Here is a 72,089-nt window from a genome sequence, read left to right as displayed (position 1 = left end):
AACCGCCACCAGAGGGTGCTATCTGCACACGTAAAATGTTCAGAATGTCCATCGGTCCAGAACAATCATCGCAGTGGAGCAGAGCGCTACCGGCCACCGCCAACGTTAAGCTCCCACTGAATTTTGCCGGAGGTGTTAGCGGTGATGCACCCAGGTGCTAGGGCATTTGTGCCTTGTTTGCACCTCTGGGAGCGCCAACGTGAGGCGCAAAGCAACCCAATTTCTCCCCCAATGGTTTTTAAGGAGTATTTTAAGAGGGGAGAGAGGTGGAGAGGTGAGAGGTTTAGCAGGGAATTCCAGAGTTTAGGGCTCAGCTGAAGATACGGCCGTCAATGGTGTATCGATGAAAATCGGGGATGCCTGTTTATGTCTTGACGGTTACAGTTGGCGAACTTCAGTTGGGCCAGACATGTACCTCTCCATCAGTGGGAGGCCTTGTGGGCAGCAGACACAGCGATGATCACTAAAGGGACATTGTAGCCTGTTCCTGAACTCATACCTCCCTCCTGTCGGTTTCCTCATCTCAGTTATGCAACACAGATGTATATATCAATAGTAAATTGACAAAAACACAGCGAAAATAATGATATATAATACAAGTCACTAAATACGGCATGGACTAATAAAAAATTTTGAGGAGGAAACAAGGAGGGTAGATGAGGGTAGTGCGTTTGATGTAGTGCATATAGATTTTGGCAAGGTTTTTGATATTGTTCCACATGGCAGACTGGTCACGAAGTTAAAAGACCATGGGATCCAGGGCAAAGTGTCAAGTTGGAATCCAAACTGGCTTGGAGACAGGAAGTAGAGGGTAATGGTTGATGGGTGTTTTTGTGACTGGAAGGCTGTTTCCAGTGGAGTTCCGCGGGGCTCACTATTAGGTCCCTTGCTTTTTGTGATATATGTCAGTGATCTAGACTTGAATATAGTGGTATGATTAAGAAGTTTGCAGTTGATACTAAAATTGGCTGTGTGGTTGATGCTGAAGGAGGACGCTGTAGACTGCAGGAAGATATCAATAAATTGGTCAGGTGTGCAGAACAATGGCAAATGGAATTCAATCCGGAGAAGTGTGAGGTAATGCATTTGGGGAGGGCTAACAAGGAAAGGGAATGCACATTAAAAGGGAGGATACTGAGTAGTGTAGAGGAACAAAGGGACTTTGGAATGCATGTCCACAGATCGCTGAAGGTAGCAGGCCAGGTAGATAAGGTGCTTAAGCAGACTTACGGCATGCTTGCCTCCATTAGCCGTGGCATAGAATACAAGAGCAGGGAGTTATGCTTCAACTGTATAAAACACTAGTTAGGCCTCAGCTAGAGTACTGCGTGCCACATTACAGGAAAAATGTGATTGATCTAGAGAGGGTATAGAGGAGGTTTACAAGGATGTTGCCGTGAGTAGAGATTCTTAGCAATGAGGAAAGACTGGATAGGCTGCGTCTGTTTTCCTTGGAACAGAGGAGGCTGAGGGGAGACCTTATTGAGGTGTATAAAATTATGAGGGGCATTGATAAAGTGGATAGAAAGGAACTATTTCCCTTAGCAGAGGGGTCAAAAAACAGGGGGCACAGATTTAAAGTAATTGGTGGAAGGTTTAGAGAGGATTTGAGGGGATATTTCTTCACCCAGAGGCTTGTGGAGGTCTGGAACTCACTGCCTGAAAGGGTGGTAGAGGCAGGAACCCTAAACACATTTAAAAAGTACTTGGATGTGCCATTGGGATGCTCTAACCTGCAGGGCTACGGACCAAAAGCTGTGACATGGGATTAGGCTGGATAGCTCTTCGTTGGCTGGCGCAGTAACGATGGGCCGAAATGGCCTCCTTCCATGCTGTAACTTTCTATGCTTCTATGAAAATCAATAAAATGCAAGAAGAATTTCTCATATAACACAACTATCCGCCTGACTTGGTCTATAGTTTGGAAGAAAGCCAGAGGGAAGGGACTGAAAGGTTTTGCACTTAGCGTGATTGGGAAGAAATGCTTGTCCAGGGATAACTTGATGCTGACCCATTGGGGCAAGAGATTCAAATGTTCGCCTCGCTCCACACAAACACCTCTCATGAACAATCATCAAATGTGATTGGTGGAGGTGGTGATATGAGCTCACTGCATACAGTCAGGGAATTCTATAGCACAAGAGGAGGCCAATAGGCACATCGCAACTGAAAGAGCTATCACCTTAGTCCCGTTCCAGCACCCTTGTCCCCATTCGGCCCCACTCCCCTGTGCTAGTTCTCTGAAATAACTCTCCACTTAGTCCCAAACACCTACCCTTTCCCCCAGTCGGCCCCTCTCCCCCTGTGCTAGTTCTCTGAAAGAAATCGCCCCTTAGTCCCAATCACCTGCCCTTACCCCATTCGGCCCCTCCCCCCATGATAATTCTCTGAAATATCTCTCACCTTAGTCCCAATCACCTGCTCTTTCCCCCATTCGGCCCCTCTCCCCTGTGCTAGTTCTCTGAAATAACTCTCCACCTGCCATTTCCCGATATTTTAAAAAAGTTTTATTCCATATATTTCGCCACTTCTTGTTTGAAATCTAATCTGGATTCTGCTTCCTCTAGTTTGCCTGGCTGGACATTCCACATCCCAACAACCCTCTGCGTAAAGACAGTCTCTCTGAACATCTGGTCAGTGGGAAGCACAGATGAAAGAGGCCATTCGTCCCATCTAGCAAACATTCCACATAACCCCGGGATCCTCCATCAGACCACCCCTCCGCCTCATGAATGACTCCAAGGTTTTGACACTAGTCCTTGACCTGGATTCAATCCCGGGTTTTGATGCTCTCCCTGATTTACTTCAGTCGTGAACTCCTCAATTTCCTTTGCTCTGTAATTTGAAGACGTGCCTTCAACTGCCTCGGCCCTAAGCTTTGGAATTCCCTCCCTAAACCTCTTTGCCTCTCTCTCTCTACCTCCTTTAAGATGTTCCTTAAAACCTAGCTCTTTGACCAAGCTTTTGGTCACATGTTCTAATATCTCCTTCTCTTAGTAGGTGTCCTTTTTTTGTCCGATTAACGGTCCTGTGAAGCACCTTGGGACATTTTACTATGTGAAAGGCGCTATATAAATGCAAGTTCTGTTGTAACTTTGATCTGAGCGGAGTCATAATGGGACCAATGAGGGTCCTTCAACAGGGTGTACAGTGTGCGTGCAATAAAAGCGTTGCAAGCCAACAAATAAACATGGCCTTTGAACCTGGAGCGCCCCAGCCCTGCTGTGTGGCCACATCTCAACGGAGGTACTGCCTAACTGCGTGCAGCCAACATGGCCGAATAGTAAGGAACAGAAATGTGGCGCAACTCAACTTTGATATGTGATGTGAACGTACTTTCTGCTTATTGCATCTTTTTGACGCTGTGAAATATTGCAAGAAGCATATGGGTTATATTACATTTATTAACACAATAAATGTTCATGCAGTTTTGTACAGATGTATATATATTAAACATTTCACATCTGTGCACAATTCGTGTCTCCAAAACGTTATTTCCTGTTGAGTTGCATTCCCCGCCCCCTTCCCGTTATTTAAATTCCTGTGTCCACATTTAGACTCATAGAATCATTGCGTGGTTACAGCACGGAAGAAGGCCTTTCAGCCCGTCGAGCCCGAGCCGACTCTCTGCAAAAGCACTTCACCTCGGCCCGCTCCCCCGGCCTTTCTCCATAGCCCTGCAATTTTTATTCCTTCAGGTGCTTATCCAGCTCCGTTTTGAAAGGAGTGATTGAGTCTGACCCTACCCCACTTTCAGGCAGTGCATTCCAGATCCTAAGCACTCGCTGTGCAAAAATGTTTTTCCTCATGTTACCTTTGGTTCTTCTGCCAATCACATTAAATCTGTGTCCTCTGGTTCTCGACACTTCTGTCAATAGGAACAGTTTCTCTCTATCTACTCTGTCCAGACCCCTCATGATTTTGAACACCTCTATCTAATCTCCACTCAATCTTCTCTGCTCTAAGGAGCTTCTCCAGTTTCTCCAGTTTCTCCATGTAACTGAAATCCCTCATCCCTGGAATCATTCTTGTAAATCTTCTCCGAACTGCCTCTAAGGCTTTCACATCCTCCCTAAATTGCGGTGCACAGAATTGGGCACAATAGTCCAGTTGAGGCCAAACCAGAGATTTATACAGGTTCATCATAATTTCCACACTTTTGTACTGTGTACCTCAATTCATGAAGCCCTGGATACTGTATGCTTTTTTAACTGCTTTCTCAACCCTACTTGACACTTTCAATGAATTGTGCACATATACCCCTAGGTTTCTCCGTTCATGGACCCAATTTAGGATTGTATCCTATTGTTTATATCTCCTATCCTTATTCTTTCTACCAAAATGTATCACTTCACACTTTTCAGTGTTAAATTACACCTGCCACGTGTCCACCCATTTCATCAGCCTGTCTATCTCCTCTTGAAGTCGATCAGTATCCTCCTCACTGTTAACTATAATTCCAAGTTTTGTGTCATCTGCAAGTTCTGAAATTACAATTTTATCTGCCAATCTTTGATTCCAATTTAACCGGGCCAGATCTGTTCTCATCCCACTGAAATTGGCCTTCCTCCAATTAAATATTTCGAATCTAGATTGCTCCTTGTCCTTTCCATAGCTAATCTAAACCTTATGATACAGTGAACACTGTTCCCTAAATGTTCATCTACTGACACTTGCTCCTCTTGTTCTAATCCATTCCCCAGAACCAGATGCAGCAATGCCTCCTTCCTCGTTGAGCCAGAAACTTAGAGAATAAGAAAGTTCTCCTGATCACACTTCAGAAATCTTCCCCCTCTCTGCCCTTTACACTATTAATATCCCAGTCTATATTAGGTTGTTGAAGTCCCCCATTATCACTACTGTATAGTTCTTGCATCTCTCTGCAACATCTCTGCAAATTTGCTCCTTCATATTTATCCCCCTAGTTGGAGGTCTATAGAATACATCTAGTAGTGTAATGGCACCTCTATTAATTCTTAACTCGAGCCAGATAGATTCTGTCCTTGCCCCCTCCAGGACAACTATTCCCGCCAGCAGTGTAACATTCTCCTTAACCAATACTGCCACACTACCTCCTAGCTTTCCTTCCCTATCTTTCTTGAACATCTTATATCCAGGAATATTTAATACCCGATTCTGCCCTTTTTTGAGCCAGTCTCTCTTATCACCATGACATCAAATTCCCATCTGGCTATTTTTTCCTGCAGCTCACCAATCTTGTTTGCTGTGCCTTGTCCATTCACATGCATACACTGTAAACCTCTGTTAGACCATCCTGTGTTCTCTCTTAGTCTGACTGCACTTAATACTTTACTATTTTTACTTTAGTTTTATCAATCTCTCCCAATCCTTTGTGCGCTTTGTTTCCCCTTTCTAATGCTACATCCTGGTGCCCATCTCCCTGCCAACTTTATATAAACCCTCCCTGACAGCATCATCAAATGTCCCCATGATGATATTTGTGCCAGTGTTGTTGAGGTGCTAACTGTCCGACCTGTACAGATCGCACCTCCCCCAGAACTGGTACCAATGCCCCATGAATCTGAAGCCCTCCCTCCTGCACCATCTCTCCAGCCACACATTCATCTGCTCTATCCTCCTATTGCTATACTCACTCCTGTGTGGCACCAGGAGTAATCCAGGGATTACTACCTTTGAGATTTTGCTTTTTAATCTCTTTCCTAGCTCCCTGAAATCTGCCTGCAGTACCTCATCCCTCTTCCTACCTATGTTGTAGGTACCGATATGGATAATTACCTCTGGCAGTTCACGTTCCCCCCTCAGAATGTTCTGGAGCCGTTCGGTGACATCCTTAACCCTGGCATCAGGGAGGCAACATACCATCCTGGAGTCACTTCTGTGGCTGCAGAAACGCCTGTCCGCTCCCCTAACTATCGAATCCACTACAACGTTTGCTTTCTCTATCTTCCTCCCTACCCCACTCTACAGATGAGCCATCCGTGGTGCCATGGACTCGGCTCTGGCTGTACTCCCCACAGGAACCATTGCCCTCACCAATAATCAGAGCTGAATACTGGTTGGAGAGTGAAATGCACTCAGGGGACTCCTGCACTACCTGCCTGGTCCTGTTCTTCTGTCTGGTGGTCACCCATTCCCTCTCTGCCTGAGCACTCCATATCTCTGGGGTGTCCACGTCCTGAAATGTGTTTTCCACGTCGCTCTAAGCCTCACAGATGCACCGAAGTGATGCCAGCTGCTGCTTAATCTCCGGAACCTGGAGCTCAAGCTCCTCCATCTGATGACACGTCCTGCACATGTGGTTGTCAAGGACACGGGAAGCATGCTGGCTTTCCCACATGGCACAGGATGTGCATTCCACGGGACGGAGCTGACCTGCCATGCATTTATTTGTTCGACTATTAACTAACTTTACAGAAACTTAAGAATAAAATGTATCTAATTTAAGTTATTAATATAACATAGTATTAACAGTTAATAATTTAATATTGTATTAATAGTTCGCAATTTTATGTAGTATTAACAGTAGCTCATCTCCAAGCTCCTGCGTTATCCCTAACCCGCTAGTTAACCCCGGGCACCTAGCTTGAAGAGAAATAAAACGGTGTGACCTCTACCAGCGAATCAGTTACCAGCTATCCTGTGACATCACTGCTTTTTTCGAATCACCGCTCAGCTCCCTTTATTCTGCTAACGCCGCTCCCGCTCAGGCCCGCGCTCTGTCCTGGGCAATCTCCGCCTCTCCATTGATGCTGCTGCCACCGCTTCCACTGCTGCCACTCCCGCTCAGGCCCGCGCTCTGTCCTGGGCCTTCTCCTCCTCTCCATTGATGCTGCTGCCGCCGCTTCCACTGCTGCCTCTCCCACTCAGGTCTGAACTCTCAATTACAGCGTGACTGTTAACACAGGCAGTGTAATCGATAACTGCTGACATAGGAACTTATAATGGGGAAAAATGCCTGGGAAATGCATGGAGACCAAAGAAACAGAGAGATGAAGCATGAACCCTTGTTGCGCACTGTGTTTGCTGACTGTACAGCTCCTCTGTCTATGAATCACTCCCTCAGTACTGCCCCTCCGACAGTGCAGTGCTCTCTCAGTACTGCCCCTCCAACAATGCAGCGCTCCCTCAGTACTGCCCCTCCAACAATGCAGCGCTCCCTCAGTACTGCCCCTCCGACAGTGCAGTGCTTTCTCAGTACTGCCCCTCTGACTATGCAGCGCTCCCTCAGTACTGCCCCTCCAACAGTGCAGCACTCGATCAATACTGCCCCTCCGAGAGTGCAGCACACCCTCAGTACTGCCCCTCCGAGAGTGCAGTGCTCTCTCAGTACTGCCCCTCCGACTATGCAGTGCTCCCTCAGTACTGCCCCTCCAACAATGCAGCGCTCCCTCAGTACTGCCCCTCCGACAGTGCAGCACTCGATCAATACTGCCCCTCCGAGAGTGCAGCACTCCCTCAGTACTGCCCCTCCGACACTGCAGCAATCTATCAGTACTTCCACTCCGACAGTGCAGTGTTCCCTCAGTGCTGCCCCTCCGACAGTGCAGCGCTCCGTCAGTACTGCCCCTCTGACAGTGCAGCACTCGATCAGTACTGCTACTCCGACAGTGAACCACTCCCTCAGTACTGCTCCTCCAACAGTGCAGCGCTCTTTTTGGAATGCCCCTCCGATAGTGTAGAGTTCGCTCAGAACTGCCCCTCTGACAGTGAAGCGCTCCATCAGTACAGCCCCTCTGATACTACAGTGCTCCCTCAGTACTGCCCCTCTGACCGTGCAGCACTCCCTCAATACTGACACTCCGACCGTGCAGCACTCCATCAGTACTGCCCCTCCCACAGTGCTGCGATCTACCAGTACTGCCCCTCCAACTGTGCAGCACTCCCACATTACTGCGCCTCCGACAGTGCAGTGGCTCCCTCAGTACTGCCCCTCCGACAGTGCAGCACTCCCTCAGTACTGCCCCTCCAAAAGTTCAGCGCTCCCTCATTACTGCCCCTCTGACAGTGCAGCGCTCAATTAGTACTGCCCATCTGACAGTGTGGTGCTCCTTGAGTACTGGTGCTCTGACTGTGCAGGGCTCCCTCAGTGCTACCCCTCTGAAAGTGCAGCGCACACTCAGTGCAGCCCCTCCAACAGTGCAGCACTCCCTCAGTATTGCCCCTCCGAAAGAGCAGCACTCCTTCTGAAATGCCACTCCGACAGTGCAGTGCTCTCTCAGTACTGCCTCTCTGACAGTGCAGCGCTCCCTCAGTACTCACCCTCCGACAGTGCAGCACTCCTTCAGTACTGCCCCTCCGATAGAGCAGCACTCCTTCTGTAATGCCACTCTGACAGTGCAGCGCTCCCTCAGTACTCCCCCTCCGACAGTGCAGCGCTCCCTCAGTACTCCCCCTCCGACAGTGCAGCACTCCCTCAGTACTGCCCCTCTGAGAAGGCAGTGCACTGGTACTTGAAACCAGAGATGTTCTGACTCAGATGCGAGAGTGCTAAACCCACTGAGCCATGGCTGACACTTCACAGCCTAGTTACATTTCTTTTGAAGGATGGTCACTGTGTAAAGGGGGCAGCCACAGTTGCATATCGCAAGATCCCACAAACAGCAATGACCAGATAATCGGCTCATGTTTTTTTTTGAGCGATGTTGGTTGAGGCCTATATATCAGCCCCAGGACTCCTCCCCCATTCTTCTTCGAAATAGTGGGGTCTTTAATGTCCACCCGAGAGGGCTTGAGAGGATTGAGCTCATTTGCAATGCGTCCTCCTACAGTTGAATAGCCAGCCGAAATGGCTGACACTTACACAATTGTGCCGCAGGTTGCTGCACAGTGATTCGCTGGGTCCATGTTTTTGAGGGTGCACAAGAGATTAATGGAACAAAGTACATTATCACTTATGTTGTCCTCTTTTTTCCCTCTTCTTACCTTAGTTAGGAGAAGGTTGGAGAAGATACCAACAATCCCATTGCCTGCTGCAGGAGGGGCCGTGCTTCTAATCATCTCTACGACTGTTGTTCATTCAATTGGCAATGCATGCAGGAGAACCAACAAGTGAATATGAAACAACTGGGGCCTGGCCCCTCCCTATCTCTGTGACCTCCTCCAGCCCCACAACCCTGCGACATCTCTGAGCACCTCCAATTCTGGCCTCTTGCACATCCCCCATTTTCCATTGTTCCACCATTGGCTGCAGTGCCTTCAGCTGCCTCGGCCCCAAGCTCTGGAATTCTTTCCCGAAAGCTCTCCACCTCACTCTCTTCCTTTTAGACTCTCTTTAAAACCTATCTCTGACTGAGCAGTTGGTCACCTGTCTTAATATCTCATTATGTGGCTCGGTGTCAAATCTTTGTTTGATAATCACTTCTGTGAAGAGCCTTGGGACGGTTTACTATGTTAAAGGGGCTGTGTAAATATAAGTTGTTGTTGAAATATGGGTGCTGAAAGCAAACAGTGCTTTGGGACATGCTGAGGTCGTGAAAGGCACTATATAATTGCAAGTGTGCTGCACCCTCTCCATGGCCGAGACACCCTCCCTAAGGTAAGATATCTAAAACTGGACCCACAGAAATCTAACCAACACCAACAATAACAATTTGCAGAGGTTAGGGCCTAGGCAGCTGAAGGCACAGCCACCAATAGTGGTGTGATGGAAATCGGGGAAGTGCAAGAGGCCTGATTTTGGAAGAACGCAGAGATCTCAGAGAGTTGAAGGGCTGGAGGAGGTTATAGAGATAGGGAGGGGCAGAGGTCCATGGAGGGATTTGAAAACAAGAATTTTAAAATTGAAGCGTTGTTGCACCAGGAACCAATGTTGTAGGTCAGCGAGCAAAGCAAGCAGAGAAGGTTAAGGGGAGATTTCATCGAGGCATTCAAAATTCTGATTGGTTTTGATAGAGTAAATAAGGAGAAACTGTTCCCACTGGCAGGATGGTCGTTAACCAGTGGACAATGATTTATCATAATTGGCTAAAGCACCAGGTGTGGGGATGAGGAGAATTTTTTTTTTACACAGCAAGTTGTGATGTGGAATGTGCTGCCTGAAAGGGCGATGGAAGCAGATTCAATAATAACATTCAAAAGGGAATTAGGCAAATACTTGAAGAGAAGACATTTGCAAGGCTATTGGGAAAGAGCAGGGGAGTGGGACTAATTTGATGGCTCTTTCAAAGAGTCGGCATAGACACGATGGGCTGAATGGGCTCCCTCTATGCTGTAAGACACTATGATTTAGCACCTGTTTCCTCTCATTATTCCTCCAAAAATATATCACCTCATATTTCTCTGCATTAAATGTCATCCCTCTGCCGAATCTCCCAGTCTGTCTTTGTACTCCTGAAGTCCCATTAGTCCTCTTCACAGTTAATCATGTTTTGACCTGGATGACTTCAAGCTTCTTGAGTGTTGTTGGCGCTGCACTCGTCCAGGCAAGTGAAGAGATTCCATCACACTCCTGACCTGTATATTGTGGATGGTGGAAAGGCTTTGGGAATCAGGAGGTGAATCACTCATTGCAGAATACCCAGCCTCTGACCTGCTCTTGTAGCCATTTTATTAATTTTCTGGTCAATGGTGACCCCCCAGGATGTTGATGGTGGGGGACTCAGTGATGGTAATGCTGTTGATTGTCAAGGGGTGGTGGTCAGACTCTCTCTTGTTGGAGATAGTCATTGCCTGGTACTTGTTGTATCCGTGTGTTAATGGAGACACGGAATGCAGGAGTTGGTTTACAGGTGTTTATTGAACAAAGTCTGGAGGTGAACTAAAAGATACAAGACACTATACAGGCTTATATAGCCCGAGTGGCCACTACCGGCATTACAGTACACAGGGGATCTTAAAGGTACATACATCACAATTCCTCCCCTTTTAGACAACCAGTACATCATATTGTACATCCAGTATCACCGGACCGGATGGGTATCTCTGCTTCATCATTAGGCGTATAGAGTTGTGGTGTAGGTTATCCCTTTTCGGATGACTGTATGATCTGGTCAGCATGGCGCCTTATTATGCTTTCTCCAATGTCCATGGTATACATCAGCGGTCCTAGTCATGTGCAAATAGTTCCAGGCTGCCATTTCTCGGTACGGTAGTCCCGGGCCAAAACTTGTTGACCTATCTGGAAGGTTCTAGTTGGCCTTTCATTCATGCCTTGAAATTGCCGGTTCTCTACGTCCCTTCTGATGTTTGGCTTGATCAAATCCAGCCGGCATCTTAGTCTTCTATTGAAAAACATCATGGCGGGAGTTTGGTTTGTAACCACATGTGCTGCATTCCTGTATGTAAACAAGAAGTTATCCACCTTATGTTGTAGATTTATGTCTTCATTACCCATGGCCTTTATGGCCTTCTTGAAGGTCTGGACAAACCTTTCAGCTAATCTATTGGTGGCAGGATTGTATGGGGCGGACGTGTAGTGCTTAACCCCATTGTTTTTTAAGAACTTCCAGAATTCTTCGGACACAGATTGCGGTCCATTATCAGAACAGATCTGTTCAGGCAGCCCATTCCTGGCAAATATGGTCCTTAATACTGTGATGGTTTTTTCCGTGGTGGTGGAGGATATCTTGGAGTGTGCATCACACAAACGCTCTGGCTAGGTTCTTCATTTTCACTCTACCCAGATGCCCCTCGTGAAGCTCCTTTAGCACTTTATCCTGGAGTTTGGGTGGAATCACCACTCTTGATCCACACATCAAGGTTCCTCGGCACACTGACAGCTGTTCTCTTCTTTGCGAGAATGCTGGCAACAGTGGTTCACCATGTGCTGGCCATCCCTTCGCCGTTAAATCGTAGACTCGTGAGAGAGTCGGTCATTTCTCGTTTCCTTTTCAATGGTAGAATTTGTTACTGGTTGACATTCCACTATGGTTGAGTGGAACATCTCCACTGGGTCCACTGTAGGTGCCTCTTCTACCATTGGCAATGGTAGGCGCGATAAACCGTCAGCATTCCCATGCTGTTTTGAACTTCTGTACTCTATGTCATATTGGTGTGCCCCTAGGAAAAGGGACCACTTCTGTAGCCTTTGCGCTGTCATAATGGGAACGCCCTTTTTAGGGTTGAATATGGAGACGAGGGGTTGATGGTCAGTCAACAAGGTGAAGTTTTGTCCATGTAGGTAATGGTTGAATTTCTTCACTCCCATACCAGGCTGAGTGCTTCCATGTCGATCTGGGCATAGTTACGCTCAGCTGAGTTTAATGAGCGTGACGCAAAAGCTATCGGCCGCTCCGAGCCATCAGGGAATCTATGGGATAATACTGCTCCTATGCCGTAAGGGAATGCATCGCATGCCAGTCTGATTGGCAGTGATGTGTTGTAATGAGCCAACACTTCCTTGGACGTGATCAAGCCTTTGCATTTATGGAAGGCACGTTTACAGTCTTCGCTCCATTTCCTAATTACTCCCGTTTGTAGCAGTGCGTTAAGTGGGTGCAGAACAGTTGACAAGTTCGATAAAAATTTATGATAGTAATTTATCAATCCCAGGAACGACCTTAATTGTGAGACATTTTCAGGTGCTGGGGCTTTTATGACAGCTTCAATTTTTCAGGTGACTTATGCAACTCTTCTTCATTAATTATATGGCCACAATATGATATTTGTTTCTGGAAAAATTCGCACTTGGGGCGATTTGCTCGTAGGACCCGTTCTCTCAGCCTAGTGAGCACCTGCTCCAAATTGGCAAGGTGCTCGTTGTCGTTTTCTCCTGTTACAAGGATGTCGTCTAGGTAGCATTGAGTCCCCGGAATCCCTTGCAGGACTTGCTGCATAGCTCTTTGCCAGATAGCTGGAGCTGATGCTACTCCGAAAACCAGTCGATTTGTGTGCGTTTATCGTGAGATACTTTTTAGAGGCCTCCTCAACCTCCATCTGTAGATATGCCTGTGCCAAGTCAATTTTGGTGAAACGTTTTGATATACCTATCAATTCATCCAATGAAAAGCGACGAGTTAAGAAAGTAACTATAGGTTTTTATTGGCTAAAAAACAGAGCCCACCCTCGTGGGTGATCGGATCCAACAAGGAGGAATACCAGCCAGTCGACCACCTTTATACCAGGGCAGGTAGGTGGAGCCATGGGCGGAGTCAGCAGTGTTCAGCCCAGGTATAACAGCATGACAAGAGGCGACCTCGTATAGTGATACAACAGTGTGAACAGTGATAACGATATAACAGTGATAACTATAGTGTAACGATAGTGAACGACAAAGTGGTTTACCACATTCACCCCTTGTTTAGATTTGAGTCCGGCGGGGTGAAGTGTACTACCAGTTCTGGTAAGTCAGTCTGTCCGGAGGCCTCGTAAGCATTTCTGATCGTCGCATTCTCCGGTGTTGATGCTGGTGTCTGCGTGGTCGGCGAAGGCTCGTGGGGTTCCGGCGTGCCGTCTACCTGAGCTGGAATTGCGGGGGGGTGGGGGGGGTAAAGGTGGTGTCTCCGGAATGCCCGAGGGTGCGAGGTCCCGTAAGGAGACTGTGTCCTCCCGCCCGTCTGGGTAAGCCACATAGGCGTACTGGGTGTTGGCGTGCAGGAGGTTCACCTTCTCGACCAGGGGGTCCGTTTTATGGGCCCTCACGTGCTTTCGCAGCAGGACGGGCCCCGGGGAGGTCAGCCAGATTGGTAGTGTGGTTCCCGTAGTCGACTTCCTGGGGAAAACGAACATTCGTTCATGGGGGGTGGCGTTAATGGCAGTGCAGAGTAGTGACCGGATGGAATGCAGCGCTGCCGGGAGGACCTCCTGCCAGCGGGAGGTTGGGAGGCCCTTAGACTTTAAGGCTAAGAGGACGGCCTTCCATACCGTCGCGTTCTCTCTTTCCACCTGGCCGTTCCCTCGGGGGTTGTAGCTGGTGGTCCTGCTTGCAGCAATACCTCTCGCTAGTAGGAACTGACGGAGTTCCTCGCTCATGAAGGAGGAGCCCCGGTCACTATGTATATGGTTTGGGAACCCGAACAAGGCGAAGAGGTCGTTCAGGCATTTAATGACCGTGGTACTGGTCATGTCTGGGCAGGGGAAGGCAAAGGGGAAACGGGAGTACTCATCAACGATGTTGAGGAAGTACACATTACGGTCAGAGGACGGGAGGGGCCCCTTAAACTCGATGCTCAGGCGCTCGAAGTGGCGGGTGGCCTTGATCAGGCTTGCTCTGTCCGGCCTAAAGAGGTGCGGTTTGCACTCGGCACAGGTCTGGCAGTTCCTGGTCATGGTCCTGCCCTCCTCGATGGAGTATGGCAGGTTGCGGGCCTTCATGAAGTGGTAAAGTCTGGTGACCCCGGGGTGGCAGAGGTCGTTGTGGAGGGTCTGAAGTCTATCACTTTGCGCGCTGGCGCATGTAATTCGTGACAGAGCATCAGGGGGATCGTTCAGCATACCTGGCCGGTACAAGATATCATAATCATAGGTGGATAGTTCGATTCTCCACCTCAATATCTTGTCATTCTTGATTTTGCCCCTCAGCTTGTTATTAAACATAAAAGCGACTGAACGCTGGTCGTTGAGGAGGGTAAATCATTTGCCTGCCAGGTAATGCCTCCAGCATCGTACCGCCTCCACAATCGCTTGGGCCTCCTTCTCGACCGACGAGTGTCGGATCTCAGGGCCCTGTAGGGTCCTTGAGAAGACGGCCACTGGTCTCCCCTCCTGGTTAAGGTTAGCGGCTAGGGCGAAGTCGGATGCATCGCTCTCCACTTGGAAGGGGATGGACTCGTCCACTGCATGCATTGTGGCCTTGGCGATGTCTCCCTTAATGAGGGAGAAGGCTGCGCACGCTTCCTCCATAAGGGGGAAGGATGTGGACTTCATGAGGGGTCTGGCTTTGTCTGCATAATTGGGCACCCATTGGGCATAGTAGGCGAAGAGCCCCAGGGTTCTCTTCAGAGCCTTTGGACAGTGGGGGAGGGGTAGCTCCATGAGGGGACGCATTCTTTCGGGGTCGGGGCCGATGACTCCGTTCTCTACTACACAGCCAAGGATGGCAAGGCGCGAGGTGTTAAACACACATTTCTCCTTATTGTAGGTGAGGTTCAGCCGTTGGGCCGTACGGAGGAATCTCTCCAGATTAACGTCATGGTCCTGCCGGTCACGGCCACAGATGGTGATGTTATCTAGGTAGGGGAATGTGGCGTGCAGCCCGTTCTGGTCAACCATCCGGTCCATCTCCCTTTGGAAGACCGAAACCCCATTGGTGACGCCGAAGGGAACCCTAAGGAAGTGGTAGAGGCGGCCATTCGCCTCGAAGGCGGTATACTGGCGGTCCTCAGGGCAGATAGGGAGTTGGTGGTAGGCCGACTTAAGGTCGATGGTAGAGAATACTCGGTATTGTGCGATCTGATTGACCATATCAGATATGCGGGGAAGGGGGTATGCATCCAGCTGGGTATACCTGTTTATGGTCTGGCTGTAGTCGATGACCAGGTGGTTCTTACTGCCCGTCTTAACTACCACGACCTGGGCACGCCAGGGGCTGGTGCTCCCTTCGATGGTGCCCTCCTTCAGGAGATGCTGCACCTCAGAGCTAATGAAAGCTCTGTCCCCGGCGCTGTACCGCCTGCTCTTGGTCGCGACGGGTTTGCAGTCGGGGGTGAGGTTAGCGAACAGGGAAGGTGGCGGGACCTTGAGGGTGGATAGGCCGCAGGTGTTATGCGGTGGGCGGTTTAAAGTCTGTTGGTTGTCGACTGTGAGTGGGGGGAGGGGTCCGCCGTATGCTAGCGTGACGCTTTGGAGGTGGGATTGGAAGTCTAGCCCTAGTAGGATGGCGGCGCATAGCTGGGGGAGGACGAGGAGTTTAAAATTTTTATACTCCGTACCCTTAACCGATAGGGTCACAACACAGTAGCCGCTAATGTTTGTGGTGTGGGATCTCGATGCCATCGAGATCCGGTTGCACGTTGGCAGGACAGGGAGGGAGTAGTGGCTCACCGTGTCTGGGTGGATGAAACTCTCCGTGCTTCCGCTGTCGAACAGGCAGGTCGTGGCGTGGCCGTTTACTCTGATGTCCATCATTGACTTGGACAGGTGATGCGGGCGGGTTTGGTCCAGTGAGACGGAGGCTAGTGTATAGCTGAGTGAGTTGCTGTAGTCTGCGGGTGAGGCGGTAGTCGGGTCTAGAGGCACGGTGGTGGTCGAGCGTGGTGGGTAAAATGGCGTCTCCCACGAGGTTGGACAAAATGGCGGAGAAGATGGCTGCCCCCGTAACTCACATGAGGCACTGCTGGTGTCGGTTGCCTGTATCAAAGATGACCGCCCCCATGACTCACATGTGGGGATGCTGGCCTCTGTTGCCTTGAAGGAAGATGGCCGCCCCCCACAGCTCGCATGAGGCACTGCTGGCCTCTGATGATCCACCTCTGCAGGCCTTAGCGAAGTGGCCTTTCTTCATGCAGTTTGAGCAGGTAGAGTTCCTGGCTGGGCAGCGCGACCTCGGGCGTTTCGCCTGGCCGCAGAAGAAGCAGCCGGCGGCCCGATCGCGGGGGTCCGATGTCGGAGCCGGTACCGGGGGTGGCGGTCTCGATCGGGTCCGGGACGCCGACGCTGAGCTAGGTCCCGGGGGGTTGCTGCGGGGTGTATCGCAGTCGGGGTCGGTCCCAAGTCCCAGGGTCGTGAGTTACAGTACCTTGAGTATGCCTCGAGGTCCCGATGGGCCACCTCTAGAGAGAGAGCGAGGGCTGCAGCTTTGTCCAGGTCGAGGTCCCTTGCTTCCAGTAGTCTTTGCCGTGAGTAGTCGGACCGCAGGCCTTTCACGAAGGCATCACGGACATTGTCTTCAGTATTTTCTGCCGCCGTTACTGCTTTAAAGTTACAGTCTCTGCCGAGTGCTTGTAGCACCCGTAAAAATTCCTCCACGGGCTCTCCTGGCTGTTGCGGGTGGGATCTTAGGAGCTGTCTGGCATACATGGAATTTAACGGGGTTTGGTACTGTCTTTTCAGCCGGTTGATGGCGTCCTCGTATGTTTTAAGGTCCCGGATGAGTGCGAATACTTTAGGGCTCACTTGGGCGTTCAGAACTCTTAGCATGGATTTTTGAGGCACGCCGGATTCTCCCAGGTAGGCTTCGAAGCAGCTCAGCCAGTGTTCGAAGTCGAGGGCTGAGTTTGCTGCCTGTGGGTACGGTGGTCTGAGGGCTCGCAGCCAGGCCGGCTGCTGTGGCTGTTGTAGCTGGGCGTCTGGCTGGTCGCTTGGCTGGTCGTTTGACTGCTCATGTGTCGACATTTGTGAAGGATCGGGTTTACAGTCACCTTGAAGTCCCCACAGATGCGAATTTTTCTCTGTTCTTCAGATTTATCATTATTCAACATTTTCTTCATGACCGGGATGATGGGTGTTGCCCACTCGCTCCAATCTATCTTGGATAACACGCCTGCCTATTCCAAATTCTCCAGCTCTGCTTCGACTGCTGGACGAATTGTGTATGGCAACGGCCTTGCCTTTAAAAACTTGGGAATTGCCGCATCTTCCACTTTTATTGAGGCGGTTACGCCTTTCAAGGTTCCTAGTTCCTGTTGAAACACGTCTTTGGCGTTCGCCAAGATGTCTTTTAATCGTTCAGGTTTGACGTCATCATCATTTTTTTTCTTACTGGTCGCCGTCAGTGCCTGAATGGAGTGCCAGTCTAAACGTATCTTCCTGATGCATTCATGTCCCATCAGCGGTGGACCACCATCTTGCAGAATGTATAAATACAACTTCTGTATTTCCTTGCCGTTGTATACAACCGGCACCCTTATTTTCCCTCTGGGGTATACTTTCTGCCCCGTATATGTCTTCAAGATAATGGATGTGTCTTTCAAAGGTATATGCAGAAATAGCCGCTCGTAATCCCATCGACTTATGACGGTCAGAGCTGATCCTGTATCTAGCTCCATTTTAACTGGGGACCCCGCTATCCTGAGGGTAACCCAAATGGTCTGGTAATCTTCTTTGGCAATTACATTATGTAATTTGAGACAGTTTAGTCTCTTGTTTCCGGAGTCACTATCACTCTTCTGGTCTTTGGAGCTACTGTCCGTCATCATTTGTACCTTTCTGTACTTTTCCTTATTGATATTTTTTCTGTCAGTGGATTTTTTGTTTCCAGATCAGCATACAAATTCAATGTGACCCATCTTCCCGCATTGCCTGCATGCTTTGTCCTTGAACCAGCAGTCCCTCTGATCATGGGTGGATCTGCCGCAGCGATAACATCTCTCGAAACACCGTGTCATTTCATGGGTGCCGAAGTCCTGTGGCTTTTGCTGTATCTCTGCAGCTCCTCTTGCTGCTGCTTCGTATGATACAGCCACACTCAAAGCCTTGTCCAGTGTCAAATCTTTCTCAGAAAGTAGCCTTTTTTGTGTTCCTTCACTTAGGAGACCGCAGACGAATTTGTCTCGTAGAGAATCTGCCAGTCCTGCACCGAATTGGCAGTGCTTTGACAGCTTTCTTAATTCGGTGAGGTGATCAGCGTTACTTTCATTCTTGTGCTGATTCCTCCTGAAGAATTTGAATCGTTCTGCTATCAGCAGCGGTGTTGGGTTTAAGTGCTCCTGTAGGGTATCAACAATCTCCTTAAAATTCTTGTCCATCGGTTTGCTGGAGTGATTAAGTTTTGTAACAGCCCGTATGGCCTTGCGCCCATCAGATTTAGAAGTACCGATGCCTTTTTTTCATCCTCTATTTCATTCGCTGTGCAATATACCTCCACTCTTTCCACATATGTGGTCCAATCCTCTATATCACTAACGAAAGCAGTAATATTGCCAGTCTTAGGCATCCTGAAAATCAAAAATGGCGTCTCCCGCGCTTTCCTTCCTTCCCTGCCGAGAAACAAATGGCGCCTCCCGCCGCTGCCGCTGCTGACAACGCTGTTCTCCGCGGGTTTTTTTTACACAGATATTTTTACTATTCGGAGACTCGTTCCCGCCGGACTCTCTGGGACTTTTCCCTCCCTCTGCTTGGTCCAATGCTGACCTGCTTTGCAGCGCCGGCCGTCTCCCAAGTGCTCCACCCTCCGTCTCTGTTTGCCTCCGCCTTCCAACTCGCTGCTTGGCCCCGCTGCAGAGCCACCCGATCGAGCCCCAGCCCGCCGCCCAGGAAGGATTAGTGCAGTACCTGCCACCAGCATGGCTAGCTGGTGAAACCACAGTTTTTTGTTTTTTTTCTTCGACCTTCATCTGAGGAATCAATCTCCTTGAGGTGCTGCCGAGTTGCAGGTAAGTCCATTTCAATTCGTCGCCACTGTTGTATCCGTGTGTTATTGGAGACACGGAATGCAGGAGTTGGTTTACAGGTGTTTATTGAACAAAGTCTGGAGGTGAACTAAAACATACAAGACACTATACAGGTTATATAGCCCGAGTGGCCACTATCGGCATTACAGTACACAGGGGCTCTTAAAGGTACATACACCACAGTACTTGTGTGGCACAAATGTTGCTTGCCACATAAGAGCTCAAGCCTGAATATCATCCAGGTCTTGCTGCATGCGGTCACAGACTGCTTCATTATCTGAGGATTTGCGATTGGAACTAAAAGTTACAATCATCAGTAAACATCCCCAGTTCTGTCCTTATGATGGAGGGAAGGTCACTGATGAAGTAGCTGAAGATTGTTCGGCCGAGTACACTGCCTGAAGGAACACCTGCAGTGATGTCCTTGAGCTGAGATGATTGACCGCCAACAACCACAACTATCTTCCTTTGTGCTAGCTATAAGTTCAGCTAGTGGAGAGTTGTCCCCCTGGTTGCCAATGATTTCAATTTTAATAAAAGCATGTGCATTTCCTACATTGCAACAGTGATTACACTTTACAAGTACTTCATTGTGTGTTAAGTGCTTTGGGACGTCCTGAGGTCATGAAAGGTGCTATAGAAAGAGAAGAATTTTACTGGGGATCCTTGATGCCACACTCGGCCAAATGCTGACTTGATGTCAAGGGCAGTCATTCACACCTCACCTCTGGAATTCAGCTCTTTTGTCCAAGTTTGGACTAAGGCTGTAATGAGGTCTGGAGCCGAGTGGGCCTGGCAGAACCCAAAAATGAGCATTAGTGAGTAGGTTATTTGTGAGTAAGTACCATTTGTTGGCACTGTCGATGGCACCTTCCATCACTTTGCTGATGACTGGCTGTAGACTGATAGGGCAGTAATTGGCCGGATTGAATTTGTCCTGCTTTTTCTGGACAGGACATACCTGGGCTGTTTTCCAGTGTTGGGTAGATGCCAGTGTTGTAGCTGAAATGGAAATGCTTGGCTAAAGGCACGTCCAGTTCTGGAGCACAAGCCTTCAGCACGACAGCTGGGATGTTGTCGGAGTTTGCAGCCTTTGCTGTATCCAGTGCACTCAGCCATTTCTTGATATTACGTGGTGTGAATCGAATTGGCTGAAGTCTGGCTTCTGTGATGGTGGGACTTCAGGAGGAGGCCGAAATGAATCTTCCACTCTGCACTTCTGGCTAAAGGTAGGTGATAATCAGCAGGAGGTTTCCTTGCCCATGTGCAACCAATTTGAGGACACCATCTCCCATAAACAGCAGTGTGATGAATGGCCAGACAATCTGTTCTTGATGTAGGTTAATGTATAAATATTGGCCCAGGACACGGGGGAGAACGCCGCTGCCCTTCATCGAACTAGTGCATGTGGGAAATTTTTACCTCCACCTGAGAGGGCAAATGTCTCGGTTTAATGTCTGATCCAAAAGAGGGGCTGAATGGCCTCCTACTCTCTCTTTGTAACAGTCTTGAGGAGCTGAATGGCCTCCCCCTGTTCCTATGCAACAGGCTCAAGCGGCTGAATGGGTCTGCTCCTGTTCCTATATAACAGCCTCGAGAAGCTTATTGGGCCTACTCCTGTTCCTGTGCAACAGGCTCAAGGGTCTGAATGGCCTCCTTATGTTCCTGTGTAACACGTTCAAGGGCTGAATGGCCTCCTCCTGCTCCTATGTAACGAAATCAAGGGGCTCAATGGCCTCCTCTTGTTCCTATGTAACAGGCTCGAAAGGCTGAATGGCCTCCTCCTTTTCCTCTGCACAGGCTTGAAGCTCAGAATGTGTATCCTCCTGTTACTATGCAAAAGCACAGAGGGGCTGAATGGCCTCCTCCTACTCTTTGTAATAGTGTTGAGAGGCTGAATGGGCCTCCTCCAGTTCCTAATAACAGACTGAAGAGGGCTGAATGGCCTCCTCCTGTTCCTATGTAACAGGCTCAAGGGGCTAAATGACATGCACTTCCTATGCAACAGGCTTGAGGGCTAAATGGCCTCCTCCTGTTCCTATGTAACAGGCTCAAGGGGCTGAATGACATGCTCTTCCTATTTAACAGGCTCGAGGGCTGAATGGCCTCCTCTTGTTCCTATGTAAGAGGCTTGAGGAACTGAATGGCATCCTTCTGTTCCTTTTTAACAGTCTCGAGGAGCTGAATGGCCCAACTCCTGATCCTATGCAACTGTCTTGAGGGACTGAACAACCGCATCCTGTTCCAATGTTACAGGCTTGAGGAGCTGAATGGTCCGCCTTCTGTTACATAGAAACATACAAGATAGGAGCAGGACTAAGCCATTCGGCCCCTCGAGCCTGCTCCGCCATTCAATGCGATCATGGCTGAACATCCAAATTCAGTACCCTGTCCCTGCCTTCTCCCCATACCCTTTGATCCCTTTAGCTTTAAGAAATATATCCAACTCCTTCTTGAATATATTTAATATATTGGGCTCTACTGCCTTCTGTGGTAGATAATTCCACAGGTTCACCACTCTGGGTGAAGAAATTCCACCTCAGTTCTGTCCTAAATGGCCTACCCCTTATCCTTAGACTGTGACCCCTGGTTCTGGACTCCCCGACCATCAGGAACATCCTTCCTGCATCTAGTCTGTCCAGTCCTGTTAGAATTTTATCATTTTCAATGGGATCCCCTCTCATTCTTCTAAACTCCAGCGAGTACAAGCCCAATCGTCCCAATCTCTCCTCATACGTCATTCCTGCAATCACAGGTATCAGCCTGGTGAATCTTTGCTGCACTCTCTCCATAGCAAGAACATCCTTCCTCAGATAACCTCACATTTATCCACGTTATATTGCATCTGCCATGCTTCTGCCCAAGCACCCAACCTGTCCAAATCATCCTTCAGTTTCTCGGCATCCTCCTCACAGCACACACACCCACCCAGCTTTGTGTCATCTGCAAACTGAGAGATATTACATCTAGTTCCCTTGTCTAGATCATTAATATATATTCTGAATAGCTGGGGTTCAAGGGCCGATCCCTGCGGTACCCCACTAGTCACTGCCTGCCATTCGGAAAAAGACCCGTTTATTCCAACTCTTTGCTTTCTGTCTGCCAACCAGTTCTCTATCCATACCAATACCTTGCCCCCAATCCCATGTGCCTGAACTTTATGCGGGACCTTATCGAAAGCCTTCTTAAAGTCCAAAAAAACCACATCCACTGGTTCTCCCTTATCTGTTTTACTAGCTACATCCTCAAAAAATTCCAGTAGATTAGTCAAGCACGATTTACCTTTTGTAAATCCATGTTGACTTTGTCCAATCCTGTCACTGTTTTCCAAGTGCTCTGCTATTACATCATTTATAATGGACTCTAGCATTTTCCCCAATATTGATGTCAGGCTTACCGGTCTGTAATTCCCCGTATTCTCTCTGCCCCTTTTTTTGAATAGTGGGGTAACATTAGGCACCCTCCAATCCATGGGTACTGTTCCAGATTCTATCGAATTCTATCGAGTTCTTATGCAACAGGTTCGAGGGTCTGAATGGCCTCACCCTGTTTCGATGTAACCGGCTCGAGGAGCTGTGTGGCCTCCTCCTGTCCTATGTAAGAGGTTTGAGGGGCTGAATATCCTCCTCCTGCTCCTATGGAACAAGGTCGAGCGGCTGAATGGGCCTTCTCCTGTTCCTATGCAACATGCTTATGAGGATAAATGGCCTCATCCTGTTCCAATGTGATTGGTGCAAGGGGGCCAGAATTCTTTCATAGAATGGTGTATTTTTCTGAATATGGCTTATCCTTCACACCACCAGCTTCTCAAGGGCAATTAGGAATGGGCAATAAATGCTGGCCTTGCCAGCAACGCCAGATCCCATGAACGAATAAAAAACAAATGTAACAGGCTTGAGTCAGCTAAATGGGCTCCTCCTGTTCCTATGTAGCAAGCTCAAGATGCTGAATGGACTCCAACTGTTCATCTGTAACATCCTCGAGGGGGCTGAATGGTCCTATTGCTGTTCCAATGTAAGAGGCGCGAGGGGCTGCAAGGCCTCCTCCTGTTCCTGTGTAGCAGGCTCACAGGGCTAAATGGCCTCATCTTGTTCCTATGTATCATGCTCAAGGTTCTGAATGGGCCTCCTCCTGTTACTATGCAACAGTCCCGTGGGGCTAATTTGTCAACTTCTGTTCCTGTGTAACAGGCTCGAGGGAGTGAATGGCCTCCTCCTGTTCGTTTGTAACAGCTTAGCGAAACTGAATGGTCTCTTCATTTTTGTGTGTAGCAGGCTCGAGGGGCTGAATGGGCCTCCTCCTGTTCCTATGCAACAGGCCCAAAGGGCAGAATGTCTGCTAAGCAGGCTCGATGGGCTAAATGGCCACCTCCTGGTCCTATGAAAAAGGCTCGAGGGGCTGAATGGCCATATCCTGTTCCTTTTTAACAGACTGGAGGGGATGAATGGCCTCCTCCTGTTCCTGTGTACCAGGCTCGAAGTGCTGAATGGATCTCTTCCTATTCCTATGCAACAGTCTCGACTGGCTCAGTGGCAAACTGCTGTTCCTATGTAACAGGTTCGAGGGGCTGTATGGCCTCCTCCTGTTCCATTGTAACAGGCTAAGGGCAGCTGTATGGCCTCCTCCTGTTCCATTGTTACAGGCTAAGGGCAGCTGTTTGGCCGCCTCCTGTTCTGTTGTATCAGTCTCAAGGGGATGAATTGCCTCCTCGTGTTCCTGTTTAACAGGCTCGAAGTACTAAATGGGACTCTTCCTGTTCCTAAGCAACAGGCCCAAAGGGCTGATTGGCCCAATCATGTTCGTATGCAACAGGCCTGAAGTGTTGAATTACCTCCTCCTTTTCCTATGTAACAGGCTCGAGGGGTTGAATTGTCTCCTCCTGTTCTGATGCAACAGGCCCAAAGTGCTGAATGGCCTGTGTCACATGCTCGATGGACTAGATGGCCACCTCCTGTTCCTCTGTAAAAGGCTCGAGGGGCTGAATGGTCTCTTCCTGCTCCTCTGTAACAGGCTCAAGGGGCTGAATGGTCTCTTCCTGCTCCTGTGTAACAGGCTCGGGGGGCTGAATGGTCTCTTCCTGCTCCTGTGTAAAAGGCTCGAGGGGCTGAATGGGCCTCCTCCTGTTCCTATGCAACAGGCCCAAAGAACTGAATGGCCTGTGAAACGGGCTCGATGGGCTAAATGGTCAATGTTCCTTTGTAAATAGCTCGAGGGGCTTGATGACCTACTCCTTTGCATATGTAACAGCCTCATGGGGCTGCAGGGGCCTCAACCTGTTCCTATGCAACAGACTCGAGGAGCTGATTGGCTTAATCCTTTTCCTATGTAAAAGGATCAAGATGCTTTATCGCCTTGTGCTGTTAATCTGTAGCAGCTTCAAGGGGGCAAAATGAGCAGCCACCTATTCGTATGTACCATCTTCGAGGGGGCAGAATGGTACCACACCTGTTCCTATGCAATAGGTTTGCAGGGCTTATTGGCCTCCTCCTGTTCCTATGTAACAGGCTCAAGGGGCTAAATGACCTCTTCTTGTAGCTATGTAACATTCTCGAGGGGAAGAATGGACTTCTTGTGTTCATAAGTAACAGCCTCGTGAGGCTGAATAGGCCAAATCCTGTTCCAATGAACATGCTCAAGGGGCTGAAAGGCCTCCTCCTGTAACTATGTAACAGGCTCACGGTAGCTGAACGGTCTCCTACTGTTTCAACATATGGGCTTGAGGGGCTGAATGACCTCCTCCTGTTCCTATGTAGCAGGCTCGAGGGGCTGAATGGCTGAATCATGTTCGTATGCAACAGGCTTGAATGGCAGAATTGAGTCCTCCTGTTCACATGCAACAGCTTAAGGGGCTGGCCGGGCCTCGTCCTGTTCCTATGCAACAGCCTTGAGGGGCTGGCTGGTCCTCCTCTTGTTCCTATGCAACAGTCTCAAGATGCTTATTGGGCCTACTCCTGTTCCTTTTAACAAGCTCACGGGGCTCATTGACATCTTCTTCCTATGCAACAGCTCAAGGGGCTGCATGGTCCTCCTCCTGTTCCTAGGCAACAGTCTCAGGATGCTTCTTGGGCCTACTCCTGTTCCTATACAACTGGCTCGAGGGGCTGAATGGCCTCCTCATGTTCCTATCTTACTGGCTCCATGGGGTAAATGGTCACCTCCTGTTCCAACATAACTGCCTCGAGGGACTGAATGGACTCCTCCTTTTCCAATGAACATGCTCAAGGGGCTGAATGGTCTCCTCCTGTACCTAGGTAACAGGTTCACAACAGCTGAACGGTCTCCTCCTCTTTCAACATATGGGCTTGAGGTGCTGAATGACCTCCTGCTGTTCATATGTAACAGGCTCGAGGGGCTGAATGGCTGAATCATGATCGTATGCAACAGCCTTGAATGGCAGAATTGCGTCCTCCTGTTCCTATGCAACAGCCTTAAGGGGCTGGCTCGGCCTCGTCTTGTTCCTATGCAACAGCCTCGAGGGGCTGGCTGGTCCTCCTCTTGTTCCTATGCAACAGTCTCAAGATGCTTATTGGGCCTACTCCTGTTCCTTTTAACAAGCTCACGGGGCTCATTGACATATTTTTCCTGTGCAACAGCTCAAGGGGCTGCATGGTCCTCCTCCTGTTCCTAGGCAACAGTCTCAGGATGCTTATTGGGCCTACTCCTGTTCCTATACAACTGACTTGAGGGGCTGCATAGCCTCCTCCTGTTCCTATGTTACAGGCTCCATGGGCTAATTGGCCACCTCCTGTTCCTACGTAACTGCCTCGAGGGGCTGAATGGCCGCCTCCTTTTCCTGTGTAACAGCCTGAAGGGTCTGAATGGCCTATTCCTATTCCTATTCCTAAGCAGTATTCCTATTCCTAAGCAGTAGGCTCCAGTGTCACGATGGCCTCCCCCTGTTCCCTCATAACAGTTTTGAGGGGCTGATTGGCCTTCTCCTGTTCCTATGTAACAGCCTTGAGGGGCGGAGTGGACTTCTCCTATTCCTATGCAACAGTCTCGAGAGGCTCTATGACCTCCTCCTGTTCCTTTGTAACAGGCTCGAGAGGCTGAATGGCGTCCTCTTGTTCCTTTGTAACAATCTCGAGGAGCTGATTGGTCCTCCTCCTTTTCCTATGCAACAGCCTTGAGGGGCTGAATGGACTTTTCCTATTCCTATGCAACAGTCTTGAGAGGTTCTATGGCCTCCTGTTCCTATGCAACAGTTTCAAGGGGCTGAATGGACTCCTCTTGTTCCTATGTAACAGGATCAAGGGGCTTAATGGCCTCCACCTGTTCCTATACAACATGCTCGAGGTGCTGAATGGCCTAATCATGTTCCTATGCATCAGTTCAAGGGGCTGAATGGCCTCCTGCTTTTCCAATGTAACAGGCTTGAGGGGCTGGTTGGCCTCCTCCTGATCCTATGCAACACACCCAAGGGGCTGAATGGCCTACTCCTTCACTTATGTAACAGGCTCGATGAACTAAATGGTCACCTCCAGTTCCTATGCAACAGACTCGAGTGGCTAAATGGCATAATCATGTTCCTATGTAACTGGCTCAAGGGGGCTGTATGGAATTCTCCTTTTTCTGTGCTATGATCTCGAGGGACTGATTGGACCAACTCCTGATCCTAACAAAAGGCTCGAGGGGCTGCATCAGCCGACTCCTGTTCATATGCTACAGGCTCGAGATGGTTATTGGGCCTACTTCTGTTCCTATACAACTGGCAAGAGAGGTTTAATGACCTCCTCCTGGTACTATATAACAGGCTTCAGGGTGCAGCACGGGCCTCCTCCTGTTCCTGTGCAACAGGCTAGAGGAGCTTAATGGGCCTCCTCCTGTTCCAGAGTAACAGGTTCGAGGGACTGAATGGGTCTCCTCCTGTTCCAGTGGAACAGGCTCGAGGGAAAGAATGGGCCTCCTCCTGTTCCAGTGTAACAGGCTCGAGTGACTGAATGGGCACCCTCTTGATCCTGTGTAACAGGCTTGAGGGGCTGAATGGGCCTCTTCCTGTTTCTATATAACAGGCTCGAGGAGCTGAATTGGCCTCCTCCTGTTCCTGTACAACAGGATCGAGGGGCTAAATGGGCCTCCTCCTGTTCCTGTGTAACAGGCCCGAGGGGCTGACTGGCAACATCCTGTTCCATTTTAACAGACTCGAGGGGATGAATGGTCGGCTCCTGTACCTATGTACCAGCATCGAAGTGCAGAAAGTATCTCTTCCTATTCCTATGCAACAGTCTCGATTGGCTAATTGGCCACCTGCTGTTCCTATGTAACAGGTTCGATGGGCTGTATGGCCTCCTCCTGTTCCATTGTAACAGGCTAAGAGCAGCTGTATGGCCTCCTCCTGTTCCATTGTAACAGGCTAAGGGCAGCTGTATGGCCTCCTCCTGTTCCACTGTATCAGTCTCGAGGGGATGAATTGCCTCCTCATGTTCCTATTTAACAGGCTTGAAGTGCTCAATGGGATACCTTCTGTTCCTATGCAACAGGCCCAAAGGTCTGATTGGCCTAATCATGTGTTATATGCAACAGGCTCGAAGTGCTGAATTGCCTCCTCCTGTTCCTATGCAACTGCTTCATGAGGCTGGATGGGCTTCCTCCTGTTACGATGCAACAGGCCCAAAGGACTGAATGGCCTGGGTCAGAGGCTCGATGGAATAGATGGCCACCTCTAGTTCCTATGTAACATTCTCGAAGGGCTGAATTACCTCCTCCAGTTCCTATGTAACATTCTCAAAGGGCTGAATTGCCTCCTGCTGTTCCTATACAATTGGCAGGAGAGGTTTAATGGCCTCCTCCTGGTCCTATGTAACAGTCTCAAGGGGCTGAATGGTCTCCTCCTTTTCCAATGTAACAGGCTCGAGAGGCTGAATGCCCTCCTCTTGTTCCTATGCAACATGCTTGATCGGTTGAATGGGCCTTCTCCTGATCCTAAGCAACCGGATCCAGTGACTAAACAATCTCCACCTATTTCTAATTTATAGGCTCGAGGAGCTGAATGGTCCTCCTCCTGTTCCTATGCAACAGCCTTGAGGGGCTGAATGGACTTTTCCTATTCCTATGCAACACTCTTGAGAGGTTCTATGGCCTCCTGTTCCTATGCAACAGGTTCAAGCGGCTGAATGGCCTCCTCTTGTTCCTATGTAACAGGATCGAGTGGCTTAATGGCCTCCCCCTGTTCCTATGCAACATGCTCGAGGAGCCGAATGGCCTAATCATGTTCCTATGCATCAGTTCAAGGGGCTGAATGTCCTCCTGCTTTACCAATGTAACAGGCTTGAGGGGCTGGTTGGCCTCCTCCTGATCCTATGAGACACGCCCAAGGGGCTGAATGGCCTACTCCTGCACCTATGTAACAGGCTCGATGAAATAAATGCTCTCCTCCAGTTCCTAAGTAACAGACTTGAGGGGCTAAATGCCCTAATCATATTCCTATGTAACTGGCTCAAGAGGGCTGTATGGTATTCTCCTTTTTCTGTGCTATGGTCTCGAGGGACTGAATGGACCAACTCCTGATCCTAACAACAGGCTCGAGGGGCTGCATCAGCCGACTCCTGTTCATATGCTACAGGCTCGAGATGCTTATTGGGCCTACTCCTGTTCCTAAACAACTGGCAGAAGAGGTTTAATGGCCTCCTCCTGGTCCTATATAACAGGCTTCAGAGTGCAGAATGGGCATTCTCCTGTTCCTGTGCAGCAGGCTCGAGGAGCTTAATGGGCCTCCTCCTGTTGCAGTGTAACAGGCTCGAGGGAAATAATGGGCCTCCTCCTGTTCCTGTGCAACAGGCTCAATGGGCTGAATGGGCCTCCTCCTGTTCCTATATAACAGTCTCGAGGGGCTGAATGGGCCTCCTCCTGTTCCTATGCAACAGGCCCAAAGGGCAGAATGTCTGTTAAGCAGACTCGATGGGCTAAATGGCCACCTCCTGGTCCTATGAAAAAGGTTTGAGGGGCTGAAAGGCCTCCTTCTGTTCCTCTGAAAGAGCCTCGAGGGGCTGAATGGTCTGTTCCTATTCCTATGGACCAGTCTCGACCTGCTGTATGGGCCTCCTCCTGGTCCTAATAATAGGCTCACGGGGACTCAATGGCTGACTCCTGTTCCAAAATATCCGGCTCGACAGGCTGAATCAGCCTACTTCTGTTACTATGCAACAGGCCTGAGGGGCTGAATGGGCATATCCTGTTCCTTTTTAACAGACTGGAGGGGATGAATGGCCTCCTCCTTTTCCTATGTACCAGGCTCGAAGTGCTGAATGGAGCTCTTCCTATTCCTATGCAACAGTCTCGACTGGCTAAGTGGCAAACTGCTGTTCCTATGTAACAGGTTCGAGGGGCTGTATGGCCTCCTCCTGTTCCATTGTAACAGGCTAAGGGCAGCTGTATGGCCTCCTCCTGTTCCATTGTAACAGGCTAAGGGCAGCTGTATGGCCTCCTCCTGTTCTGTTGTATCAGTCTCGAGGGGATGAATTGCCTCCTCGTGTTCCTGTTTAACAGGCTCGAAGTACTGAATGGGTCTCTTCCTGTTCCTAAGCAACAGGCCCAAAGGGCTGATTGGCCCAATCATGTTCGTATGCAACAGACCTGAAGTGTTGAATTACCTCCTCCTGTTCCTATGTAACAGGCTCGAGGGGTTGAATTGCCTCCTCCTGTTCTGATGCAACAGGCCCAAAGTGCTGAATGGCCTGTGTCACATGCTCGATGGACTAGATGGCCACCTCCTGTTCCTCTGTAAAAGGCTCGAGGGGCTGAATGGTCTGCTTTTGTTTCTTTGTAACTGTCTGGAGGTATTGAATGGTCTCTTCCTGCTCCTATGTAACAGGCTCAAGGGGCTGAATGGTCTCTTCCTGCTCCTATGTAACAGGCTCGAGGGGCTGAATGGTCTCTTCCTGCTCCTGTGTAACAGGCTCGGGGGGCTGAATGGGCCTCCTCCTGTTCCTATGCAACAGGCCCAAAGAACTGAATGGCCTGTGAAACGGGCTTGATGGGCTAAATGGCCAATGTTCCTTTGTAGATAGCTCGAGGGGCTTGATGACATACTCCTTTTCATAAGCAACAGCCTCATGGGTCTGCAGGGGCCTCAACCTGTTCCTATGCAAAAGGCTCGAGGAGCTGATTGGCTTAATCCTTTTCCTATGTAAAAGGATCAAGATGCTTTATTGCCTCGTGCTGTTAATCTGTAGCATCTTCAAGGGGGCAAAATGAGCAGCCACCTATTCGTATGTGCCATATTCGAGGGGGCAGAATGGTACCACACCTGTTACTATGCAATAGGTTTGCAGGGCTTAGCGGCCTCCTCCTGTTCCTATGTAACAGGCTCAAGGGGATAAATGACCTCTTCTTGTAGCTATGTAACATTCTCGAGGGGAAGAATGGACTTCTTGTGTTCATAAGTAACAGCCTCGTGAGGCTGAATGGGCCTCATCCTGTTCCAATGAACATGCTCAAGGGGCTGAATGGCCTCCTCCTGTAACTATGTAACAGGCTCACGGTAGCTGAACGGTCTCCTCCTGTTTCAACATATGGGCTTGAGGGGCTGAATGACCTCCTCCTGTTCCTATGTAACAGGCTCGAGAGGTTGAATGGCTGAACCATGTTCGTATGCAAAAGGCTTGAATGGCGGAATTGCTTCCTCCTGTTCGTATGCAACAGCCTCGAGGGGCTGGCTGGTCATCCTCTTATTCCTATGCAAAAGTCTCGAAATGCTTATTGGGCCTACTCCTGTACCTTTTAACAAGCTCACGGGGCTCATTGACATCTTATTCCTATGCAACAGCTCAAGGGGCTGCATGGTCCTCCTCCTGTTCCTAGGCAACAGTCTCAGGATGCTTATTGGGCCTACTCCTGTTCCTATACAACTGGCTCGAGTGGCTGAATGGCCTCCTCCTGTTCCTAACTTACTGGCTCCATGGGGTAAATGGCTACCTCCTGTTCCTACGTAACTGCCTCGAAGGGCTGAATGGAATCCTCCTTTTCCAATGAGCATGCTCAAGGGGCTGAATGGTCTCCTCTTGTACCTATGTAACAGGTTCACAACAGCTGAACGGTCTCCTCCTGTTTCAACATATGGGCTTGAGGGGCTGAATGACCTCCTCCTGTTCCTATGTAGCAGGCTCGAGGGGCTGAATGGCTGAATCATGCTCGTATGCAACAGCCTTGAATGGCAGAATTGCATCCTCCTCTTCCTATGCAACAGCCTTAAGGGGCTGGCTCGGCCTCGTCTTGTTCCTATGCAACAGCCTCGAGGGGCTGGCTGGTCCTCCTCGTGTTCCTATGCAACAGTCTCAAGATGCTTATTGGGCCTATTCCTGTTCCTTTTAACAAGCTCACGGGGCTCATTGACATTTTTTTCCTATGCAACAGCTCAAGGGGCTGCATGGTCCTCCTCCTGTTCCTAGGCAACAGTCTCAGGATGCTTATTGGGCCTACTCCTGTTCCTACACAACTGACTCGAGGGGCTGCATAGCCTCCTCCTGTTCCTATGTTACAGGCTCCATGGGCTAATTGGCCACCTCCTGTTCCTACGTAACTGCCTCGAGGGGCTGAATGGCCTCCTCCTTTCCCTATGTAACAGCCTGAAGGGTCTGAATGGCCTCTTCATATTCCTATTCCTAAGCAGTATTCCTATTCCTAAGCAGTAGGCTCCAGTGGCACGATGGCCTCCTCCTGTTCCCTCGTGACAGTTTTGAGGGGCTGATTGGCCTTCTCCTGTTCCTATGTAACAGCCTTGAGGGGCTGAGTGGACTTCTCCTATTCCTATGCAACAGTCTCGAGAGGCTCTATGACCTCCTCCTGTTCCTTTGTAACAGGCTCGAGAGGCTGAATGGCCTCCTCTTGTTCCTTTGTAACAATCTCGAGGAGCTGATTGGTCCTGCTCCTTTTCCTATGCAATAGCCTTGAGGGGCTGAATGGACTTTTCCTATTCCTATGCAACAGTCTTGAGAGGTTCTATGGCCTCCTGTTCCAATGCAACAGTTTCAAGGGGCTGAATGGCCTCCTCTTGTTCCTATGTAACAGGATCGAGGGGCTTAATGGCCTCCAACTGTTCCTGTACAACAGGCTCGAGGGGCTGAATGGCCTAATCATGTTCCTATGCATCAGTTCAAGGGGCTGAATGGCCTCCTGCTTTTCCAATGTAACAGGCTTCAGGGGCTGGTTGGCCTCCTCCTGATCCTATGCAACACGCCCAAGGGGCTGAATGGCCTACTCCTGCACTTATGTAACAGGCTCGATGAACTAAATGGTCACCTCCAGTTCCTATGCAACAGACTCGAGTGGCTAAATGGCATAATCATGTTCCTATGTAACTGGCTCAAGGGGGCTGTATGGCATTCTCCTTTTTCTGTGCTATGGTCTCGAGGGACTGAATGGACCAACTCCTGATCCTAACAACAGGCTCGACGGGCTGCATCAGCCGACTCCTGTTCATATGCTACAGGCTGGAGATGATTACTGGGCCTACTTCTGTTCCTATACAACTGGCACGAGAGGTTTAATGGCCTCCTCCAGGTACTATATAACAGACTTCAGGGTGCAGAACGGGCCTCCTCCTGTTCCTGTGCAACAGGATCGAGGAGATTAATGGGCCTCCTCCTGTTACAGAGTAACAGGTTCGAGGGACTGAATGGGCCTCCTCCTGTTCCAGTGGAATGGGCTCGAGGGAAAGAATGGGCCTCCTCCTGTTCCAGTGTAACAGGCTCGAGGGACTGAATGGGCATCCTCTTGATCCTGTGTAACAGGCTCGAGTGGCTGAATGGGCCTCTGCTTGTTTCTATATAACAGGCTCGAGGAGCTGAATGGGAATCCTCCTGTTCCTGTGCAACAGGATCGAGGAGCTGAATGGGCCTCCTCCTGTTCCTGTGTAACAGGCCCGAGGAGCTGAATGGGCCTCAACCTGTTCCTGTGTAACAGGCCCGAGGGGCTGACTGGCCATATCCTGTTCCATTTTAACAGGCTCGAGCGGATGAATGGTCGGCTCCTGTACCTATGTACCAGCCTCGAAGTGCTGAAAGGATCTCTTCCTATTCCTATGCAACAGTCTCGATTGGCTAATTGGCCACCTGCTGTTCCTATGTAACAGGTTCGATGGGCTGTATGGCCTCCTCCTGTTCCATTGTAATAGGCTAAGGGCAGCTGCATGACCTCCTCCTGTTCCATTGTAACAGGCTAATGACAGCTGTATGGCCTCTTCCTGTTCCACTGTATCAGTCTCGAGGGGATGAATTGCCTCCTCATGTTCCTATTTAACAGGCTCGAAGTGCTGAATGGGACACCTTCTGTTCCTGTGCAACAGGCCCAAAGGTCTGATTGGCCTAATCATGTGTTATATGCAACAGGCTCGAAGTGCTGAATTGCCTCCTCCTGTTCTTATGCAACTGCTTCAAGGGGCTGGATGGGCCTCCTCCTGTTACGATGCAACAGGCCCAAAGGGCTGAATGGCCTATGTCAGAGGCTCGATGCAATAGATGGCCACCTCCTGTTCCTATGTAACATTCTCGAAGGGCTGAATTACCTCCTCCAGTTCCTATGAAACATTCTCAAAGGACTGAATTGCCTCCTCCTGTTCCTATACAACTGGCAGGAGAGGTTTAATGGCCTCCTCCTGGTCCTATGTAACAGGCTCAAGGGGCTGAATGGTCTCCTCCTTTTCCAATGTAACAGGCTTGAGAGGCTGAATGCCCTCCTCTTGTTCCTATGCAACATGCTTGATCGGTTGAATGGGCCTACTCCTGATCCTAAGCAACCGGATCCAGTGACTAAACAATCTCCACCTGTTTCTATTTTATAGGCTCGAGGAGCTGAATGGTCCTCCTCCTGTTCCTATGCAACAGCCTTGAGGGGCTGAATGGACTTTTCCTATTCCTATGCAACAGTCTTGAGAGTTTCTATGGCCTCCTGTTCCTATGCAACAGGTTCAAGGGGCTGAAAGGCCTCCTCTTCACAGAAATCACAGAAACCCCACAGTGCAGATAGAGGCCATTTCGGCCCATCGAGCCTGCACCGACACATATCACACCCGATCCCCGTAACCCCTACACCAACACATATCCCACCCTATCCCCGTAACCCCACGTATTTAATCCCCCTAACACTAAGGGTCAATTTATCATAGCCAATCAACCTAAACCCGCACATCTTTGGACCCTATGTAACAGGATCGAGTGGCTTAATGGCCTCCCCCTGTTCCTATGCAACATGCTCGAGGGGCAGAATGGCCTAATCATGTTCCTATGCATCAGTTCAAGGGACTGAATGGCCTCCTGCGTTACCAATGTAACAGGCTTGAGGGGCTGGTTGGCCTCCTCCTGATCCTATGAAACACGCCCAAGGGGCTGAATGGCCTACTCCTGCACCTATGTAACAGGCTCGATGAACTAAATGGTCACCTCCAGTTCCTAAGTAACAGTCTCGAGGGGCTAAATGCCCTAATCATATTCCTATATAACTGGCTCAAGGGGACTGTATGGTATTCTCCTTTTTCTGTGCTATGGTCTCGAGGGACTGAATGGACCAACTCCTGATCCTAACAACAGGCTCGAGGGGCTGCAGCAACCAACTCCTGTTCATATGCTACAGGCTCGAGATGCTTATTGGGCCTACTCCTGTTCCTAAACAACTGGCACAAGAGGTTTAATGGCCTCCTCCTGGTCCTATATAACAGGCTTCAGAGTGCAGAATGGGCCTCCTCCTGTTCCTGTGCAACAGGCTTGAGGAGCTTAATGGGCCTCCTCCTGTTGCAGTGTAACAGGCTCGAGGGGCTGAATGGGCCTCCTCCTGTTCCTGTGCAACAGGCTCGAGGGGCTGAATGGGCCTCCTGCTGTTCCTGTGTAACAGGCCCGAGGGGCTGACTGGCCACATCCTGCTCCTTTTTAACAGACTCAAGGGGATGAATGGCCGGCTCCTGTACCTATGTACCAGCCTTGAAGTGCTGAAAGTATCTCTTCCTATTCCTATGCAACAGTCTCGATTGGCTAAGTGTCACCTGCTGTTCCTATGTAACAGGTTCGATGGACTGTATGGCCTCCTCCTGTTCCATTGTAACAGGCTAAGTTCAGCTTAATGGCCTCCTCCTGTTCCATTGTAACAGGCTAAGGGCAGCTGAATGGCCTCCTCCTGTTCCATTGTAACAGGCTAAGACCAGCTGTATGTCCTCCTCCTGTTCCATTGTAACAGGCGAAGGGCAACTATATGGCCTCCTCCTGTTCCGTTTTTTCTGTCTTGAGGGGATGAATTGCCTATCATGTTCCTATTTAACAGGCTCGAAGTGCTGAATGGGACACTTTCTGTTCCTATGCAACAGGCCCAAAGGGCTGATTGGTCTAATCATGTGTCGTATGCAACAGGCTCTAAGTGCTGAATTGCCTCCTCCTGTTCCTATGCAACTGCCTTAAGGGGCTGGATGAGACTCCTCCTGTTAAGATGCAACAAGCCCAAAGGGCTGAATGGCCTGGGTCAAAGGCTCAATGGACTAGATGGTCACCTCCTGCTCCTATGTAACATTCTCGAAGGCTGAGTTACCACCTCCTGTTCCTATGTAACATCCTCGAAGGGCTGAATTGCCTACTCTTGTTCCTATACAACTGACAGAAGAGGTTTAATGGCCTCCTCCTGGTCCTACGTAACAGGCTCGAGGGGCTGAATGGGCCTCCTCCTATTCCTGTATAACAGGCTCGAGAGATTTAATGGCCTCCTCCTGGTCCTATATAACAGGCTTGAGAGGGCTGAATGGGCCTCCTCCTGTTCCTGTGCAACAGGCTCGAGGGGCTGAATGGGTCTCCTCCTTTTCCAGTGTAACAGGCTCAAGGGGCTGATTAGGCCTGCTCCTGTTCCTGTGTAACAGGCTCGAGGGGCTGAATGGGCCTCCTCCTGATCCTGTGTAACAGGCACGAGGGGCTGAATGGGCCTCCTTATGCTCCTGTGTAACAGGCTTGAGGGGCTGAATGGGCCTCCTCATGTTCCTATATAACAGGCTCGAGGGGCTGGATGGGCCTCCTACTCTTCCTGTGTAACAGGCTTGAGTGGCTGAATGGGCCGCCTCCTATTCCTATATAACAGGCTCGAAGGGCTGGATGGGCCTCCTCCTGTTCTTGTGTAACAGGCTCGAAGGTCTGATTGGGCCTCCTCCTGTTCCTGTGTAACAGGCTCGAGGGGCTGAATGGGCCTCCTCCTGTTCCTCTATAACAGGCTTGAGGAGCTGAATGGGCCTCCTCAAGTTCCTGTGTAACAGGCTCGAGGGGCTGAATGGGCCTCCTCCTATTTATGTGTAACAGGCTCGAGGGACTGATTGGACATCCTCCTGTTCCTTTTTAAAGAAATATATTACCTTTCACGATCACCAGATGTCCCAAAGCGCTTTACAGCCAATGAAGTGCTTTTTGATCTTTAATCACTGTTGTTATGTAGGAAAAATGGCAGCCAGTATGTGCACATCAAGCTCTCAATAACAGCAATGTGATAATGACCAGATAATCTGTTTTAGTGATTTTGATTGTGGGATAAATATTGTCTCAGACACCAGGGATATCTCCACTGTTCTTCTTCAACTAGTGACAGAGGAACTTTTACCTCCAGCTGAGAGAGCAGACGAGGCATTGGTTTAATGTCTCATCCAAAAGACGGCACCTCCGACAGTGCAGCACTCCCTCAGCACTGCACTGGAGTATCAGCCTAGATTTTTGTGCTCAAGTCCCTGGAGTGGGATTTGAACCCGCAACCTTCTGACTCAGAGGCGAGGGTGCTGCCCACTGAGGCACGGCTGGAACAGGTTCGAGGGGCTAAATGGCTTCCTCCTGTTCCGATGAGGCAACTGAAGTGCAGCCAAAAGCCAGAAATATGTGAGGAACTCAAGTTTCAGGATGTTTAATGCAGCAATTGTCAAAATTATTCCCACAGATCTCAACAACAGGTGAAACAACAACAGTCCTTGTAATGAGAACACTGTGCTCATTTCACACATTGTAAAATCCCTCACCTCCATTTTACACCATTGCCTCCAAGCGGTGAGGCCCATTGTCTCTGGTGGAACCTCTGAACATCTGCCTCACAGTGCACTTCCAGATCACTGAAGAGCAAGTGGCCAGATCGGGAGCAACGCTCTTACTAATCTGCTTCGAAAATCTGCCACTCCAACAATGCAGCGCTCCCTCAGGACTGCCCCTCTGACATTGCAGCATTCTGAATTGCGGAACAGGACATTCGGTTTATTTTGGATCAATAGCAAAATGCAGGATTTTTTAAAATCAAATTAAAAGTACTCACATTAGGTGGGAATTCTAATGGGCGGAGACTGGGCTCTGCCCAGGGCACTTGTTGCCTTACAGTAAAAGAAAGAAAGACATTGGGGGATAAATTAAGTCATGCCCCCTTTGGGACACTAACTTCGCTACTTCTAGCGCCCCGAAAAATTTAGCACCCCCATGGCCGAATTTCATCGATAGCGCCGCAATAGGGAAGCGGGATGCTACTGGAAGCGATGCTGCCTCCCTCTTGGGGCGCTGCGAGTGAATATCGCGGCACTAGGTGGCGCTGTGTCACATTCTTAAAGGGGAGGGGTCTTGCGCAGTGCGACCCGGGGCCCAACGGGGCCACCAGGGATCGGAGTGTGGGCAAAAGAGCCTCATCGGAAAGGCGGCAGCTCTGACAGTGCATCACTCCCTCAGCACTGCACAGCCTAGATTTATGTGCTCAAGTCCCTGGAGCGATGAGCTACTGACCAGATATCTGCTCCATCACCAGGACCGCCTACGTCCACCTCTGTAACATCACCCGTCTCCACACCAACTCAGCTCACCTGCTGCTGAATCCATCATCCATGCCTTTGTTATCTCCAGACTGAACTCTTCCAAAGTTCTCCAGGCCGGCCTCCCATCTTCCACCCTCCTTATACTTAAGATCATCCAAAATTCTGCTGCCAGTATAATAACTCGCCCCAAATCCCATTCACCCATCCCCTCTGTGATCGCTGACCTACATTGGCTCCTGGTTGATCCACGCCTCGATTTTACAATTCTCCTCCTTGTTTTCCAATCCCTCCATGGTTTGCCCTTCCTTATCTCTGTAACCTCCTCCAGCCCTTCAACCCACCGAGATCTCTGCTCTCCTTCAATTCTCGCCTCTTGTGTATCCCTGATTTCCATCGCTTCACCATTGGTGGCCGTGCCTTCAGCTGCCGAGGTCCTAAGCTCTGGAATTCCCTCCCTAAACCTCTCCGCCTCGCTCTCCTCCTGTAAGACGCTCCTTAAAACTCACCACTTTGACCAAGGTTTTGGTCACCTGTCCTATTATCTCCTCATGTGGCTCGGCATCAAACTTTGTTTGTCAATGCTCCTGTGAAGCACCTTGGGACGTTTTCCTACATTAGAGGCGCTATATGAATGTAAGTTGTTGTTGTTATTACATTCATAGAATTTACAGCACAGAAACAGCCCACTCGGCCCAACAGGTCCACACAAGCCTCCTCCAACGCCTCTTCATCTCAGCCTATCTAAACTAATCGAATCCTATCAGCATATCCTTCTATTCCTTTCTCCCTCATCTGTTTCTGCAGCTTCCCCTTAAATACGTCTATGCTGTTCACCTCAACTACTCCCTGTGGTCGCAAATTCCACATTCTCACCACTCTCTGGATAAATATTTTTCTCCTGAACTTCCTTTGGATTGATTAGTGGCTATATTATATTTTTGACCCCTAGTTCTGGACGCGCCCACAAGTGGAAACATCTTCTCTACGTCCACACTATCAAACCCCTTGCTGATTTTAAAGACCTCTATCAGGTCACCCCACAGCCTTCTCTTTGCTAGAGAGAAGAGCCCCAGCCTGTTCAATCTTTCCTGATCGTTGTAACCTCTCAGCCCTGGTGTTACCTTTGTGAATCGGATTCACTTATTTCAATGAGTATGATTTGTTTTCATGTAGTAACAGAAAGTAACGAACACACTGGGCAGCCCCACACGTCAGTGGCTCATCCTGCTGGATTAAACAAAGTAACTTCTAACTATTCCTTAGAGCAGACAAGGCTAAGAGGAGAATTGATAGAGTTGTTTAAAATCATGAAGGGTTTACATAGAGTAAATAAAGAGAAACTGGCTGAAAGGCCGATAACCAGAGGGCACAGATTTAAGGTGATTGGCAAAAGAACCAGAGGCGACAAGAGGAAAAACTTCTTTACACAACGAGTGGTTAGGATTTGGAATGCACTTCCTGATGAGGCGGTGGAAACAGATTAAATCATAGCCTTCGAAAGAGAATTGGATAAATACTTGAAGGAGAACAATTTGCAGGGATATGGGGAAAGAGCGGGGAAGTGGGACTAACTGGATTGCTCTTCGAAAGAGCCGGTGCAGACTCGCTGGGCTGAATTCCCTCCTTCTGTGCTGTACTATTCTGTGATTCTATCATTCTATTCACCTGCAATCTAAGCTTCCTGCAGCCTTAGATGGGCCTCATTGCCTGTGTTTATTCCCCTTCTATTGTCACCCAGGAGCTATCCAAGACCCAGGCTCCGTCTGCCCTCTCAGGTGGATGTAAAAGACTCCACGGCCACTATCTGGAAGAAGAGGAGGGTGAGTTCTCCCCGGTATCCTGGGACCAAAATATACCCCCCAACCAACATCAATAAACAATCAGATTATCTGGACATTATCACATTGCTGTTTGTGGCATCTTGCTGTGTGCAAATTGGCTGCCGCACTTCCTACTACAGTGACCACCTTTCAAAAGTGCTTCATTAGTTGTAAAGCGCTTTGGGACTTCCTGAGGTTGAGAAAGGCGCTATATAAATGCAAGTTCTCTCTTCAAGCAGATCCTGATCGAATGGTGAGACCTTTTCGACAGATGTGCATTTTTACACAAATAGCGCCCCCTAGTGCTGATGAGTAATATTGCAGACAGCACACACACACACACACACACACACACACACACACAGTGTTGTAAAGGGTCTGATGGATTTGAAACATCCCTTTATCAGTTATTTTTGTTCCAAGTGTTAACAGATAATCTTGCCCCTTTTCAGGTAGAGCTCCAATAATCCTGCAGGCTCCCAGTTTGTAGAGATGTGATATTTTCATTGTTCAGATAGTTCACCTGTCTATTTTATTCCCCAGCTAACAGCAACTTACATTTACACAGCGCCTTTAATGTAGAAACACGGCCCAAGGTGCTTCACAGGAGCGTCGGTCAGACAAAACTTTAACATAAGGAGATATTGTGACAGGTGACCAAAAGCTTGGTCAGAGGTAGGTTTACAGGAGTGTCTTCAAGGAGGAGAGAGAGGCGGAGAGGTTTAGGGAGGAAATTCCAGAGCTTGGGGCCGAGGCAGCTGAAGGTACGGCCGCCAATTGTGGGGCGATGAAAATCGGGGATGCACAAGAGGCCAGAATTGTAGGACGGCAGAGCTCTCGGAGGGTTGTAGGGCTGGAGGAGGTTACAGAGAGGGAGGGGAGCGAGGCAATTGATGGATTTGAAGACAAGGATGAGAATTTTAAAATCTAGCCATTGCCAGACTGGGACCCAATGTAGGTCAGCGAGCACAGGGGTGCTGGGCGAACCGGACTTGGTGCGAGGTACGATATGGGGCAGCAGAGTTTTGGATGAGCTGAGCTTTACAGAGGGGGAGATGGGAGGCCGGCCAGGAGAGCGTTAGAATCGTCGTGTCTGGAGGAACAAAGGCTCGGATGAGGGTTTCAGTAGCAGATGAGCTGAGGCAGGGGCGGAGACGGGCGATGTTACGGAGGTGGAAGTAGGCGGTCTTGATGATTGAGAGGATATGGGGGTCGGAAGCTCAGCTCAGGGTCAAATAGGAGACAGAAGGGAAAAAGCAGGCAGAGAATAACCATTTGAGTCTGTACAAGCAACAGATCTGATAAATTCCCAGGATTACCTCACAGTCCCGATGTATTATGTAATATACATTGACAGCAACATTGTCCAAGCTCGGGGCAGAAGGGGTGTAAGAGTTAGCAGTAAGGTTAAACTGCAGAAGCTGCTTGGCCCATAAGAACTCTCACAGGTCAGATCAAGGTGTGAATTGCAGAGCTCCGTACAGCTTGTACATCATTAGCACCTTCATTATCGACAGTCTCACAACTTTTCAAACTTTCATGAAAACATTACAGTTCATATGAGTGTGTATAAGTGTGTCTGTGTGAGTGTGTATTTGGGTGAAAGAGTGTGTCTGTGTGTGAGTGTTTGTGTGTGTGTGAGACTGAGAGTGAATGTGTGTGAGGGTTTGTGTGTGTGAGACTGAGAGTGAGTGTATGTGATGGGGGTCTCAGGTAATTCGCTGAGCAATTGACCCAATGTTAGTAAAACTATGATCTGTTTAGTTCTCAGCTCTGAGCTGCAAACACAGGATCACAGGATAATTACGGATCAGACATTCAGCCATCGAGAGAGATCCTACACTCCCGCCATTGCAGCCACCAGTCTTTCAGTAAATGATGCCAGAAATGTTTCCCCTACTCTATCCTTGAGTTCATTCCAAGTGTCGATCACTCATTGTGTAAAGAGTTTGCTGGCTTCAGCCCTAAATTTGTCTTCTACCAGTTTGAACCCATGTCCACTTGTCTTTCTCTAACAATTCAATTGAAATGAACATTCCAGATTTCATTTTCTATTCCCTGGTCAATCATGGGAACAGGAGGAGGCCATTCAGCCCCTCGAGCCTGTTCTGTCATTCAATTTGATCATGGTGGATCTGTAATCCAAGGAAGATTGTGAGAAGCACTACATGAAACATTTCAACCTTTCTCCGCTTGCTATCAGTTACAATTTACTTTCTGAGCTATTCAGGAAATTGGATTCATTCTAGCCCTTGGATTGAGAGAGCAACCACTTAATGAAAGGGAACAGATTTGTCCTTCAATCATAGAGTGAGCAGATATAGAATCATAGAATCATACAGCACAGAAGGAGTGCATTCGGCCCATCGTGATTTTTGAAAGTGACTATTGAATCTGCTTTCATTCTTTTGTTTCAGTCTTGGGTGGAGATCTGGAGCAGATGAATTGTTGTTTGAGTTTCAACAATCTCAGTCCGGATGACAGTTCTGTGTATTACTGCTATGTGGATTTCCAGGGCTTCAAGGTTCATACTTTCACAGACCCATCCAGCTACTGGTTGCCCTTAAGTCGCAGTTTATTTTATCTCTGTTGTTCGGTCACTTTGCTGGAACAGGCTGTGGGATGTCAACGAGGGGAATGCAAAACATGTTTCCAAAACATTGCCCTCGGTAACTTCATCAGGAGCAGTCCTTCCCTTTTTGAGACACCCTAGGGTCAAGATTGACCAGAAGATGAAATAATCATACGGAGGTTAATGGGCTTTATAAATATAGGCACAGAGCACAAAAGCAAAGAGGTCCTGCTAAACCCTTTGTATATCACTGGTTAGGCCCCAGCTGGAATATTGTGTCCAATTCTGGGCACCACACACTTTAGGAAGGATGCCAAGGACTAAGAGAGGTGCAGAGATTATTTACCAGAATGGTTCCAGCGAAGAGTTATGCGGAGAGACTTAGAGAAACTGGGATTGTTCTTCTTAGAGCAGAGAAGTTTAAAGGGAGATTTAATAGAGGTGTTCAAAATGATCGAGTAAATAAGGAGAAATTGTTTCCACTGGCATAGGGTCGGTCGGTAACCAGAGGACACAGGTTTAAGGTCATTGGCAGTGGAACCAGGAGAAGAATTATTTTCCTGTGGGGAGTTGTTGTGATCTGGAATGTACTGCCTGAAAGGGTGTTGGAAGCAGATTCAATAGTAATCTACCTTGGGTTCCCTCTTTTTTTAAGTTATTCTTGGGATGTGGGCATCGCTGGCAAGGCCGACATTTATTGCCCATCGCTAATTGCCCTGGAGATGATGGTGGTGGGCCTTCTTCTTGAACCGCTGCAGTCCATGTAGTGAAGCTGCTCCCACAATGCTGTTCGGCCGAGAGTTCCGGGACTTTGACCCAGCGACGATGAAGGAACGGCCGATATATCACCAACTCAGGATGGTGTTTGTGACTCGGAGGGCAACTTGGAGGTGATGGTGCTCCCACGCACCTGCTGCCCTTGTCTTTCAAGATTGGGTGAGGGTAAGGAATATTTCTGAAGCAGAATTGGAAGAGCTTTAGTCTCTACCAGGCACTTTTCTCCCAATCTGGCCATTTGCCTTTAAGTGATTTCAAGGTGCACTGGGAGGCAGATGTTCAGAGATTCGACAAGAGACAAGGAGTCTCACTGGCTGGAGGCAATGCTGTAAAACTGCAGACTTTGAGTTCCTTCCATATTTCAAGCTTTTGGTTGAACTTCAGTTGCCTCACAGGAAAAGGAAGAGGCCCATTCAGCCGCTCGAGCCTGTTACCATAGGAACAAGAGGAGGCCATTCAGACCCTGGAGACTGTCAATAGGAACAGGAAAACGTCATTCAATTCCTCGAGACTGCTGCATAGGAAAAGTAGGAGGCCCATTCAGATCCTCGAGCCTGTTACATAGGAGCAAGAGGAGGCAATTCAGACCCTTGAGCCTGTTGCATAGGATTAGGAGGAGGCCCAATCAGACCCTCAAGGCTGTTACTTAGGAACAGGAGGAGGCCAGTCAGACCATTGAGACTGTTAATAGTGACAGGAGGAGGCAATTCAGCCCCTCGAGTCTGTTTTTTAAAATCATTCATGGGATGTGGGCATCGCTACCAAGGCCAGCATTTATTGCCCATCCCTAGTATCCCTTGATAAGGTGGTGGTGAACAGCCTTCTTGAACCACTGCAGTCCGTGTGGTGAAGGTATGCTGCGGTGCTGATAGGGAGGGAGTTCCAGGATTTTGACCCAGCAACGATGAATGAATGGCGATATACTTCCAAGTCAGGATGGTATATGACTTGGTGGGGAACTTGGAGGTGGTGCTGTTCCCTTGTGCCTGATGCCCCTGTCCTTCTAGGTGGAAGAGGTCACGGGTTTGGGAGGTGCTGCCGAAGAAGCCTTGGTGAGTTGCTTCAGTGCATCTTGGAGATGGTACACACTGCAGCCACGGTATGGTGGAGGGCGTGAATGTTTAAGGTGGTGGATGGGCTGGCAATCAAGCAGGCTGCTTTGTCTTGGTTGGTTTCAAGCTTCTTGAGAGTTGTTGGAGCTAAACACATCAAGGCAAGTGGAGTGTATTCCATCAAACTCCTGGCTTCTGTCTTGTAGATGGTGGAAATGCTCTGGGGAGTCAGGAGGTGAGACACGCACCACAGAATACCCAGCTTCTGACCTGCTCTTTTTACCACGGTATTAATGTGGCTGGTCCAGTTAATTTTCTGCTCAATGTTGACCCCCCCACAATATTGATGGTGGGGGATTCGGCGATGGGAATGCCGCTGAATGTCAATGGGTGGTGTTTCGATGCTTGCTTGTTGGAGAAAGTCATTGCCTGGCACTTGTGTGGCACGAATGTTACCTGCCACTTATCAGCCCGAGCCGGAATGTCATCCAGGTCTTGCTGCATGCGGGCATGGACTGCTTCATTATCTGAGGAGTTGTGAATGGCACTGAACACTGTGCAGTCATCAGCGAACATTCCCACTTCTGACCTTATGCTGGAGGGAAGGTCACTGATGAAGCAGCTGATAATGTTTGGGCCTAGGACACTGCCCTAAGGAAGTCCTGCAGCGATGTGCTGGGGCTGTGATGATTGACCTACAACCACCAGAACCATTTTCCTTTGTGCTAGGTGTGACTCCAGCTAGTGGAGAGTTTTCCCCCAGATTCCCATTGACTTCAGTTTTACAAGGGCTCTTGATGCCACACTCAGTCAACTGCTAACTTGATGTCAAGGGCAGACACTCTCACCTCACCTCCGGAATTCAGCTCTTTTCTCCATGTTTGGAGCAAGGCTATAGTGAGGTCTGGAGCCGAGTGGTCCTTGCAAAAACCCAACTTGGGCATCAGTGAGCAGGTTATTGGTGAGTAAGTGCTGCTTGGTAGCAGTGTCAACGACAATTTCCATCACTTTGCTGATGATTGAGAATAGACTGATGGGGCAGTAATTGGCTGGTTTCGATTTGTCCTGTTTTTTGTTCATAGGACATACCTGGGCAGTTTTTCACATTGTCGGATAGATGCCTGTATTATAGCTGTACTGGAACAGCTTGGCTGGAGGTGTGGCTAGTTCTGTAGCTTAAGTGTTTAGCACGACAGCTGAGATGTTGTCAGATCCCACATGCTTTGCTGTATCCAGTGCACTCAGCCGCTTCTTGATATTCACATGGAGTGAATCGAATTGGCTGAAAACTGGCTCTGTGATGGTTGGGTACCTCAGGAGGAGACCGATATAAATCATCCACCCGGCACTTCTGGCTGATGATGGTTGCAAACGCATAAGAATTGTCATTTGCACTCACGTGCTGGGCTCCAGCATTATTGAGGATGGGGATATTGATGGAGCCTCCTGCTCCCCTTAGTTGCTTGATGGTCCACCACCATTCATGACTCGATGTGGCAGGACTGCAGAGATTTGATCTGATCCATTGATTGTGAGATCGCTTAGCCCTCTCTATAGCATGCTGCTTCCGCTTTTTAGCATGCATGTAGACCTGTGTTGCAGCTTCCCCATGTTGGCACCGCATTTTAAGGTGTGCCTGCTGCTACTCCCCACATACTCTTCTACACACGTTATTGAACCAGGGTTGGTCCCCTGACTTGTTGGTAATGGTAGAGTGAGTGATATGCCGGGCCATGAGGTTACATATTGCGCTGGAATGCAAACATACTGCTTATAAATACTTATAGAGACACAGCATATGGAACAATATTAATACAAAAGAAAACTAAGATTTATCATCTGCCCTTTCACCTCCTCCCTTCCCAACATCCAGGACCCCAAACACTCCTTCCATGTGAAGCAGAGATTTACTTCTACTTCTTTCAATTTAGTATACGGTATTCACTGCTCACAGGGCGATCTCCTCTACAGTGGGGAGACAAAACATAGATTGACTGCTCAGTTTGCTGAACACCACCATTCAGTCCGCAAGCATGACCCTCAGCTTCTGGTTGCTTGCCATTTTAATTCTCCATCCCACTCTGACCTCTCTGTCCTCGGCACAATGAAGCACAACAGAAGTTCAAGGAACAGCACCTCCTCTTTTGATTAGGCATGTTACACCCTTCTGAACTCAACATTGAGTTCAACAATTTCAGATCATAATCACTACTCCCATTTATTCAGACAGCAGGTGCTGGTAATGGTTCTGCTGTTGCCATTTATTGCTCCTCTAGACCCATCTTTTGTTGCCTTGCACCATCATCTCTTTTATCATTTAATCTCTCCTGCCTTCCATCCTATCACAGACCTTCCCTTTTGTTCTTTCCTCCCCTCCCCTTTCCCTGCCTCTGTACCTGCTTAAATCTGTCTCACTTTGTCCAGTTCTGATGACAGGTCATCGACCTGAGACTTTAACTCTGTTTCTCTCTCCACAGATGCTGCCTGGCCTGCTGAGTATTTCCAGCATTTTCTGGTTTTATATTTAGTAACACAAGGTCAGGGACTTCGACTGAGCAACTAAACCGGTTTTCAGTGCTGAATACCGGTGAGAGTGACGACACCTGGAAGGTGTACAGTCCAGATCACATCGACAGCATCGTGGGACAAATGACTGCATGGGGGGCACAGCGAAGTGTAGGAATGCAGTGGCTGTGGGCGATTTAATAGTCAGGGGACAGACAGGCGTTTCTGCAAATGCCAACGTGAGTCTCGCATGGTCTGTGGCCTCTCTGGTGCCAGGGTAAATTATGTCACAGAACGAGAGCAGGAAATTCCACGGGGGGAAGGGGAGCAGCCAGAAGCCGTGCTCCATGTTGGAATGAGGGAAGGAAAGGGTTGAGGTCCTGCAGTCCGAGACTCAGGAGCTAGGGAGGAAGGTATAGAGCAGGACCTCAAAGGTGGAAATCTTTGGATTACTCCCAGTGTCACATGCCAGTGAGGGTGGGGACAGTAAAAAAAGGCAGAATGATGGTGGCTGGAGAAACTGTGCAGGAGAAACGGTGTCACATTCCTCGGGGATTGGGGCCAGTTCTGGGGCAGGAGCAAGCTGTACAAAATGGACGGGTAGCATTTCAATCGGGCTGGGACCAATGACTTTGCGCGGAGGTTGACGAGTGCTATGAGTGAGGATGTAAACTAATTTTGTGGGGGAGGGGCACCGAGATGACGCAATGGATAGGAGAGACACAGAGGTACACAGAGGACTGGGAGTGGCAAACAGCTTTAGAATAATGAGTAGCTCTGAAATAGGAGGGATCAGAGAAGGGGAAATGAGAGGCAGACAAGTTGGGATTCAGAGTACATGTGTGAAAATACACAGAACGCAGTCAATAAGGTTGTTGAGCTGCAGGTAAAAATTACCACATGGGATTATGATATGGTGGCAATAACGGAAGCCTGGCTCAGACAAGGGAAGGATTGGAATGTGGGCCAGATGGGATCTAGGTTACTGAGTGAAGTAAACGTGGAAATTGGGGAAGATCTGGTCACTGGCTTCCAACCTTCCTGAGAAATGGGGAAGGTGCCAGAGGACTGGAGTATAATAAATGTTATAACCCTGTTCAAAAAAGTGGAGAGTGATAAAGCCTGCAATTACAGACCAGTCAGCCTAACATCGGTGGTGGGGAAAACTTTAAGGGCAATAATCCAGGAGAAAATTAATTGGATTTGGTAAAGTATGGGCTAATAGATGAAAGTCAGCTTGCATTTGTTAAGGGAAAATCGTATTTGGCTAATTGCACTGGTCCAGCAGGAATCCTGCCTCTGTTGTTGTTGTTTTGTACATTACTAAGCCTGGGGCAGTGAGGCCGATTGGACCAACCAACTTCTAACCTGAAAGCAAAATACTGCGGATGCTGGAAATCCAAAATAACAACAGGAAACACTGGAAAAACTCAGCAGACCAGGCAGCATCGGTGGAGAGAGAAACAGAGTTAACGTTTCAGGTCGATGACCTTTCGTCAGAACTGGAAAAAAGCAGGAAATTGGAAAGCAAGTTTGGGGGCTGGGAAAAGGGGGAGGGGATGAAAGAACAAAAGGGAAGGTCAGTGATAGGATAGAAAGCAGGAGAGATTGAGAGACATTGAGAGACATTAAGAGATATTCAAGACAAGGGGAGGTGGAAATGGGACAGGTTGAGGAACAAAGGATGCCTCCAGATGGGCTGTGAATTGTGCTGGTAGAATGAAGGACAGCTGAAGGGAGGGAAGAAAAAACAAAATGTATGGATAAAAAAAAGAAGAAAATATATATAGATATGTGATAAACATAACATAAGAAGTAGGAGCAGGAGTAGGCCATACGGCCCCTCGGGCCTGCTCCGCCATTCAATAGGATCATGGGTGATCTGAATCTAGACTCACGTCCACTTCCCTGCCATCTCCCCATAACCCCTAATTCCCTCATCTGCTAGGAAAATGTCTATCTCCGTTATAAATTTATTTAATGTTGCAGCTTCCACAGCTCTCTGGGGTCGCAAGTTCCATAGATTCACCACCCTCTGAGTGAAGAAGTTTCTCCTCATCTCAGTTTCGAAAGGGCAGCCCCTTATTCTAAGATTATGCCCCCTAGTTCTAGTCTGACCCATCAGCGGAAACATCCTCACCGAATCCATCTGATCAAGTCTGCTCACAATCTTATGTGTTTCGATAAGACGCCTCTCATTCTTCTGAACTCCAATGAGTAGAGGCCCAATCTACTTAACCTTTCCTCATATGTCAACCCCCTCATCTCAGGAATACCAAGTGAGCCTTCTCTGAACTGCCTCGAGAGCAAGTATATCTTTTCTTAAATATGGAAACCAAAACTGCACGCAGTATTCCAGGTGTGGCCTCACCAATACCCTGTATAACTGCAGCAAGGCTTCCCTGTTTTTATACTCCATCCCCCTCACAATAAAAGCCAAGATTCCATTGGGCTTCCTGATCACCTGCTGCACCTGCATACTAACTTTTTGTGTTTCATGCACCAGGACCCGCAGATCCCTTTGTACTGTAGCAATTTGCAGTTTTTCTCCATTTAGATAATAACTTGATCTTTGATTTTTTCTGCCAAAGTGCATAACCTCACACTTTCCAGTATTATATTCCATCTGCCAAGTCTCTGCCCACTCACTTCACCTCTCTATGTCCTTTTGCAGGTTCTTTATGCCCTCCTCACTCACTGCTTTCCCTGCCATCTTTGTATCATCGGCGAACTTGGATATATTGCACGCGGCCCCTTCCTCGAAATCGCTAATATAGATTGTAAAGAGTTGAGGTCCCTGCACTGACCCCTGCGGAACACCACTAGTTACTGATTGCCAGCCTAAGAACGAACCATTTATCCCAACTCTTTGTTTTCTGTTAGATAGCCAATCTTCCACCCATGCCAGTATATTACCCCGAATCCCGTGATTTTTTATCTTGATCAGTAATCTTTATGTGGCACCTTGTCAAATGCCTCTTGGAAGTCCAAATATACCACATCCACTGGTTCCCCTTTATCCACCCTGTATGTTACTTCCTCAAAAATTTCGAGCAAATTTGTCAAACATGACTTCCCCTTCACAAAACCATGCTGATTCTGTCCTATTAAATGCCCTGTTACTGTTTCCTCAATAATGGAATCCAACATTTTACCAACCACAGATGTTAGGCTAACTGGTCTATAGTTTCCAGCCTTTTGTCTACTTCACTTCTTAAATAAGGGCATTACATTAGCAGTTTTCCAATCTGCCGGGAACTTTCCTCAGTCCAGGGAGTTTTGGAAAATAATCGCCAATGCATCCACAATCCCTACCGCTACTTCTCTCAAGACCCTAGGATGCAAGCCATCAGGTCCGGGGGATTTATCCGCCTTAAGTCCCATTATTTTACCGAGTACCACCTCCTTAGTGATTTTAATCGTCTTTAGCTCCTCCCCCCCATAGCCCCCTGTTTGTCCAGTGCTGGGATATTTTTAGAGTCCTCGACTGTAAAGACTGATAAAAAATATTGGTTCAGCGTTTTTGCCATCTCCATGTTCCCCACCAGTAATTTCCCTGTCTCATCCTCTAAGGGACCAACGTTCACTTTAGCCACCATTTTTCTTTTTATATAACTGTAGAAACTTTTGCTATCCGCTTTTATATTTTTTGCGAGTTTACTTTCATAATCTATCTTCCCTTTCTTATTTAATCTTTTAGTTATTCTTTGCTGGCTTTTAAATGCTTCCCAATCTTCTATCCTCCTACTAGATTTGGTTACTTTATATGCCCTTGTTTTCAGTTGGATACTATCCTTTATTACTTTACGATGGCTATCTTTTCTTTTACTCCCCTTTTCCCTCAGTGGAATATATTTTTCTTGAAAGTTGTGAAATATCTCCTTGAATGTAGATCACTGCTCTTGTACTGTCCTACACTTTAATCTATTTTCCCAATCCACTTTAGTCAATTCTACTCTCATACCTTCATAGTCTCCTTTATTTAAGCTCGGTACGCTGGTTTGAGATCCAACTCTCTCACCCTCCAACTTAATTTGGAATTCAACCATGTCATGGTCACCCATTCCAAGGGGATCCTTTACTAGGACATTTTGTATTAGTCCTGTGTCATTACACAGGACCAGATCTAAGATTGCTTGCGCCCTGGTTGGTTCAGTTACATACTGCTCAAGGAACCCGTCCCTAATGCATTCTATGAACTCTTCCTCAAGGCTGCCATGCCCAAATTGATTTGTCCAGTCAATATGAAAGTTAAAATCCCCCATGATTATAGCTGTTCCCTCATTACAAGCCCCAACTATTTCCTGATTTATACTCCGACCAACAGAGTTGCAACTGTTAGGAAGCCTATAGACTACACCCACTAGTGACTTTTTCCCCTTATTATTCCTTATCTCCACCCAAACTGTTTCACTATCCTGATCCTTTGACCCAATATCATTTCTGACTTTTGCAGTAATTCCATCCTTGATTAACATAGCAAACCCACCTCCCTTTCCTTCCTGTCTGTCCTTCCTAATTGTCAAATACCCCTGTATGTTTAGTTCCCAGTCATGGTCACCTTGCAGCCATGTTTCTGCAATGGCCACCAGGTCAAAACCATGTGTAGTTATTTGAACCGTCAACTCATCTATTTTGTTATGAATGCTGCGTGGATTCAGATAAAGAATTTTCAAATATGTGTTGTGACAATTTATTCCTGCTTTTACCCCTTTTACTACTTTATCTTTATCTTTATACATTCAGTCCCTTCCTGACCTGCTCTGCTTTTAATTCCCCTGCTACCTTGCTCTATTGCCTTATCCGCTGTCATTTTTATTTTTTGCTCTCTTAATACCTCCCCCAGACTAATTAGTTTAAAGTCCTCTCTACAGCCCTAGTTATTCGATTCACCAGGATTCTAGTCCCAGCACTGGCCAAGTGAAGTCCATCCCAATGGAACAGCTCTCTCCCGTCCCAGTACTGATGCCAGTGTCCCAAGAAGCAAAACCCATTTCTCCCACACCAGTCTTTGAGCCACGCATTTAACTCTCTAATTTTATTTAGACTAGCCAAATTTGCTCGTGGCTCAGGTAGTAATCCAGAGATTATTACCCTTGTGGTTCTGCTTTTAAATTTGGCCCCTAGCTGCTCAAACTCCCTCAGCAGAACCTCTTTCCTTGTCTTATCTATGTCATTGGTACCAACATGGACCACCACAACTGGATCCTCCCCCTCACACTCCAAGTTTCTCTCCAGCCCAGATGAGATGTCCTTAACCCTGGCACCGGGCAGGCAACCCAGCCTTCGGGACTCTCGCTCTTGGCTGCAAAGAATCCTATCTATCCCCCTAATGATACTATCCCCTACCACTACAGCATTTCTTTTAACTCCCCCCACTTGAATGTCCCCCCGTTCCACGGTGCTGTGGCCAGGTTGCTCATCCTCCCTGCAGTCCCCATTCCCATCCACACGGAGTAAGAGCCTCAAACCTATTGGACAAGTGCAAGGGCTGCGGCTCCTCCAAAGCTACCCCCTGGATCCCCGTACCTGCCTCACTCCTAGTCACACCATCCTGTCCCTGACTACGGACTACATCTGAATTAATTAATCTCAAAGGTGTGACTACCTCCTGAAACATAGAGTCCAGGTAACTCTCCCCCTCCCTGATGTGTCGCAGTGTCTGAAGCTCGGCCTCAAGCACATCAACACTGTGCCGGAGTTCCTCTAGCATCAAACACTTACCGCAAATGTAATCACCGTGAGCAACAATGGTGTCCACCAGCTCCCACATTTCGCAGCAGTAACACATCACCTGCTCTCCCATTCTATGCAATTAGTTACATTTAATAATTTTATTTAAAGACCCTCTGCCCCTCTTCTAGGTGAAGATCACACCTCCAATTAAAAGAACTTACCAACTTATGAAGGTTTTAAAAAGAAAGACAAATACAGCCCCTCACTACCCACTTGCCCGAACTCTCTCACTTACCAAACTCTCAGCAGTAGCATAACCTTGATAGGGGCCAAGGTTATGATCTGAAATTGTTGAATTCTATGTTGAGTCCAGAACGCTGTAAAGTGCCTAATCGAAAGATGAGGTACTGTGCCTTGAGCTTACGTAGAGCTTCCATGGAGCAATGCAACAGGCCGAGGACGGTGAGGTCTGAGTGGGAATGGGGCGGTGAATGAAAGTGACAGGCCACCAGATCCAGGGTGAGAACTGAACCTAAGACTGTGCATTATGGGAAACTTCCTGTAGGGGCAGGAATTACATTTATCAACTGGCGTAAAGAATAACCCCCTTCCATTATGATTTATTTTCTGCTTTACTATATACCTGATATTACTGATGCTTTACTTTATGCAGTTAATTTTTTTTCCCGGGCTCCAGCACACAGTCCTGTCATAGCTCAAATTATTCGATCCCAGCACTGGATGCAGTAACAAAGCTGCAATTTTCACTCAAATGCCATCAAACTGTCACTTTTGCTCCAATCCTGACGTATAATTTCCCTCTACATTGGAGGGACTAGCCGCAGATTGGGTGACTGCTTTGCGGAACACCTCCATTCAGTCTGTAAGGGGGACCCCGCGCTTCTGGTCGCCTGTCACTTTAATTCACCACTCCATTCCCACTCAGACCTCACTGTCCTCGGCCTCTTGCATTGCTCCACGGAAGCTCAGCGTAAGCTCGAGGAACAGCACCTCACCTTTCGGTTAGGCACTTTACAGCCCTCTGGACTCAACATAGAGTTCAACAATTTCAGACCATAACCTCGGCCCCTATCATATTTATATTTTTTATCCACACTTTTTCTTTGTCCTTTTCCTTTATTTTCCCTCCCACATGGCAGCTGTCTTTCATTCTGCCAGCACAATTCACACTTCACCTAGAGCCACCCTTTGTTTCTTAACCTGTCCCAGTACCATCTCCTCTTGCCTTGAATATCTCTTAATGCTTCTTTAATTCTCCTGCCTTCCATCCTATCACAGACCGTCCCTTCTGATCTTTCATCCCTTCACCCATTTCCCAGCCCCTAAACTTGTTTTTAAATCTGTTCCATTTCCTGCTTTTTTCCAATTCTGATGAAAGGTCTTCGACCTGAAACGTTAACTCTGTTTCTCTCTCCATGGATGCTGCCTGGCCTGCTGAGTTTTTCCAGCATTTTCTGTTTTTATTTCAGATTTCCAGCATCCGTAGTATTTTGCTATTGTATAATTTCCCTGTTTGTTTCCTTCCTTAGAATTAACTTAATCACGATTGTGATCCTATCTCGGGGAAGTGCTGTCTCTCCAACTGTGTCATGGCAGCGGCAGATCTACCCTGTCAATCCCCTTCAGAATCTTATATGTTTCAATGAGATCACCTCTCATTCTTTTAATCTCCAGAGAGTATAGGCCCATTCTACATCATCTCTCTGCATAGTACAGCCCTCTCATCCCAGTAATCAACCTAATAGACCTTCGGTGCACCGCCTCCAAGACAGGTATATCCTTCCTTAGATCAGGTGACCTTAACTGTGCACAGTACTCCAGGTGTGGTCTCACCAAAACCCTGTACAATTGTTACAAGACTTCCTTACTCTTGTACTCCCACCCCCTTGCAATAATGGCCGACATGCCATTTGCCTTACCTATTGCTTGCAGTACCTGCATGCTAGCTTTCTGTGCTTCTTGTATGAGGACACACAAGCTTCTCAGAACATCAACATTTAAAAGTTTCTCACCATTTAAAATATATTCTGTTTTTCTATTCTTCCTACCAAAGTGAATAACCACACATTTCCCTACATTATACTCCATCTGCCCCCTCACTGCCCACTCTCTTAGTTTACCTATATCCCTCTTCACATTCTTGGTTTTCTCACAGCTTACTGTCCCACCTAGGTTTGTATCAGCAGAAAACATTGATACATTACACTCGGTCCCTTCACCTAGGTCATTAATATAGATCGTATATAACTGAGGCCCCAACACTGATCTTGCGGCACCCCACCAGTTACAGCCTGTCAAACCGAAAAAGACCCGTTTATTCCCACCCTCTGTGTTCTGTCCGTTAACCAATTATCTATCCATGCTACTATATTACCCTAAACCCCATGAACCCGTATCTTCTGTAATAGCCTTTTATGTGGCACCTTATTGAATGCCTTGTGGAAATCTAAATATGCTACATGCACTTTATCTACCCTGCTGGTTACATTCTCAAAAAACTCTAATAAATTTGTCAAAATCTTTCCTAAAACCAAGTTGACTCTGCCTAATCATGTTATGATTTTCTAAGTGCCCTGATTCCACACCCTTGACAATGGATTCCATATGGTCAGCAATGTATGACTTGGGACAGCAACCTGATGAAAGGTCATCTACCTGAAACGTTAACTCGGTTTCTCGCTCCACATATTTTCCTGCCCAGCTGAGTGTTTCTCACACTTTCTGTTTTTATTACTTTTGGTACCTAATTACCATCTGGGTTGCTACAAGAATTCGAACTTATGTTCAAGCTCCTGAGTTTGTAAGTATCTGAGGCCCAAGCACTGACCCTTGTGACACCACACTAGTTACACCCTTACAATCTGAAAACGAACCATTGATCCCTACGTTCTGTTTTCTCTCTGTTCACCAATCCTCTATCCATGCTAATACCTTACCCCCAAACCCATGTGCCATTAGCTTGCTTAACAACCTTTTATTTGGAACCTTATCGAATGCCTTTTGGAACTCCAAATATACTGTATCCACTGGTTCCCCTACGCTGCTAGTTACAACCTCAAAAATCTCGAATAAATTTGTCAAACATGATTTACATTTCAGAAAACCATGTTGCCTAATCATAGGAGCCCTGAATTTACGGTCGGTGGCTCCCCGCAATGAATGGCCTCTGATCTGCAAATAAAATGTCCTTACCTGGTGGTCCGGGAGGTTTGGAGATTCACGGTCCTGGACTTCTCCGGGTACCCGCGGGTAGAGGCTCACGTACCTCAGGGGCGCACGTGGTTTGCAAGCGCCCCTGGGATCACGTGGGCCAGCCCAATGAATGAAAGAATGGGATCCCATTCATACTTATGTGGATTCTGTATATATGGAAACCCCATAAGCATGAATGGGGATACTCCCAAAAATAAATCTACGAAGCAAATAAATAAAAAATACATATTTAAAATTAATTAGAATGGCATTTAATTAAATATTTAAAACAAATATTTCATTTTCTGAAAAATAATTAAAATGTTTAAAGGGGCTAAAAATAAACTTACCTTATTGCACAGGTTTTTAAATGTATAAATGATTGATAAAAATTATATTTATGCTTTTTTAAACTCTTATGCTGGTAAAACAGGCCTGAAACCTGCTTATAACATGCACAAGAATTTCATGTGCTTTTGCTGGGCAGAAGTTGGGCAAATATCCCAACTTTCCGCCCGTGGATTCCCTTTTCCTGGGGATGCGCTGGATCTGTTAGGAAAATTCTGGACAGATCACAATTTCAGAGTTTACCGCGCCTGAGCTTCCCGCACGAAAACCCAGAATTTGCGTGGCCCTGAAGGGCGCATGCAAACCTCGTACGTGTCTGTAGGGTCACAAATTACAGCCCATTCTGATTTTCTAAGTACCCTGTTACCAAATCCGTAATAATGGATTCCTGCATTTTCCCGATGACTGATGTCAGGCTGACTGGCTTGTAGTTCTTGGTTTTCACTCTCCTTCCTTTCTTGAATAGCGGGATTACATTTGCTATCTTCCAATCCGCTGGGACCTTTCCTAAATCTAGGAAATTTTGAAGATCACAACCAATGCATCTGGAGTACTGTGCCCAGTTTTGAATCCCTCCCTCCTCCGCTCCACCCCCACATGGTGGGTGATGAAGTGGCCTTTGCAAAGATCTATAGCAGAGCTACAAGAAGAACATCAGCTACTGGAATAGTCTCAAGGGCCTTGGTCTATTCAGTTTAGAGCAGCGTACACTCAGAGATGACATGATAGATGTCTATGAAATAATTAAAAGGCTGGATAGCATGCCTATTGATAGGCTATTTCAGTTTAACAGATCAGACCGGACCAGGGGACACGGGTTTAGATGATGTAAGAGTAGCAATCGACGGGATGTTTGGCGGTTCTTCTTTTCCCAGAGAGTAGTGAGCCTGTAGAATACATTGCAACCTGCTGTGTTGGGTGCTGATTCTTTTTATACTTTCATGAGGGAGCTGTACCGGTTATTGACTAGGACAGAGTTCACATCATATAGAAGGCAAGCTTCGACATAGAGAACATTTCATCAAATTAGGAGCTGGCCTGTACAAATCGAAGCCTTTGGAATTACTGGTAAAATATTGAGCTGCAGTGAGAACTGGCAGAGAGGCCTTAGGCGGAAAGTAGTTACAGATTAATTTTGATCTGTTTGGAGACCAGTCACCAGTGGTATCCTATAGGGATCGGTATTGGGACCTTTGTTGTTGACCATTTTAATTACTGATCTAGATATAGGTGTTTGGGGCACGATCTGCAAGTTTTCTGATATTATTAAGATTTCTGCGAGTGTTAGGACTGCAGATGATGCTCGATTGCTTTAGGCCGCTATTGATGTGTTGGGGGTTTAGGCTTGTAACTGGCAAATGATGTTTAACTTGGTTAAGTAGGACCAGGGGGCATAATTTTAGGTTGTAAATATTAGGTACAAGGCCAGCACTAGCTGAGATGTCAGGGGGGTGGGACATTCCCCAGAGAATAGTGAGACTCTGGAACCGTCTGCCGGCTCCAGCGGTGGACGTCGATTCGCTAACTTCCTTCAAGCGAGAGCTGGACCTGTTTCTGGCCGGGCTGGAAATCAACTTCGTACAGAAGGTTGGTACTGTATAGAATTATCAGGCTGGAGTGATCTCCTGGACTAGATTCGATTGCATAGGTGAGGAATTTACCAGATTATTGCCCCCAAATGGGCCACGGTTTTTTGCTGGTTTTTCGCCTCTCCCAGGAGATCACATGATGGCGGGTGCAGTGGAAAGTTTATTTATTGTGACAGACAAGTTATCACACTTGTGTGGGACATGCTGCAGGGACCAGAGGGTATTTTCCTGTTTTTTCTTTGTTTGTAAGTGTTTGTAGGTGTGGCGGGGTCGCAGAATCCTCCCCTGCTGCTCTTTTCCATTTGATCCCGTGCTGTGTTCCTATTTATTGCCCATCACTCATTGCCTTGAGCAGATGGTGGCGGGCCTTCTCCTTGACCCACTGCAGTCCTTGTGGTGATGGTCTTCCCATGATGCTGTTAGGTGAAGAATTCACGTGTTTTGTCCAAGTGATGATAAATGAACGGTGATATATGTGCACGCTAGAAAGCTTTGCCTATTTTTGTAGTTTCCATCTTCACTTAAAGTGGCGCATTTCACTCCCACCAGAGCAGGAAGGTGATTGGCTCCTCGGAGAAACACGAGAGCGACCCAAATATTTCCCACCTCCATCTTTCTGCGCGAGTGCTTCAAGTTACTGTGACAGCCGGTTGCTGCCATCAGCCAGAGCTCACACTCACAGTATTGTAAGTCTGTTTGATATCTACAGAACTCACCTCAGGGGGCCCAGTCTATCAGATCGGGGCACGACCCGATACACCTGCAGAAACCAGTGAGTGGGGGCAGAGTTATGAGGGGCTTTCCCCTGTTTTAACTGATTTTCATCTTGTTGACAATACGGGTTGGGGAATTCTTTAGTTAAATGTACATTTCTGGTGAGTTGTTTCATTCTACGTGACATCCGGGGAATGAATTATTTGCCTGTTTTAGACACGTGGGAACTTTACAGTAACACCTCAGCTGTGTCCATTCATTGATCTGTATTAAATATTCAAGCTTCTTTCATTCTCCAGATCTACATGCACTCTTGGAGAAATCAGACACACATTTAAAATGATTTATTGAGATACAATGGACAGTTTCTGCAAACAACCGTCTACCTACGGATCCCCTCTTTGGATTGGATCAGAACGAGTTACCCATTTACAGTGATACAGGCTGCACTCCCCCTGATTGTGTTAGATTCTTTAGAGCTTTAATGTTTCATTGACCGATATACACAGGTAAAAAATCAGCCTGAACCGCTCCTGGATTCTTCTATTTCACTTCACAACTACAGGGAGAATTGCTGCTGCTGTTTTTCCTGAATTTACTGATAGATTTGGGCATAGAGTCTATTGATCCTGAGCTGTTGATAATTTTTGTTATAGATTTAGGAAAGTTTACACAGATTACGGCCATCTTGTACTCTGATTCAGTCTTTGCGATAAGGGCTAAGTTTATTTGCAGACACTAAGCTGTCATGAGTTTGCAGTGATATAAATGACATTACCCAGATATGCTTCCTCCTGATATATTGACCCGCTGGGTGATATGCAGCCTATGTTCAAACCCCCAGATGAAATGTCCAGCAGCAGTATGTCAACATTACACGGGAACATTCAACAAAACACGAGCACAGAAATCACCACAAAGCCAGGTGCTTCCTGCCAGTTCATCAGAACAGCAAAACACACAGCGACTGCTCTGAGGCTCTGCAGACTGCGAGCGGCTTTTCACACACTGGGGTTATGGAAGGTCATCCTTGATTCCAAGTGATCACTGTCTATAAAACACTTGCCTTTATGTTTACAGGGAACACATCACGTCTCTCCCTGGTACAGTACATCGATGGTGAAACTTTACAACTTCTGATTACCAGTAAATATGTGTGTGGGCTCTGCTTCTCTCTGAGAGTCTCACTCAGTGATTGAAACACATTTCCTCAAATATCTGGCAACTTGTCCCAAAAAGTTGCAAAGTTATGGACTGCGACTCTGAAGCAGTTCTGAGCGGCACGGCTCAGACACACTGTCGCTTTACAGTGGATCAATGCAGCAAAACTGTGAAAGCATCAATGGTGGTCCCTGGACAGTGAGTGACTGTAGAATCACAACAGTCAGTGACAGTAGTCAGAGCAGGGTCAGCTCCAGTGCAAAACTGGGCCATAAACAAAGGGGTCACTGTACATTGTGTAAATGCAGCAAAACTGAGCAATAAACAATGGAGGTTGCTGTTCAGTGGGTGAATGTAGAATCACAACAGTCAGTGATAATTGTCAGAGCAGGCTGGGCTACAAAACAAAACTGTTCAAAAATAAACAACAATTTCAGGAAATAAAATATGTATTAGCAGGCAATGATAAGTACCCAAATAAACAAATTATGTGGAACATAATGTACCAAGAGTAAATCATCAGTGAAGATAAATGAACAATCATTCAGAACCGTGATCCTTGTGACGGGGGCCGTGTTGGATAGAAACACTTTTTGGGCATTATTTCTACAGCGTGCATTGATTCAAAGCCTGGCTTTAAACCACTTGAACATGCAGTGATAACAATTACAAATAACTTAATAGAATCTACAGCACAGCAAAAAGGCAGCTTTTCACAACAGGAATATGCCGGTGTGGAAATTCCGCACAAGCCTCCTCCCAATCTAATGACCTCATCCCACCATGCCCCGTACCCGTCTGTTACCTTCCCTCTCATTTAAGTATCAAGCCTCCCATTGAATGTATCAATGTTATCTACATCAAACACCCCATGTGGCAGCGAGTTCTACATTCTCACCACTGTCTGTGTGAAAAATAAATCCACCTAACTGCTTTATCTGATCTGTTAGAGGCTATTTTATATTAATGCCTCCTTGTCATGAACTCATCCACAAGCAGCATAAGTTTCTCCACATTCACGCAGTCGGACTCCTTCATAATTTTGAAGATCTCTAAACTGCCTCCTCTCAGTCTTCGTTTTTCCAGAGAGCAGAACTCTGGCCGGTCCAATCTTTCTGATAATCGCATCTTCTCAATTCACGTAAAAACTCGTTATGACCTTAATGTGTTGTTAGATTTAGTGATTTGTGTATCAATATTCCCCGGTCGCTTTAGTCCTCTACCCCATTTAGTTTCTTACCATCCAAGGAATAAGTGGCCTCCTCATTCCCCCAAACAATATAAACCACCTCAAGGGAAGGAAAGTTGGCGGGGATATAACAACAGAGAAGCTGTGTGATAAGGTGGAAGGCAGGAATGTTTAAATGGACAACAGATTCATTACCCGCACCCACTGTCTGAAAAAATAGGAGCAGTGGTTATGATTTGAAATTGATGAATTCGATGTTGAGTCCGGAAGGTTGTCAAGTACCTCATCGAAATATCTGGTGCTGATCCTCGAGCTTCGGTTGAGCTTCATTAGAACAGTGCAGTAGGTCACGGTCAGAGAGGTCAGAGTGGGAGTGAGGCGGAGAATTAAAATGACATGTGACCAGAAGCTCAGGGTCATGATTGCAGACTGAATGGAAATGTTCAGCAAAGCGATCACCCAACCTGTGTTTGGTCCCCCAAATGTACAGGAGACTGCATCGTGAGCAGTGAATGCAGTAGACTAAATTAAAAGGAGTAAATCGCTGTTTCACGTGGAAGGAGGATTTCGGGCCCGGGACGGTAGGAAGGGATGAGGTGAAAGAGTAGGTGCTGCATCTAATGTGCTTGCTTGGGATGATGCCGTGGGAACTGCAGCCGGTGTTGTGGGTGATAGAAGAGTGGACCAGGGTGTCATGGAGGGAACAGTCCTTTCGGAATGTTTAAATCGGGGTGGAGAGGAAATAAGTTCGCTGGTGCGATGTAATATTGAACTACTTGTCGAAATTCAGCATCATTCCGCCAAAAGGAAAAATCAGAGCAGGTGTTCAATGGCAGACAAATGAGATAAGCCTCGAGAGACAACTGCAGAGATCGTTCATTGGACACCCGCTCTCTAAAAGGTGACCCGATTTGTGAATCGAACTTCAATTGGCAATCACTGTATAAACAAAGGAAAATTATCCAAGTATTGAGTGAACCGATATGTTTAAAATTGTCTTTTAGAACATAATGGAACCGATGCAGAATGAACTAAAGAGAGCAAGAGACAGGAGCTGAATCACTGCACTGAACCGTCACTCACAATCTAACAAGAACTAATCAAAAAAGGACACGAGCCGAATCACTGCACGGAATTGTCCCTCACAATTTAATAATAAGAACTAAATACCCATAGAGCAGGCACCCGCTATTCGAAGCACCGAAATAACATAAGAAATAGGAGCTGGAGAAGGCCATTTGGCTCTTCGAGCCTGCTCCGTCATTCAACAAGATCCTGGCCGATCTTCTTCATCAACTCCACCTTCCCGAACTACCCCATATCCCTTAATTCGCTTAGTTTCCCAAAAATATTGACCTCCATCTTGAACATACTCAACGTCTGAGCAGCCACAGCTCTCTGGGGTCGAGAATTCCAAAGATTCACAAACCTTTGAGTGAAGAATTTTCCCCTCATCTCAGTTCTAAATAGCCGACCACTTATTTTGAGACTGTGACCCCGCCAGGGGAATCATTTTATCAGATTTACACCTGTCAAGCCCCTGAAGAATTTTATATGTTTCAATTAGATCCCCTCTCATTCTGCTAAACTGTTGGGAATATAATCCTAGTCTACCCAATCTCTCCTCATAGGACGATCCCATCATCCAAGGAACCAGTTTAGTGAACCTTCGTTGCACTCCCTCGAAGGCAAGTATGTCTTTCCTTAGGTTAGGAGACCAGAACTGTCCACAGTACTCCAGGTGTGGCCACACTAATGCCCTGTATAATTGTAGTAAGACTTATTTACTGTTATACATTAAGCCCTTTGTAACAAAAGCTAACATACTATTTGCTTTCCTAATTGTTTGCTGTACCTGCATGTGAACTTTCTGTCATTCATGTACAAGGACACCCAGGTCCCTCTGAATGCAAACATTTCCCAGTCTCTCACCATTCAAAAAATATTCAGCTTTTTTGTTTTTCCTACCAAAGTGGATAACTTCACACTTCCCCACATTGTATTCCATTTGCAAAGTTCTTACCCACTCAGTCAACCTGTCTCTATCTCTCTGCAGCCTCTTCGCATCCTCCTCACAGCTAACTTTCCCACTGATCATTTTATCATCAGCAAACTTGTATACGTTTTGCTCAGTCCCTTCATTTAAGTCATAAATATAGATTTTAAGCAGCTGAGGCCCAGGCACTGATCCTCGTGGTACCCTACTAGTTACAGCCTGCCAAACCGAAAAAGTCCCATTTATTCCTACTCTCAGTTTTCTGTCCATTAACCAATCCTCAATCCATGCTAATATACTACCCCCTATCCCATGAGTCCTAATTTTGTTTAATAACCTCTTGTGTGGCACCTTATCGATAGCTTTTTGAAAATCGAATTGCACCTCATCCAGTGGTTCCCCCTTATCCATCCGACTAGGTACATCTTCAAGAACCTGTAACAGATTGGTCAAGCACGATTTTCCTTTCATAAGACAGTGTTGACTCAGCCTAATCATATTTCGATGTTCTAAGTGCCCTGTTACCACGTTCCTAATAACTGATACAAGCAAAACTAAACATTCTGTGCTTCAGATCACATTCAGACTGAAGGTCAACCCAACTGCTTGATAAAGGTCCCCTGTTGGAGTGGTTGCCCTCTCTGAAATGCAAATCAAATCATTTGAGTATCTCTGTAGAACATCGCCGTGAAATGCTCCATATTCCTCGGTTTCTTCTACCAATGAGACTGATTTGGGATTGTGGAGAATCCACCGGAATCTATAATAATGAGACAAACAAAATCCCAGTCCAAACACAACACTATCAATACCCGCACAATTGATTATCTGAGGTCCTTTTAAACGGCCCCTTTATATCCCGAGAGGAGAACAGAAATTTTAAGTAGATATTTCAGCTGGTTATCCCTGTCATTTTCTAACATGATATAAAGGCCACTCTACAATAGGTCTGAATGGTTCAGGTCAGTTTTTGTCTGTGTGTTTAACGGCTTGATTAACATTCGGTTAAAGACCTTGCAGTCTGTGACTGACAGTAAATGCTGTAAACCACACGCTCTCTCAGTCAATACACTGATTGTAATCAGGATATAGAAAGAGTTTTAAAAGGGCAACACATTTCAAACTGTAAAATATACAGTGCTCAGACATAATGAAAGAACTCTCTTCGAGACTATTGAGTTGTCTACATTTAACATGATATTTATATCCAGGAATAAAAGGATGTTAAAAACAGAAAATGCCGGAAGTACTCAGCAGGTCAGGCAGCAGCTGTGGAATGAAAAAGAGTTAACGTTTCAGGTCGACACCCTCCGCCACTGTTCCTGGCACTAACCATCTCCTTTTCACCATGGACACCCAGTCCCCCTACACCTCCATCCCCCACCAGGATGGCCTAAGGATCCTCTGCTTCCTCCTTGAGCGGAGACCCAAGTATTCTCCATCCACCACCCTTACATTACACAACTTCTCCTTTGACTCCACTCTCTTCCTGCAAATAAAGGGTGTTCCTATGGAAACCGTATAGGTCCTAGCTATGCCTGCCTTTTCGTGGAACACGTGGAACATTCTTTATCCGGTTCTAGTCAGGTCCCCTTCTTCACCTCTATATCCGGTATACTGATGACAGTATTGGTGACACTTCCTGCTCTGCCTCAAACTGGAAAATACCATCATCTTTGCTTCCAATTTCCACCTCTTCCTGGCCTTCATATGCTTCATCTCCGATTCTTCCCTTCCCTTCCTCGACCTCTCTATCTCCATTTCTGGGATTAGGCTGTTGACCAATATCATCTATAAGCACAGTGAGTCCCACAGCTACCTTGATTTCACTTCCTCCCATCCCGCTTCCTGTAAAAACTATATTCCACTCTTCTAGTTTCTCCATCTCTGTCGCATCGATTCTGAAATTGACACCTTCCATACCATTGTTTCTGATGTGTCTTCCTTTTTCCTCAGCCGCAGATTCCCCTCCACCGTGGTTGTCAGGGCCCTCGACCGTGTCCATGCCATTAATTGCACTTCTGATCTCACCCCTTACCCTCCCTCCCAGAGCCATGATAGGGATCCCCTTGTCTTCACCTTCCACTCCACCGGCCTCCACATGCAACGGATCATCCTCTGCCATTTCCACCACTTCCAATGTGATGTGACCACCAAAGAGATCCACCCCTCACCTCCCCTTCCATCATTCCAAAGTGACTGTTCCCTCTGCGACACCCTGGTCCACTTTTCAATCAGCTACAACACCCCCTCCCTATCCCACGATACATTCCCGTGCAAACGGAGGACATGAAATACCTGCCCTTTTAACTCCTCCATTCCCACCATCCAGGGTCCCAAACACACTTTCCAGGTGAAACAGCGATTTATAGAATCAAAGAATAGTACAGCACAGAAGGCGTCCATTTGGACCATAGTGTCTGTGTCCGCTCTTTTTAAGAGATATCCAGTTAGTCTCACTCCCCCGCTCTTGCCCCATATCCCTACATTTATTTTCCCCTTCAAGTATGTATCACTATCCGGTTTGAAGGCTACTGTAGAATCTATATCCACCACCCACTGTAGAATCTATATCCACCACCCTATCAGGAAGTGTATTTCAAATCCTAACCAGTCGTTGCATAAAAAAGTGTTGCCTCATTTCACCCCTGATTCTTTTGCCAATCAGCTTACCTCTGGTTATCGATAGTTCTGCCATTGGTAACCATTTCTCTTCATTTACACTATCTAAACTCATCTTAGTCATGTCTGCTCGAAGTAGAACAAGCCACGCTTCTCCAGTCTATCCACGTAATTGTAATCTCTCAACCCTGGAAGGCAGAGAGTTGGAATAAATGAGTCGTTTTCCGAGTGGCAGGCAGTGACTATTGGGGTACCGCAAGGATCGGTCCTAGGACCCCAGCTGTTCACAATATATATTAATGATCTAGACGAGGGAATTGGATGTAATATCTCCAAATTTGCAGACGACACAAAGCTGGGTGGGAGGGTAAGCTGTGAGGAGGATGTCGAGAAACTCCAGTACGATTTGGACAGATTGGGTGATTGGGCAGAAACATGGCAAATGCACTATAATGTGAGGTTATCCACTTTGGTGGCAAAAACAGGAAGGCAGATTATTATTTGAATGGCAATAGTTTGGGAGAAGGGCAAGTGCAAAGAGACATGGGTGTTCTTGTGCACCAGGTGCTGAAGGTAAGCATGCAGGTGCAGCAGGCGGTTAAGAAAGCAAATGGTATGTTGGCCTTCGTAGCAAGAGGGTTCGAGTACAGGAACAAGGATGTCTTGCTACAGTTGTACAGGGCCTTGGTGAGACCGCACCTTGAGTATTGTGTGCAGTTTTCGTCGCCTTACCTGAGGAAGGACGTTCTTGCCATGGAAGGAGCACAGCGAAGATTCACCAGGCTGATACCTGGGATGGCAGGAATGACGTATGAGGAGAGATTGTGTCGACTGGGCTTATACTCAATGGAGTTTAGAAGATTGAGAGGGGACCTCTTTGAAACCTATAAAATTCTGTCAGGCCCGGACAGACTAGATGCAGGAAGGATGTTTATGATGGCCGGGGAGTCCAGAACCAGGGGTCATAGTCTAAGGATAAGGGTTAAGCCATTTAGGACTCAAATGAGGAGGAATTTCTTCACCCAGAGAGTGGTGAACCTGTGGAATTCTCTGCCACAGAGGGCGGTGGAGGCCAGTTCATTAAATATATTCAAAAAGGAGTTGGATATATTTCTTAAGGCTAAAGGGATCAAGGGATATGGGGAGAAGGCAGGGACAGGGTACTGAATTTGGATGATCAGCCATGATGTCATTGAATGGTGGAGCAGGATCAAAGGGCCGAATGGCCTACTCCTGATCCTATCTTCTATGTTTCTATGTTTCTATTCGAGTGCCTCTCTCCTGTGCCCTCTCTAAAGCCTTCACGCCCTTCCTAAATTGTGGTGCCTAGAATTTACTGTTCCTTCTTTGAATTTAGTACACTGTATTTTGGGCTCACTCTTCATTAGGGAGACCAAACGCTGATTGGGTGATCGTTTTGCGGAACACCTCCATTCAGTCCGCAAGCTTGATCCTGAACTTCTAGTCACCTGTCATCTTAGTTCTCCGCCCCAATTCCATTCTGACCTCACTGTCCTCGGACTCCTACACTGTTCCAGTGAAGCTCAATGGAAGTACGAGGAACAGCATCTGATCTTTCGATTCAGCACTTTAGAGCCTTCAGGACCCAACACTGAATTCAACGTTTTCAGATCATAACCACTGCTCCCAGTTTATTGCACAGCAGTTGCTGGTAATTATTCTGCTCTTCTCATTCTCAGCTCATCTAGACCCCTCTTTTGTTTCTATACTTGTTCCATTATGACCCCCTTTAGCCTCGCACCATCTTCCAATTTGTCATTTAATCACTCCTGCTTTCCATCCTTTTGTTCTTTCCTCCCCTCTCCCTTTCATTGTCTCTGTACTTGCTTAAAAACTGTTACATGTATACCAGTTTCTAGCTCTGATGAAATGTCATCGATCTGAAACGTTAACTCTGTTTCTCTCTCCACAGATGATACCTGAGATTCGATGAGTGTGGTGCATTTGGTGTAGTCTATTGGGTTTTTGCAAGGTCGCGAAAGTAAAAGCCAATCCAAGGCAATGTGGCAATTTGGATCCGAACTTGGCTCAGAGGCAGGAAACAAAGGGTAATGGTCGAAGGGTGTTTTGTGACTCGAAGGCTGTTTCCAGTGGGGTTCCGCAGGGCTCAGTACAGGGCCCTTTGCTTTTTGTTGCATATATCAATCAATTGGACTTGAACGTAGGAAGTATGATTAAGAAGTTTGCAGATGATACAAAAAATGGCAGTTTGGTTGATAATGAATAAGACAGCTGCAGACTGCAGGAAGATATCAATGGACTGGTCAGGTGAGCAGAACAGTAGCAAATGGAATTCAATCCAGAGAAGTATGTGGTAATGCTTTTGGGGAGGGCTCACAAGGCAAGGGAATACACAATAAATGGTAGGACACTGAGAAGTGCAGAGGATCAGAGGGACTATAGAGTGCATGTCCACAGATCCCTGAAGGTAGCAGGACTGGTGGATAATTGGTTAAGAAGGCATATGGGATTTTTGCCTTTATTCGCCGAGGCAAATAATATCAGAGCAGGGAAGTTATACTTGAATTGTACGAAACACTAGTTGGCCGCAGCTACAATACTGTTACAATTCTGCTCACCACATTAGAGGAAGAATGTGATTGCACCAGTGTGGGTGCAGAGGAGATTTACGAGGATCTTGCCTGGGCTGTGGAATTTTGGTTGTGAAAAAAGATTGGATAGGCTGGGGTTGTTTTCTTTGGAACAAAGCAGGCTGAGGGAAGACCTAATTGAGTTGTTTATAATTATGCGGGGCCATGATAGAATGGATAGGAAGGACCTATATCCCTTAGTAGAGGGTTCGATAACCAGGGGGACATTGATTTAAAGTAATTGGTAGGAATTTGGAGGGGATTTGAGGAGATATGTTTTCACCCCGAGGGTGGTGGTGGTCTGGCACTCACTGCATCAATGGGTTATTTTTATTTGCTTATCAGCTCTGGGCATCGCTGGAAAGGCCAGCATTTATTGCAGATACCTAGTTGTCCTTGAGGAGGTGGTGGTGAGCCGCCTTCTTGAAACGCTGCAGTCCGTGTGGTGAAGGTACACCCACAGTGTTGTTAGGTAGAGAGTTCCAGGATATTGACCCAGTAGCAATGAATGATCAACGATATGCTTCTAATTCAGGATGGTGTGTAACTTGGAGGGGAACTTGGATGTGGTGGTGTTCCCATGCACCTGCTGTCCTTGTCCTTCTAGGTGGAAGAGGTTGCGGGTTTGGGAGGTGCTGATGAAGAAGCCTTGGAGAGTTGCTGCAGTGCATCTTGTAGATGATACACTCTGCAGCCACGGTACGCTGGTGGTGGAGACAGTGAGTATTTAAGGTGGTGGATGGGGTGTCAATTAAATGGGCTGCTTTGTCCTGGATAGTGTCGAGCTTCTTGAGTTGGAGCTGCACTCACCCAGGCAAGTGGAGAGTATTCCATCACATTCCTTCCTTGTGCCTTGTAGATAGTGGAAAGGCACTGGGGAGTCAGGAGGTGATCCACTCGCCGAAGAATACCTAGCCTTTGACCTGCTCTTGTTGCCACAGTATTTATGTGGTTGGCCCAGTTAGGTTTCTGGTCAATGGTAATCACCAGGATGTTGATGGTGGGGGATTCCGTGATGGTATTGCCATTGAATGTGCAGTGATCAGCAAACATCCCCATTTCTGGACTTGTGTTGGAGCGAAGTTAATTGATGAAGCAGCTGAAGATGGTTTGGCCTAGGACACTGCCCTGAGGAACTCCTGCAGCAATATCCTGGGGCTGTGATGATTGACTTTCAATCACCACAACCATCTTTCTGTGTGCTAGGTATGACTCCAACCAGTGGAGCGTTATCCCCCTGATTCTCATTGACTACAGTTTTACTAGGGTTCCTTGATGCCACACTCGGTGAAATGCTGTCGTGATGTCAAGGGCAGTCACTCTCACCTCACCTCTGGAATGCAGCTCCTTTATCCATGTTTGGACCAAGGTTGTAATGAGGTCGGAACCAAGTGGTCTTGACGGAACTCAAACTGTGCATCAGTGAGTAGGTTATTGGTGAGTAGATGCCACTTGATAGCACTGTTGATGAAACCTTCCATCACTTTGCTGTAGATTGAGAGTAGACTGATGGGGCAGTATTTGGCAGGGTTTTATTTGTCCTGCTTTTTGTGGACATGTCATACCTGGGCAGTTTTCCACAATGTCGGATAGATGCCAGTGTTGTAGCTGTACTGGAACAGCTTGGCAAGCGGTCCGGCTTGTTCAGGAGCAGAAGTCTTCAGCATGATTGACGGGATGTTGTCAGGGCCCATGGGTTGTAGAGGCAGAAACACTCATCACATTTAAAAAGTACTTGGATATGCAATTGAAGTGCCGTAACATGCACGGCTACGGACCAAGTGCTGGAAAGTGGATTAGGCTGGATAGCTCTTTGTCCGCCACCACGGACAAGATGGGCCAAATGGCCTCCTTCTGTGCTGTAAATTTCTATGTTTCTAAGATTCTATGACCTGCTGAATGTTTTCAGCATTTTCTGTTTTTATTTCAGATTACCAGAATCTGCAGTACTTTGCTTTTATATTAAAAGAATGATGTTAAGCGAATATATTAAAAGATTGAACAGTGTTCTTTTTGCGCTCTTGCCAGCGAGAAAGTCCCCTCTCCTTCCTAACCCCCAACCCCCCTTGTAGCTGGAGTAGAATAATCCCCTTTGCCTTACAATGCCCGTTACATTTCAGGTGAGATTTCTGCCTGCTTCCTGTGTCCCTCTAACTATATAGTGTCTGTCCAGTACATTTCTGGTGAAACTTCAACCTCACCCTCTGGGTATTAATCGGACGGGCGGATCGCACGCCCTGTCCAGAACCCGACTGCTTTTAATTCTACTGAAATAATGTAAATAATGAAATATTTAGTCAGACACACCAGCTTGCTATAGAATTTCACCCCTCAACAAAAACACACCCATTTCCCATCAATTATCGACTCACGAATTTAAATTAATCAGTAGTTTTTATTCAACGTCCGCAAAAAGATAGGACTTGCAATGAAATTCACTCCCGTTGATGCAGCTCTTGGTTATTAAAGGATATTCAGCTGCCAAGGGCCTAAGTTCTGGAATTCCCTCCGTAAACCAAATTATTATTATTTAATTATGGGATGTAGGCATCACTGGCAAGGCCAGCATTTATTGCCCATCCCTAATTGCCCTTCAGAAGGTGGTGGTGAGCAGAATTATTGAACTGCTACAGTTCGTGTGGTGAAGGTACTCCCACAGTGCTATTAGGTAGGGAGTTCCAGGATTTTGACACAGTAACAATGAAGGATCAGCGATATACTTCTAAGTCAGAATGGTGTGTGACTTGGAGGGGAACTTGGAGGTGGTGGTGTTCCCATGCACCTGCTGCCCTTGTCCTTCTAGGTGGAAGAGGTTGCGGGTTTAGGGGGTGCTACTGAAGAAGCCTTGGTGAGTTGCTGCAGTGCATCTTGTAGCTGGTACATACTGCTGCCACGGTACACTGGTGGTGGAGTGAGTGAATGTTTAACGTGGTGGATGGGGTGTCAATCAAGCGGGCTGCTTTCTGTGGATTGTGTCGAGCATCTTGAGTGATTTTGGTGCTGCACTCATCCAGGCAAGTGGAGAGTATTGCATCACACTCTTTAATTGTGCCATGTAGATGGTGGAAAGGCTTTGGGGAGTCAGGAGGTGAGACACTCGCCGCAGAATACCTAGCTGCTGACCAGCTCTTGTTGGCACAATATTGATGTGGCTGGTCCTGTTAAGTTTCTGGTCAATGGGGACCCCTAGGATGTTGATGGGGGATTCAGCAATCGTAGTGCCGTTGAAAGACAAGGGGCTGTGGTTAGACTCTCGCTTGATGGAGATAGTCATTGCCTGGCACTTGTGTAGCGTGAATGTTACCTGCCACTTATCAGCCCAAGCCTGAACGTTGTCCAGATCTTGTTGCATGCAGGCATGGACTGCTTCATTATCAGAGGAGTTGTGAATGGCTCTGAACACTGCAGTCATCAGCGAACATCCCCATTTCTGACCTTGTGTTGGGGGGAAAGTCATTGATGAAACAGCTGTAGATGGTTGTGCCCAGGTCAAATGCTGCATTGATGTCAAGGGCAGTCACTCTCACCTCACCTCTGGAATTCAGCTCCTTTGTTCATGTTTGGACCGAGGCTGTAATGAGGTCTGGAGCTGAGTGGTCTTGGCGGAACACAAACTGGGCATCAGCGGGTAGGTATTTGGTGAGTAAGTGTCGCTTGTTATCACTGTCGATGACACCTTCCATCACTTTGCTGATGATTACGAGCAGACTGATGGGCTGTAATTGGCCAGATTGAATTTGTCCTGCTTTTATTGGACAGGACATACCTGGGTAGTTTTCCACGTTGTCAGATAGATGCCAGTATTTTAGCTCTACTGGAACAGCTTGGCTACAGATGCGGCAAGTTCTGGAGCACAGTTCTTCAGCACGAGAGCTGGGAGGTGGTCGGGGACCAGAGCCTTTGCTGTATCTGTGAGGGTGCCAGTCAGTTTTTTCTGTAGCCTCTAGATGGCACCTTCACTTGTTTGGTTTTAGCCCTTTGTTAATTGTTCTTAGCCTCCTGTGTTAATTCTTAACGGCCTGTTAGCTGTTCATGGGTTTCACCTGGTTTTCTTGGTATATAAGTTCTGTGGTTGTTTCCTTCCTTGCTCAGTCCTAACCGGGTAACTGGGGACTAGCCTTCGCTCTGTGGCTCCTGGCTTTGATTAGCTGGTTGCCATGGTTCTCTCGAGCTCTGTATTTAAGGTGTATCTCGAGCTTTGTATTTAAGATGTATTCTTTAGTTTTGTATTCAAGATGTATTCTCGAGCTCTGTATTTAAGATGTAATTAACTTTGTGTTCTTGTTGTTCTTAGTCTTGATAAGGTGCTGGGCTGGACTAGCGTGT

The 72,089-nt window shown here is 47.5% G+C and overlaps 1 pseudogene; it reads right to left on the bottom strand.

The window, feature by feature from the left end:
* Positions 1 to 32,181: 32,181 nt before the first annotated feature.
* Positions 32,182 to 65,275, bottom strand: LOC147098102 (uncharacterized; annotated as a pseudogene).
* Between the last annotated feature and the right edge of the window lie 6,814 nt (positions 65,276 to 72,089).

This window comes from Somniosus microcephalus, chromosome 30, assembly GCF_052327205.1.
Source record: "Somniosus microcephalus isolate GS21.2 chromosome 30, FLI_Smic_1.0, whole genome shotgun sequence".
NCBI classification, from domain to species: Eukaryota; Metazoa; Chordata; class Chondrichthyes; order Squaliformes; family Somniosidae; genus Somniosus; species Somniosus microcephalus.
The sequence above is the reverse complement of the archived record's forward strand: the minus strand, read 5'-3'. Positions and strand labels throughout refer to the sequence as shown.